General features: G+C 42.6%; 2 protein-coding genes across 2 annotated transcripts; one reads left to right on the forward strand and one right to left on the reverse strand.

The window, feature by feature from the left end:
- Positions 1 to 557: 557 nt before the first annotated feature.
- LOC117011665 (cytochrome b5) lies at positions 558 to 26,819 on the reverse strand. Its single transcript, XM_033087161.1, has 5 exons — positions 26,576 to 26,819; positions 8,231 to 8,359; positions 6,375 to 6,404; positions 2,634 to 2,668; positions 558 to 935 (listed from the first exon to the last, which is right to left on the reverse strand). Exons 1-5 carry the CDS (start codon positions 26,702 to 26,704, stop codon positions 854 to 856), a joined length of 405 nt encoding a protein of 134 aa, XP_032943052.1. The 5' UTR covers positions 26,705 to 26,819; the 3' UTR covers positions 558 to 853.
- A 5,981-nt stretch (positions 26,820 to 32,800) lies between these two features.
- On the forward strand, positions 32,801 to 52,289 carry C19H18orf63 (chromosome 19 C18orf63 homolog). The gene is made up of 10 exons (XM_033135664.1): positions 32,801 to 32,882; positions 35,134 to 35,306; positions 37,068 to 37,146; positions 38,990 to 39,046; positions 43,108 to 43,219; positions 43,814 to 43,855; positions 45,366 to 45,442; positions 48,172 to 48,281; positions 49,119 to 49,215; positions 49,316 to 52,289. The coding sequence occupies exons 2-10, from the start codon at positions 35,173 to 35,175 to the stop codon at positions 49,445 to 49,447; spliced, it is 840 nt and encodes a 279-aa protein (XP_032991555.1). The 5' UTR covers positions 32,801 to 32,882; positions 35,134 to 35,172; the 3' UTR covers positions 49,448 to 52,289.
- The last annotated feature ends 19,800 nt before the right edge of the window (positions 52,290 to 72,089 follow it).

Below are 72,089 nucleotides of genomic sequence, written 5' to 3' on the forward strand. Positions count from 1 at the left end.
AGTGGCCAGTTTCTTCAAAAACCAGATTCCAAAGGTCTCCCAATCTCTTTCACATTTCTGTGTTTACAGATTAGGAAATCCACACTTCTTTCCAAGTGTACATGAACAGTTTTCCCCTACGAATGAGGAATTTTTTATGACTTTAGAACCTACATAACTGAGAACTTCTTTGGAAAGATATTTTGAAGCTGAGAGAAGAGACAGTTGTAATGTCCTCTCCTGGGTCGCAGTTGGTTGTTTTGTTGCTGGCGCTTTTTAATCAAAGAAGAGGAGTCTCTTTTCTAGGTCCTATAGGCCACTTTCCCTTTTTTCATCCTCTTCGGGTAGGATAATTATTAGAAACCTTTATGCTGTCATTTCTAGGCCTTTTTTAATTTCCTTGAGAAAGAAGTTTACATTGCAGATGTGTGACACCGCGTTACTCTCTGGATACCCCCTGCCTCACGTCATATAGACTACACGGGCCTGAATGATTAGCCCATTAAATGACTGAGAAATAATCAGACATTTTAAACACTAAAGATAATTCTATATCAAATAAACAGGCACACGTGGGATATTTTAAAAGCCAGATATATTTTTAAAAGCTCATGCCTACAATATGTAAATTACATAGTCATGGAACATCGAAATAAAGTTGATGAACCGAAAGGCACACCACAGAAGGTCAAGAGCAGAGAGAACAGAACAGTTCTTTTTTGGTTTGTTTTGTTTCCAACGTAGGAGGAAAAGGAAAGAGGTGTGTTAAAATCACTTTTCAGGGCAAGGTTTCTGTGAATTGAAGCAGTTAACATTGGCTGCTTTCCTGCTGATCCAAAGCAGTCTTTTCCGTCATTGGCCTCTAAGGATGTACTTAGTCTTCTGCTGTGTAGAGATGATACATCACGGCCACGGCCAGTGCTGAGATGGCGGGGATCACCCAGTTGGTCCACCAGCTGGAAAGGAACAGCAATGATGCTTGCATGGTGTTTGATGCAGGGGACTCAGAACCTCTGCTCCTTCCAATTACCAGGAAAATCACCATGGCATGTTTTTATTACCTCTCTAACCTCTTTAGATGAAAAGGCAACTCTGAGTTGCTAAGAATGATGCACACAAGCTGGTATACTGGCGATGAATTGCTCTCTCCTTCCAGCCTTATAAGAAAGCTAGTGCCCCCACCCCTGCCCACTCCCACTTAGATCTAGTTCTATGAGCTCATACAAAGAGCTATGAACCACTCGCCCGAAAGACGCTACCTAGGACTTATCTACAGGACGTCGACTCTGGGTTGCACAGCACGAGCTCACCAAAGGGAATACTCCTTATAGGTTTTCTTTTAGCTCCATACATTCATTAAGAATTTAGAACAGCACTAAGCTGAGGACCAGAACACCAAGGTGCTCACCTGGGGAGAGCTATAGGCTCTCTACAGCCCAGGGTGAATCCCGGCCCCTGAGCTGTGAAGGTGAGGGCTTTGAACCACCAGACGACTAGGGCTGCTCCCAGCACCACAGCTTGACAGTCTATGATTCTGCTTTGAAAACGTGAGCCTGACACGTGCACAGTAAAACAGCTCAAACACCGCGCTATGGCCTATGGGTATAAACCCACAAAGCCCCGCACTGACAAACTGCTCAGGCCTGAGGTGCAGAGTGTGTGATCTCCCATCAATGACAGACGATGGGTCAGACCAAGGACAGAGCCAGGCAGACCTTCAATTGAGATCTGAACCTATAGTTTCTCAGAAAACAGAAATGTACAGGTTTTCGACTCTGAGCAAAGCCAGACAACACCTATGTACACACCCATTTTCTGTCATCAACTTTCCATCCTTCAATCCTCGGCATGCCTCAACCCATTCAAAGAGCAAGTGCAATACAAAGGTAGAAATTGTAAAAGAATCACAAGTCAATTTTTATCTTGGTGGGGCTTCAGTTTCCATTTTGAAAGGAAACTGACCTGACAGTGAAAAACAAGGAGAATTGCTTGTAGGCAGAGAACACGCCAGAGCACCTGCTAATGGGGCACTTAAATTCCACAGGGTGAAATAAAATCAGCATAAATGTGTGGTTTTCAGATTGGGTCCAAAATATATATACACATATATGTTGGCAATTACACAGGCAGTGTGGTAGAGCTGCCAACAACCTTAAATAGGACCTTAAACTAACTACAGAAACCCAGTCCTCAGAACAAGCAATTCATGCCATACTGGGATTGCTGGGTTCAATTTTAGAGCCAAAGGGAAACTGAGCCATGCCTGGGGAGACATAGTCACTACAGCTAAGAAACTGACCATGTATTAGATGAGGAAGGAAATACAATGTTTGCCTAGGGATTAAAAGGTGGTGCAGGCCATCGGACCGCCCTGGGAGAAAGGAGACTCGATTTGTTCCATCTGTTCCTTTGGGTAGGTGCAGCTGGAGGCTGAGATTTGGGGTCATTCTGGAGTGTCCACAGTCGGAGCTGCCTGACAGCTTAGGGGGGAGGGCCCTGAGCAGCCTGGCCGCCGAATAGAGATGACCCCTGGCTATGCACTCAAAGGGGGCTCAGTGGGAGCGGCACTCAGATCAGGGAGAGGCCCCTAGGCCAACTCTGTGTCCACGCGCCTTCTGTGCACAGTAGGACTTTAAAAGGAAACTGCCACATACCTGGAATTAGAGTCAACGGTAGTAATAAGAGTTTCCTGAAACACAAGGAAAAAGTGAAGTCAGGGAAAGGGAACAACTAACGCAAAACCTGTTGTGAAATAAGATCACAATAGGTTATTCAATGCATTTTCCAAAAACATTAAAAGGGAAAATTACCTCAAAAATTTCTTTTCACTAAGATGCCTAATTTCACCAGTTTTTCAGAAGAAAAAAATTTAAGAATGATCTATATTTAAATTACTTATGAACATAACCTAGATAATTGGAAAGAAAATGTTAAAAACTAATAGACAACAGAAGATATCCTGCACACAATAGACATCTACATACTTTAACCTCGAAAACAGGAACAGACGTGAGTTACACATCCACACAACCCATCATTACCTTTAGGAAGAACAGTTTAATTCTTCAAAAGAATGAATGAACTGTTCAATGAACACATCAGTTATTTCACTCAAATCTCATATGAAGTAAAAATCTACTCAAACTATATTAAAAGATATGTCAACCAAAAAGAAAAAATTAAGAACTGCCATTTAAATGATAATACTCTGGACGACCTTTCCTGGACTTCTTTAAACTCTGACAAGGCAGTTCTAGAAAGAATCATGAGCCCTTGGGGACTGACTTCACGTTGTCACCTGCCAAGGAACCTCCAAAAAGGCCACCCTGTGTGCTGCGGTCTCTCACAGCCTATCTGACCTCCCAGCAGCTTCTGAGAGAACTTCTTCCCCTCAGTGCCAGGAAAGTGAATTAACAATGGCTCTGGAGAAAGGCACACTTCTCCAAGCAGCTGAATAACTGAGGCCTTGTGAAATATAAACGTCTCCAGGTTTGGAAATGTGTTAAGAATCATACTTTGAAATTCCACACCAGCAAAACGGTTAGTGCTTCAAAGGAAGGCAGCCATAAATAAGGCAGCGGCGTCAGTTTTGTGTCTGCAGCTTCCCAAAGCACAGGACAAGGGACTGTTAGCAAAACCAGCGGCGGGTGAGATGAGGTGAGGCAAGGCTCCACACAGCAAGGCGCCAGAAAGCTCCAGAGAGAGAGAGAGAGCAAAGCAAGCGGGGCAGTTCTAAGACCCACCAACCTGGGAACACGGCCATTAAGATTCCTGACACATTGGGGGGAAGGGGAGGGAGAAAAAAAGACAGCATTTAAAAGGCAAGCGTCACATTTTTTATCTTTGTAAGCAATGCTAACTCTCAGAGACTACAAAAAGTACAACTACTGCAAGATGATGTTTTAAATTTTGAATATTATTAATAAAATTAACAAGGATTCTTAGAGGCAACTGGAATATGCAACAATGTTATTCAGCTATTAGAAGAAAGACATAATCAGTTCTGAAACTGAAGCACAACCGTTCACTGATGGTAAGATACCATTGTCACGCTCGAAAGTTAAGCCTGAAATAGTAAACAGCAGGCCCACATGCATTCGTTATTTCGTTATACAAGCACGGAGCACATGCACATGCGTTTTACCGAGCATGCTGACAGCTCTGCAGGGACACTCCTCCCCCACATGGTCTGAGAGCTAACGCTTCAACACTGCTGGTGTGTCATCACCACGAGCAGCAACAGCGATCTTCTAAAGAGCTGAACTTAAAAGATCATGTACAGTTTTGATGGCTTATTACCTGTTAGGCTTTGACCCAGGGACGCTGCAGAGTTAAAGCAAGTTGGAATGACCAGTTAGCACTCTGATGGAAAAGGAAATGGCCTTTCCTGTCCAGGGCCCTCAAGGGCCTGAGTTGGCTTTTGGTAACTAACCAACATGTCAGCAGTGGACAGGGAGGAAAGACTACGGTTTTTATTACAGGCTGTGCCATCTGTCCATTCCATGATCTTGAGGGGTTCAATTTCAAGTAGGTTAACAACTAAATCAGTGCATAGTAAGCACTATGTAAAAGCATGCAAAGCCCATTGAGCTTTTGCAAATCAAAGTCATCTCACATATAAGTTCAACTAACTTAGCCCATTCCTTCATCAGAAGACTTACCTAAAAATAACACTGACAGAGTGATGTCATGAGAAGTCTAGAGCCTACATAAGCCTGAAACACTGCAATTGCCAAGCCTGAAATGGGTGCTGGCCGTGGTGCTGCAGTCTGTGACCTTGAACAAGGTCAACGCTTGGAACAAGGTCTGAGTGTCATTGTCTTCACTTTCCCTGGGTCCCACGGGCTATCGTGAGAACCAAATAGTCATACCTACAGCAGAGTTCTGAAACCTATGACCAAAAAAAGGAGCTGCCATTACTAAAATCTTCTATGTAAGCAAATTTGGTAGATAAGGATCTGTTTAATTAAAAACGCATCATTTCTATGTCTACAAATATCTCATTTTGGCAAATTAATATCATGCTTTCCTTTGGGCAGGTTCAAGCTAATAATCTTTGGTGAATCTTATTTCTCAATTTAAATAGATATTTTCAGTAGGCAACGTTGCAAAAATTTGGACCATAGCATACATTTTATCAGTCTGGAAATAGACAGATAGTTATACAGACAACAACACAGATGTCTAAGGACACTCTTCTGGTAAACCAGAAGCACAGGAAAGAGAAATCTAGAAAATTGGTCATGTACGTTCTTTTACTGTATTTGCTTACGGCCTCTAAGAAAAAGGGCACATTCTCATTCTACGTTCCTCCAGTTCTGCTCTAATGGACGCAAAGTCACAGATGTGCTAAAACCAAATAAAGGAGAAAAGAGTGTCTCAAACATAAAGCACTGCCGGTAGGAGACCTTAGCCCTGCTGGGTGCTTTCTGCTTGCAGGCATCTTGGTGTGGGACATGGTCGGACCTACATCGGATCTAAGTTCAGGTAATGAATCCTACCAAATCCTTGTTTATAGCATCTGAATGATTTGCAGCCAGATTATCAACTTCTGAACACATAACAGGAAAAAATACACTTTTTCCCTGACAGACTTTGGAGAAGAAGCAAAAACTTCATGCATCACAGAATTTCAGCACTCCAAAAAGTAGCCTTGAGAAGGTGCTCAAGTCCTATGAACTAACAGCAAGGATTCTAAGTAACTGTTACAGAGGCAACTCAGAGTCTGAAGTCCATGTTTTCTCTTCCAGAAGCACTGAGAACACCACCACTGAACATGAGTCTTCCTTGAACAGGGAAAGGCGAAAATACAAAGGAAGCTGGTCCGTGCAGACAGCATCACACACAGTTGGACTGCACGATCTGGGGAAACGTGGACCTCATGCTCTGCTGGACCAGTCACTTGATTTTGTTATTAATTCAAAGAACATTAGATTCACCCAGTAAGTATTTGTGGAACATCTACTGTGTCCCAGAGATGCGGATGTGAGGAAGACACGGGAGGCGTCCTCAAAAGTTGAAGTACTAAGACCTCCGCTCAAGCAGATTTTAAGTTCTCTGCAAATAGGGTGTGTGTGAAATCTTTCAGATCAGAAGCACAGTGCCATTTATTAAAAGTAGCTCTTCCAAAGGTGTCCACTGGCAATTATGATGAAAAAATTATTGTAAGTATTGGGAGTCTTACCTAGAGAACACACAACTACCCTAATGAAACCAAATGACAGGTATGTACAAATGAAGTTTTACTAAGCCAAAAGGTTACATATTCATCTAACCCAGAACGCCTGTGCCAGCCCCAGTCAGGTCAGTAAGACACCTCTGCCGTCCAGTTTGCAGGTACGAAAGACAGTGACAATAACTATGGCCATTCAGACACTTGACATGGTCACACTTACCGCAGGCTTGGTTATCTTTGATCTGTCATCCTGTAATAAAAAATAAGGCACATTGTGGAATGAAAACACATCTATGGAAGTGCTCGCTTTCACTGAGATTTTCTAAAACCACGTTACTGTTCAGTAATTAGCATTTTAGGTTCATCTATCTAGGTTGTTAAACACAAAGTTTGATCCGTGCGACTTGACTGCAAAAATTAATAGCAGATTAAGTGCTGAGAGGTTTCCCATCCAGAGCTCCAATGTTTCGAATAACAGCCATGACAGTCATATTTATGTGTTGATATGTATATATATGTATGAAACTCGGATTCTGATTTTATTTCAGTGAGCAGCTGAGACCCAGTCATGTTCTTCCCTTCTGTCCTCAAATTCCCTTTGAAATGTGTATGTATGTGTGTACGTGGGTATGTATGTGTGTACATGTACATGTGTGTTATTTGTGTGACACTCAGTGAATCCCTACAATCTCCCAATTGTAGGGTCATAATCTGCTTAAACTTGCAGCCAAGGCAGTCCAAACTAAAGTGTGTTAAAGGCTGACCACAAGTGAGGCCAGTACGCAGGTGACACAAACATGCTGCCATCATGCCCCAAAGACCCACCCGCTCTACCCTCATAAGCTGTAGAATGGAAAGAATGAGGATAAGATGGTACGTTTTGAGGGGAAGCCTCTCAGATTACCATAAAACTACTTCACTTTGGGGAAGTAGGGAGATGAAGATGAATATATATGAGTGAATAAACTCTCCAGATAAATGAAACTTATTTTTTCAAAGTACCATCTCCTACCACAAAGCAAAATAAAAATAAAAACAAAATCTCTCCACTCAATGGAAATTGCTCTAAAACGGGTCTCCCACCTCCAGGCTTTCTTCCCTGGAGGGCCTCCTTCAACCTTTCCTTCATGCACAGCCATTACAAGAAGCATCGATCACATACACCAGAGCTCTTCGTTCTTTTTCTTGCTTCTCAGCGTGCTCACTTGGGTTGAGGCGATTGGCCTCTGTTTTTTCTTTTTAGAGAGCCTGCTTCTAAAAGTAGCCCCTCCCGGCTGGCTACTGGTCGTGGCAATAATCCCGAGCTAGGAGAGCAGAGAGGAAGCGTGGCCCTGGGGAGAAGCCCAGGTCCTCTCTAGAGGCAGAGAGAACAGCTACACACACGACGAGGGGGCCACCCACTCTGACTGGCATGCTACTTCTTTCCAAGTTTTCAGCTATTTTCCTGATAACTTCAGTGAAGTTTTATGTGGTCATTTAAAAATGCCACAGATGGGCCTAAATTCACATTACAGCCCATACAAAAGCTAAATTAGGTCAGTGTTTGCCCAAAGTCACCATGGGCTGGCACCAATACTGACATTCTCGAAGGTCTGGGGGGAAGTAAGAAGAGTAAGGACCATGTGTGGGTTTTACAGAAGGGAGAGTTTATTCACTTAACAGAGCTGATTATTTTTTTTAATTAAAATCATTTTTTAGAATAAAATATTCTCAAACTAATGAAAGTGAAAAGAAACTTCCTAAGAAAAACATTTTGATCAAAAATGAAAAATAAAATTATGCTGGTTTTATACCCCCCACCTTTTAAATTTGCTACACCATGACATTTCAGCGTCACACGGTCCCCAGGACATGGCCTTGGGGTTAGAGGAATCTGGCTCTAAATGCCAGTGAAAAACACAACCAGGGAAATGCAAAGAAATTTCTGGGCGATCTGTTTATGACCAAAATGGTGTTCTAAAATCAGGAAGAATTATTTTTGCTTTATTCCTTTTTAAATTTGCAAGTCTACAGATACAAATAGGGTCAACCCAGCCTTAAAGAGAAATAAGCAAAGGCCTCCAAAAAGGTACTTACTGGATGCACCTCCCCAATGATGTAAGTTTTGGATAATTCTCTGGCATCGGAGGAGTGTCCCACGTCCTCAAAGTTCTCCGTAGCATCACCTCCAGCTTGTTCCCTCAAGACTTCCTCCCCACCAGGATGCTGTTCAAAAGATCGATATTTAAAAACAAAAACATTTTTTTCCAAGCAAATGAGATAAAGGCCGTGGCCAGTTTATTGAACCAAAAAGGTTACTCCAGAAGTCACCGGTGACAAGGTATGAGGGTAACTCATCCACACGTGGATGAAAACAACATACTCCTTTGTAGTCAAAGACCCTTCTCCAACAGTGGAAGGTGTTTGTTTCTCCAGGCTACGGATATGGCCTTAGGAGGATTAGGCAGATATTTTCAACCCTTCGGGAGTGCACTCTTTGCTTTTCCATAAAGCTCTCAAAATTGCTCTTCTTAATCTTTAACCAGTCTATTTTTTCTTGAGTTTCATCTCTTTGACTTATTGGGTCTAAGTATGGACATACGCTATTACACCTTATATGATAATTCATCTTTGAAAAACATTCTTTGTGCCTCCCAAGTACAGGCAGGGTACGAACTACTTTTGCCTCTTGTAAAACTTACCTTCTAGTAGGAAGAAAAGGCAAGCAGGTGCTGCCATAGGAAGGACTACATCACTGATAGGGAACAACAGAGGCCAGGAGGAAAGCGTTCAATTCTATACAAAGCAGGGGGTGGAAAGAGCCTTTTGTATAATCGAAGCATTTTAATGCTGCCTTAGCTGCTTTAATTGGTAACCCCAAGGATGGTCACGATGCTGGGAGGGGAGACTGACAAATGGGGCCCAGTCACAGATAGAGGTGAAAAAGTCTAGAAATTCTCAGGCAAGAGAAGGCATTCTCAGTCCATTTTAAAAAGTGCTTGGTTATATCATCCTAAATACTTTTATGGACAAAAAAAAACTTTCTTAAATTGAGCTTCAGGGCAAAATTCACCCTGCCTTTGAGCAAATCGCTTGTAAGTGTCCAATAACTGCACATAACAATTCTCTCTTGCAATTGACTATAGTGTCTTCTTAATTTCGCCCAATAACAGACAGTGTAAAAGGACAGAGCATTTTAGGACGGGGGGCAATGATTCTGTTTCAACACCTGTTTCCCCGCCCCCTTGATTTAAACATATCTTATGCCAAATAAATTTACTGATTTTTCCTCTACTATTTGTAAAAGTTATTCATCTAGATTATATATAGGAAAATGGGAAAGCACAAAAAGAAAATAAAAATCACCTAAATCACCCAAAATCCTGCCATCCAGAGAAACCTGGGTATACATACGCATACGTGTGAATGGTTTCAAAAAAAAAAACTGTTTTGTTAGATGAAAAGCAGTTACACTACATGGCATAGAGACAGTACGCCTAGTGGTTACTACCATATGAACTGGGGAAAATCATGGCACTTACCTCCCATAGTTTCGGAGGACTACATGTGTTGACATATATACGAGGTCTGACAATTAAGTTTGCGAACTCACCCTAGAAAAAGTGTTATGTACCTTATTGCTGAATATCACCACCGTCTCCTTCGAAGTACTTCCCTTGGGAAGCTATGCACTTATGCCAGTGCCTAGTCCACCCTTCAAAGCAATTTTGGAACTCTTTTTCTGGAATGGCCATCAGAGCTGTCATCGTATTACCCTTGATGTCCTGAATGTCACCAAAATGTCTTCCTTTCAATATTTCCTTTATCTTTGGGTAAAGAAAGAAGTCATTGGGGGGCCACATCAGGTAAGTAGGGAGGGTGTTCCAATACAGGTATTTGTTCACTGGCTAAAAACTCCCTCTCGGACAGTTCCGTGTGAGCTGGTGCATTGCCGTGATGCAAGAGCCAGGAATTGTTGGTGAAAAGTTTCAGGTCATCTAAATTTTTCACGCAGCCTTTTCAGCACTTCCAAATAGTAAACTTGGTTAACTGTTTGTCCAGTTGGTACAAATTCATAATGAATAATCCCACTGATATAAAAAAAAGGTTGGCAACGTCGGTGCAATAAGTTCGCGAACTTAATTGTTTGACCTCGTGTATATATATATCTGGTATATCACATATGACCAATAAATAGTATCCAGCACTTTTATTAAATATTTTCCACCTTATTATTCCTCAATATGGCTTTTTAAATGGCTATGTAATGTTACACTGTAAGCATTTCCAAACTTTTTTAAATGTCATCTATTGGGGCATTCAGGATATTGGAAGTCCATTTAAATAAGCCTGGGAAGGCCCCTGGAGGTACAGGCAGGTGACAGGCTCACCCCCAAAGCCAACGAAAAGCTTCCTGATACATTGGCAAGGCTGTGGCAATGTGGTTTGCTGATCTGGAACAGTCTGTTTTGGGCATGAACTGAGAAGCAATAAAAGGGCGAGCTGAGCACTCACAAATTATGCAAATTCACAGACTGTTGTGTCTTCTGTGTGGGTGGCTTAACTCGTGAGCTCCTTAACTTCAGGTTCCTGTTAAGGATATGTGAGTACAGACAAATGTCCCAGACGGAGGACACCATGATTTTCCACTGACAGCCTACGCCTACCTTCAAGAGAACGTTTCCGCTGAAAACATAGACTGGCCTTTTACAAAGAATCGTAAAATTAGGCAAGTTTCAGAAATATAGAATTTGAGCCTTAAAGTGCTAAAATGGAGAAAGTAAATACCTACCTATCTATGATTTAGACTCTGCCTAAGCCATTTGTGAGGCAGTGTTCTAATGGGAAAGAAGAACGAGAGAAAGAGAGACAGAGACAGAAACATTCTGGGTTCCACTAATTTCACTGACCACTATTTAAGAAAGAAATGTAGTACAGAATAAATGAATTGACACTAAGATACTTTTGCCCTACCCTAAGGGATTTTTAAATAATTAGTAAGAAACACAAAGCTTAAAAGTTGACTCTTTGAGAACAAAATAACGCAAGTTTTGATAAGACAATAAAAGATACGGGATTGGCTTATTGCAACACCTGGTACTGTCCTTGAAATACGTTTATGATGTGAGGGGAGAGATGGACAGAGACAGACACACTGCCAATTAAATCCGTCTAAATCACGATGCTTTAAAACTTGACAATTATCTGATCACTTTCCTCCCGCTTGCTAGCAAACTTGTGCTGCAGTTTCAATAAGCACATATCACATGTGAAGACCAACGGAAACATACTTTCTTACCTGTCAGCACTCATAAGTGACAAAGAAAAACTGGGAACGCTGCTGGAAATGGGGCAGAAACTCTCAGAGAACGTATTGCTGTCTCTGGGGCAGGCTACAGAATTTGGGGTGGTCCAAAGGCAAGGCTTTGAAAAAGGAAAGCAATAGCCAGGTATATCCTTTGTTTGGTTCAAATAAATTTTTATAAAAATTCTCAAAAAAAAAAAAGAAAAAGTAAAATCATAGAACAGGTGAGCGAAATTATCTGAGGATTTTCTGAAAGATTTTAGGAAGAGATCAAAATGCCCTAGTCACACGCAAGCAAGATTTGAGGTGATGACAGAGGCAAAATTCTCTGAAAGACTCTGAGCCAAACTTGGTGGAGTGTGGATCAGAAATCTGTCCTGACATGCACACCACTCCTAGGATGTCACTCATGCCACAGGTGCTGGCAGCTGCTGCAGAGCCCAGAGAAACCAGAGGGAATGGCAGGGGTGACAGTAAGCAGAACGATGGGAAAACGAGCATTTCCACTGGAGCCGTCCTTCTTCCATAAAGGCTCCCATTTCCCTGAGGAAGACTTTGTTTTCCATTTGCATTAGTATGAGCCAGTTTACTGGACAAACACACACCGCATGCTGCGGTGTGCCAGGCTCCACAGTGAGCAAAGGTCAGAGCTCCTCGCAGTCTCGTAGGGACCCAGCAGGAATCCTCTGTGACTGTACAACTCAGCGGGAAGCAGCGTTCTGGAGTGACAGCACAGAGCCATGACGAGAACGTCACTGAGGAGTCAGGAGTGGCTTCACTGAGCTGAGATACAGAGCGAGAGGCAATCAGCCAGGAGCTGAGATGGGATGTCTGAAGGTCCCACAGACAGAGTCGGCGCGTGGGAGTTCAGGAACAGGGAGAAAGGACAAGCTGGAGAGGGCAGGCCACTCACGGCTCAAAGCCTCGTCGGCAATTTTGATCTTTATCCTGTGAACAGTGAGAAGCCACTGAGAGGATCGGAGCACGAAGGTGACAAAATCAGATTTAGTTTAAAAATATCACTCGGTGGACAGAGTGGACAGCAGCTATCCGGGCAGAAGAGGGTTCGAGAAGACTCTACTAAGGCCATTGCAATAAGCCAATCTAGGGAAGAAGTGACGGCAGCAGGCGAGGAGATGAAGGGGGCAGATGCGTGAGGGACAGACACATGGTAGCATTTTTTCGAGTGAGGGTGGTAGACATGAGGCAAGCGGCTTGTACAACTGAAGGGACAACGGTGCCAGACGCTGGGGGCAGGGCCCTGGAAGGAGACCAGGCATGGGGGCAGATGGCTTGCGGAGTACCTGCACACGCTCACTGCCCACGCATCTGCTGAGCCAGCCACTCCCCGGGTCTGCTTCTGCGGAATCTCCGTAAGGTCCCCAAACACACCTTGCTCGGACAGCGGATGCGCCGTGGGTACAAACCAGGGAGCACCAACAAAATAAGTGGAGACAGCTCTTGCTCGTGGCGTCTCTATTTTAAGAGTTCTTTCGAGGAAAATAAATGGGAACTATATTTGAAAAGACAGAAGACTGGCACAGTTCATACACAGAAGACATTAACCAGCACAACCCCTACCCGGGTACTCCTAAGGACACATGCAGCCAGACACGGTTAACTGGGTGGCATGAACAGTAGCGCTGGCTACCAGGTCCTGGAACCATCTAACTGCCCGCTGCTCGCGGCGCACGCGCTCTCAGTGCGTTGCTTGGCACAGTGGATCTCTCCTCCTTGAACGCTTTCTTCCCGTGGCTTCCGGGACAACAGGCTGTCCTGCTTTCCCTTTAATCTGCTGGCCACTCCTTTCCAATCTCCTGTCCCTCTCGGTGGCCCGCCCTTGGTGCTGTCCACTTTCTATCTGCACTGGCTCTCCCGGTGGTCTAGCCTAGTCTCCAAACTACAAGAATAATGAATGACCCCGCGGACGTCCCCTGAGCCCGACCCTTCCTACATGCAATGGACTACCTGACACGTTCACACAATGTCTAATGCACATCCCAAATGTAATATAAATAACCCAAAACAAGTACAAAATAATGCCCTCCCAGTCTCCATTCTCCAAAAATGTCACCACCATGCATGCCCCAGTTGCTGTGGCCAAAAACTGGAGGTTAAACTGTATTCCTCTTTCCTTCCCACTCTAATCCATCGGCAAATCCAATCGACTCCCATCCAAACATATTCCAAATCTCCCCGCTCTCCCCACTTCCCCCTCAGACCGAGCTCCCAACGGCTCCTCCATGGACAGCTACAACCATCTCCTGACTGGTCTGCCGCTGCCTCCTTCCTTCCCATAGTCAGCTCCCGACATCGTCCTGCCATGAGGACTCTTATTAGATGACAATAATCCAGAAAAGCGTTTACGTTAGTTTAGCCCGGGATGGTTGGTAGCAGTGGAGGTGACGGGTGGTGAAAGTTAGAAAAGTAAAACAGACACGCTTCAGTGACACCCCCAAAGATGACGGGTTTCCCCTCCCCTGGCAAGTATCCGACGCCGTCCCATTTCCTACAAGAGCCCCACTGCAAGCGGCCCACGTGAGTCATCGCTCACTCAGCCTGAGCCTGCCTTCCCACAGGCCCTCAAACTTGCCAAACTCGTTCCCCAACTCAGAGCCCTCAGTCGCCTCTGCTTGGACCACTCTCCGCCCCGTCCTTTGTGCAACTTCATCGAACCCCTCATCTAGTACACCCTGAAGCATGTCAGCTTTTCGGAGCCCTCCGCTGATTTCTCGTCTAAAAGAGACTGCCTGCACCCCCGCACCCTGGTCAGTACCCCTTCCTGTTGTGCTCTCCTTCACGGGCACTTATTAGTACCACCAGTCACACGTGCAGCGATTTAACTAGGAGGCAAGCAGAGACGGTATCTGTCTTGCGCATCACTGTTGCTCCAGTGCCCAGTTCAACGCCTGGCACGTGCTGGATACAAAGAAATACCTGTAAGTAATTTTTGGACAACTACATGAGGTCAGGCCATCACACGCTGGTTTTGAAACTACTACAGAGAACCCGTGAAGAGGCTGCCGACGACCTTCTTTCTCACTCCCATTACTGTACTTTATCCCACTCTCCTTGTCCTGAACAGTAATCGTTCTCACCATTCAGAGACCGTATCATTTCACATTTAATTGCTGTCTAATCCATTTAATCAAAACGTGTATTGTGTCCTATGTGCAAGACAGTGTGTGGGACACACAAAAGGACATGAAAAATAAGGTGATCTGATCCTGAAGAAGCAAGCAATGAACGTGAGGATAAAGAAAAAACGCAGAAACGACCTTTGCCCTTCACTGACATGCCGCAGAGTTCTGATGACTCAGGCATTACCCAACAGGCCCTAAACTCGGAGCGCAGTGACACGCAACAGAGCTGAAGCAGGAATGTGGGTCACTTTCCCTGAGAGGCAGGAGCTAAGGAATCACTTAGCTACCGAGCGCAGCCATGGACAACACAAAACTTTTTCGAGAGAGAGACAACCTAGGTGAAAACTGAAAAGGCATTTCATTTGCAGTGAAAGTATAAGTACAATTATCATATATGTGCACACGCATGCACGCACGCACACACACACAGATACACACAGGCACACCCTGTGGGTGTAAGTAGAGGTGAGCGTGGCATGCTGAGAAGTGTGGTGTGATAACACAAGCAGCAGGGGCGTCAGGAAGCCCACCTCCCGACAAGGCGAGGAGGCCCACAGAGGACAGTCAGCGCCAGAACCAACTGTGCTGGGAGCAAACGCCGACTTACCCACCGACTCATGGGGAGAGGTCGACAAAGGCTGAGGATGGCCGAGGACCAAACGACCCTTCGCTACGGTGATGTGGCAGCCGTTAGACTCAAGTCTCCCCTGCTTGAGCTCTTTGCCCGCCCTGGGGCACTAAAAAAGGGTAAGGATACCGAGGTCTTGTCTGTACACTGACAATGCCATAAAGCCTCGCGTGACACCGTTAATTTTCGTTTATCTTACTCTAACAAAAGTAATAGTTTTATGGCTTTAGTCCTCCTTTTACAAGCACTAGAGGTCTATAGTCGTCTCTTAGGTTTTCTCAGTTACACTTGATTTAATGTGAAAAATAAAGTTGTAGTCGTACTTGTGAATTTGAGGATTTTTTGAAGTCAAGGGTCTTCCAAATACATACGAACATGAGAGAACTACTAAAAAGGCAGAAAACAAAGTGTTAAATGAGTATCAATGAATTCAAAGAAAGGATAGGTCCTTCCATTGAAGGACAGGCAACTGAGAAGGAAGACCTCTGGCCCTCACTGACATACCTCAATATGCCCAACGCCTGACAGGTGGGGACAGGGAGGTCGCCTCGCCCCCAGTGACTGGTAATTCCAATTAGCGGCACTCACTGAGCCTGGCTGGCGTTCAATGATCTAAAAGGTATACCGCGTGTCTTCAAAAAAAACTTAAAAAAGGCAGAGAGTATTACAAACTTGATAAATTTTTCTTCACTGGACACAAAATACCCACAATGAGTTAAACAATGGGGACAGTCCTTTGGACAATGCTAACAAACGGGACAGGTCCGGATGGATTGTCACTTCATCTTTCACTGAGAGTGCCAACATGTATTAAACACTCAGAGAAACATGAATGGACCATCTTCATTCAGCATATGTTTAATAATTGGGCATCTGAGTAAATATCTTTAAAAAGGGACCTCAGCCCCACTAGGTCAGAAACCAGAGAAACAGCAGATAAAGGTGAACAAGCACACTCAAGAGGAGTGTGAGCACGAGTGGGGGCTTACAGGCTGAAATGCGTTAGAATAAAGTGAAATACGCATGGTTGTGAGCGCTCGTTCTGTGTGCCTGTCTGACTGGGCCCTGGGATGCCCAGACTAACAGTTTCTGCGTGTGTCCGGGAGGGTGTCTTCTGAGGAGATGAGCACACCATTGGTAGGTTTCGTAAAGCAGATGCCCCCCACCCCCACAAGGGTGGGCCTCATCCAACCACGGAGGGCCTGAAAAGAGCAACAGGCAGAGGAAGGAGGAATCGGCCCCTTTGTCCTGCCTCGATGACGGGGCTGAGACTTGTCAGCTCATCTTCTCCTGCCCCTAAACGGGGATTTATACCACTCGTTCCCCTGGTTCTCAGGCCTGCAAACTGAAACTGAATTACACCAGCAGCTTTCCTGGGTCAGCGTGGAGAAGGCACACCTTGGGACTCAGCCTTCCTCATAATAAATCTCTTCCAATCTGTGTATCAAGTGTGTGTCCTATTGGCGCTGCTTCTCTGGAGAACCCTAATCCAGGTGGGATGGTGACCAGGGACCAAACGATGTGGGGCCGTGAGAGGCAGTGTGACGAGGCAGACAATGAGGACGTCCTGAAGAGCAGACGGGCACAACCAGATGCGGCCCGAGCTGGGCACCGTTAGGGCAGACAGGTGCCCAGTGCAGGCAGGCAGAGCCCGGCGGCAGGGCTGCGGCCACCTGACCAACGTGGGCAGCACCGCGGCTCTCCATCTCCACCCTCGCTCCCCTCCACCCAGCACGGGCTGCAGCCTTCCTAATAAACCCTTCTGGCAAGTTCTGCCGTCCTCCCCCGCGTCTGTGGGCCTGGCACGACAGCATAAACGCAGCTGGAGAACGCAACTCCACAGCGTGGGCTGAAGGTTAAAATCCCGGAAGTTCAGAGTTTCAAAGCACCTTCAGAGACCCGACATCCTTACATTCGGATGGGACTAAATTAAAACTGGGACTCAGAAAAATGAAGCCCAAAGTCACACTGACTTTCCATGAAGGAAATAAGACCAGAACCCCAGTTGCTGACTTAGTCCAGCCTCCCCCTTCTTTGAAACACGCAAATTAAATGAGCCTTTGTATGTTTCTGAACAAAGTGACTTTAGGTAGGATGCCTTAAAAATGAAGTTTTTCTTGATACATTTCCCTTTGGGGAATTTAGAGAGAAATCTCTCTCCATCTTCTAGTCCCCAAGAAACTTTGTCATTTGTCCTGCCTTCCTGGGTCTAACCGACCAAGAAATATTTAAAGGACACACACACACACACCACACACACATACACACACACGACACGTGCACACACCACACACACACCACACACACCACACACACATATATACACACCATACACACACATACATACACACACACCACACACACACACCACACATACATACACACACACCACACGCACACACACCACACACACACACACCACACACACTCCGCTATCTCAGGGCTCTCCCTGGCAACAAGGTTGACCCTGTAAAAACCAGAAGGGTGTGCAGAACAGCAGTACACTGTCACAATATGCACCAAAGACCCTCCGAGTGCTCATGTAAACAAAGCAAAAACTAACAACAAATAACACTTTCCACTTAAATGTAATGCTATATGGACCCAAAGTCCACCAGTCCTGGAGTTTTAAACACGATCTTTCAGTACAAAAAAGGTGGAGTGAACAGATTGTCCATAAACAATGACTAGGCAAAAAAAAAGGTATGTGAAGAGATTATCTGCAATAGTTAAGCCAAAACTGAGACCAACTCAAAGACTTCGGAGAGCACACGACTTACGCAAGATTTAGAACAAAGACCGCCGGCTAAATGTTTCCCATCATCTCCAGATGCTGCTTTTCGGAGGGGGCCTGGGGCTGCTTGGGCCCCTCCCACTTCTGTGCTGTGTGGCCCCCACTGTGGACTCCTGGAGCAGCCACCCCTGCGTCTGCACTGTCTGGGGCTGTACGTAGCTGTCTCACTGAATCCCCAAAGCTGGGGACCAGGCTGATGAGTGTCGTCTGAACTGCTCTCCCGGTTTCACTCTGAAGATCATGGGATGAAATTGCAACAAGGCCTATCCATCATTGGCCCAGCGAGCTTGTGAGCTCCACCCGCCCACTTCAGTACTGCCAAGGGCCATGCCCGGCTCTGCTGTTGTCACCAGGATGGGGCAGGCCCGGCCCCAGCCTCAGGGGGTGACAGCATAGGGAGCAAAGTGACATGCAGACAAGTGACACTGAACACCGCAGCTCCAGGTACATGGGCCAGCACAACAAAGGGAGCTGGCAGAGAAAGGGTTAAGGAGGGGCGGCTCTCGGTGGGAAAGATGTGGCAGGCAGGCAGTTGTTTGCCAGGAAGCGAGCTGGACATGCTGAGCAAAGGAAAGAAGAGCACAAAAGTCTGGAGGCAGAAACAGTGGCACCTGGGAGCAGCCGCAGGCACTGTAAATAAGCGGGGTCACAGATACCAAAACGCACGGTTTCACTTACTGTGAATGGATTGCAGGGGCCAATTAAAGAGAAGTAAGCATGTGTCACCTCCCAGCTACACATCGAAATGTTAATCCAGGCCCCTCTGGACTCGTGGACTTGGCCCACACTCACTGCAGCCCCTCCGCCTTTGTGATACTGCCTGACCACCTCACGGGTTCCGCTATCTACCTGCTTACATGGCCCAGGTCCCCACGCCATGCTCTACAAGTATTCTAGAACTTATGGATTGCTCTCCAGGTGGAAAAGCTTCTATGTGCAGGCAGCACTGTGGCCAGAAGTGCAAGAACCGGAATTCGAGGTCCAGTTCGGCCACGTCTTAGCAGAGTGACCCAGGAAGGTACTGATCTTTCTGGGCTTCGATTTCCTCATCATCAAATACCTCCGCCATCTCAAACTGCAGAGGAGGGTGAATGATATGATTAGAGAATGCCCGGCATAGAAGAGGCATTCAAGCTTTCCTCCCCACCTCCGTTTCATCCTGCCACAAAACATTTTGTGCAGACCTGGCACAGTATCTGACCTCTTTAAATTGCTGAAGGCGAAATCCAGCGCCAAACACCAAGAGACCCCCTTCTTGACACCCCAGCTTTCATCTTCAAGTGATGTCTAAAGATTAAATCACCTGGCCTGACTCTTGTAAGCCACAGAACCAAATGACAAGAGTCAACAGAAACAAGAATCCTAAGGACCATGAACATTTTCTACAGGAGATAATCCTTAGCGGTCATTCGGGTGAGAACACACAAGTACTGCAGCTGGGAGCTTGAGCTGGCAATCACCCTGCAGAAAGCCGGTACGGTTTTCTCTCCTTGGAAAAAGAGAAGCACAATTCTCAGTTATGTTTAGAGTTGAGACAATCAACGCTTGGTCCAAACTATAAGACAAAGAGGTAGCTTTGCATTTGGTCAGTGTGCCCCGAACAACATCGTGCACTCTACCATTCCTACGCTCGTCTTGTCTCCTTAGGTGACAAAAAGCGAGGTAACCGGAGCCGGGAGTACTCGGACACATTCTCTGCCCCCCACTGCTGGCTCCTCCATGTACACAAGCCCCTCCTCGCCCCGACCCCCTCCCACTGCATGAGTCCCATCAATTCTCAATGGCCCCAAACTGGAAAGTCCCCACATGTGCCTCGGGGGTCAGGGGTGAGACTGGAGGAAGACTCAGCGGTGAGAAGGAACAAAGCAGCCTGAACAGGTTTCAAAGGCATTACGCTAAGTGAGGGAGGACAATCTCAGAAGACGGCACATAGTGTGACTCCATTTATGTGACATTCTCAAAATGACAAGACTGCAGAGGTGAACGACAGGTAAGAGGTGACAGGAGCGGGGTGGGGTGGGGTCAGGAGGAGCTCCTCTGGGGTGACGGAAGGCTTCTGCATTGCGCGACCCTGTATGCAGGGAAGTGCCCCAGAGCCAACACACACCAAAGGAGTGCAGGTGACAGCTCCCGGAGGAGGCTTTCCACAGGACGGGTGGGAACAGCATGCGCAGCCCTTCCTCGCCCTTACCTCGGCCCGTTCCTCCTCCTCACTGCATGGGAACCTTGCTCAATGTCCTTCTTCGTCCCATGCTCTGAGGCTGTTACAACCCCAACTGTCATAACAAAGTCCTACTAGCTTCTCAGCGTAAAGCGTCTGCGACAGAACTCCAGGCAAACGTCTACGGACCGAGAAGAGATCCCATCATAGTAACACAAGTATGTGCCATTGGTGTGGGAAAGGGGGGAACAAAGACCTGAGACAGTGGGAGGGATGGGTGTGTGTCTGGGTTCCCCTGGGGGGCCCTCCTCACCCACGGAGCTGACTGTGGCCAGGCCCGGAGCAGTGGGGGGATGGGCAGCAAGCAAACAAGAAAGACGATGACTGACGCAGGGGCTGCAGAGTGGTGAAACAGGAGGACAGGACAGAAAATTCCTCTTTCTGGGAAAAGACACTGAGCCGTGACCTGAGAGCTGCTGACCCCGGGAATGGACACCAAGCAAAGGGGAAACTCACACAAAGGTTTGAAGGCAGAAACAAGCCTGACTAGTTTGAGAAATAGAGGGGGCCCCAGTGACCAGGCGTGAAGGGCCAGAGCCAGTGTGACCAGTGCAGGTGGGGGAGGGAGGCTGGGGCCAGATCCCACAGAGCTCACTACACCCGGACAGTGAGGCGGGATTTTACTCTAAAAGCAACGGGAATCCACTGAAAGGAACTAATTGGGGAAACGACAATCTGTTTCTACGAGAAGAAGCTTTTTGTTTCTCTTGTAGAAATTACATTTTTATGTAATAATAATATACATTACTCAGACTGAAAACCGACCGCCAGTTGGATGGAAGCAGCGAAATCCTGAAGACTGACAGGACATGTGCTCTGAAGAGTACAGGACAGAGGACATGGTCTAACAACCACTGCCACGCAGCCGTGCGACAAGTGCAATAGGAAAGGAGCGTGACGACAGATGACAGCATAAGGAAACTGGGGGAAAGAGGCATCAATGGGGGTCTGCAGAAGGCGAAATTTAAGTGGAATGGGGAGGCTGGCAGACAAGGAAAGAGAGGGTGTCGCCCACAGAGGATGAGGACACACAATCAGCAAGGGGCGGGCAGGGCATTAGCTGGACGCATGGCGGGTTTCATCAGGCGGAAACCTCCTCGGGTTTCCTTCAGAACAATCTGTCCCAGGTCAGTTATTGAAGAAGTCTTCTGAAAACCACATTTAACCTCCTCACACGCGTCTAAGACGAATGCAAACAATGTCCTTCTTAAACCACACGACACTGATTCCTAAGCCCGTCCAGCTGCCCCCCGAGTTACGAACGGAGTCCTGAGGACTCTGCCAGGTCGCTCTTTCCTTAAAAACTCCCCTAAGAAAAACTGGGGTGAGGCAGCACCGTAAAACAACAGATATAGAGATATGCAGATATGCAGGCCAGGCTCAAGAAACCCTTGAGTGGATCCAGAGGCAGTCACGGCTGCCACCCTCCACCCCGGCGCCAGTGTAGGTCCAACGTCCTCACTCTGCACATGACATGCTCATGGTCGACGTGAGACACAATGCTACGGGTGTAAGAAAGTGACTTCCTGCCATCCTCCCTGAGAGGCCAGCTCTCACTAACCTCAAGTCATTTACCAAAAGGCTCAGCAGGCCAATACTTTCCCATGGGTATCTAGTTCAGACTCCATTACATTAAAAGGTACTTATTGGTTGTCTTCTGTGGTTTTGGAGAACTTTTGGAATAACAGACACCTGCATTAAGTAGAAATGAGCATTATTTATTCCTTGATTTACCAACCAAGTTGGCCTGCATAATCTGTCCTCCCTTCCTTATTTAGAATTTCCATCCACCTTAAAGATAAATAAAAAAATGAAAGTTAACAATCGCAAGTGTTCGTTTTGAAACAGTAAAAAACAACAAAGTAGCCTCACAAGCATTCTTAACACCTCTTCTCAAAAGTATCAAAAAGTTACGAAACAACTATGCAGCAATGTACAAATGCCGCCCTGCCCACAGGCCGCCTGCAGGCTCCCACGGCCTCCTGAGAAGAGGAGGCTCTGCTACCTGTTCCCCCACGATGCCGGAGCCACTTTTACCACCAAGGATCCCTTTATATTTTTCTCCTATGGCTTTCATACTTTCTAGTTTTTCACCAAACCGCATAGGTTAAATAATAATTATGTTCCCATTTTACATTCATCAAATACATATTTGCAACTATAGCTTTTTAGTAATATGAGATTCAGAATATAATCAAACTTCCTTGAGAAAAGCAAGGGCACTGAGGATTTTAGCCCTAAATATGGCAGCCCTATCAAGGGTAAAGATACACGGTCTTCTGTGTGTTTCAGAATTAAGGACACTGAGTTTCAAGCACCCATACTCTCTATTTCCAGATCCCAGGTTCACACGGAGGAACCATTGGTCTCTGCAAAGCTGGCAGCACGTTCAATGGAAAATAACAAAAAGTAAGTCCCTACCACAAAAGCTGCTCTAAAGAACACGGCCTAAGACTCCAAATGCACAAGCGAGTCAGGAGGCAACAGCTCCGTGAGGCAGAAGGATGCTGAAGTGCATCCAGGAACCAGGCAGAGAGCTTCATGATGTAAAGGACAGGGCACCTTGACACAAAGGCATTCTGCTCATCACATTCTCCAAGACGACACCTATTTCACAAATCAAACATCTACTGACGTGAAAGCAAGGTAATGTAACTGTCGTCAATTAGGTGCTACTTTCTTCTCTCTCTCCACAGCTCTTCTCAAAGCGAAATAAATGCTGCTGCCCAAATCACAGAAAGAGAAAAGCAAACCATTTCTCTTCCTGGCCCCAAATGCCTACTTTTTCATTTCAGATAACGGTCCCTCAAAGTTCTATAATCATTAACCCTGCTAATAATACAACCAGATATGACAAGACTCCACTTCACACCTACAAATTCAAAATCTAGAACTCAGGACGGACATAGAAAAAGCCTCACTCACAATACGTAGGCAACGAAGCTCATAATCTTTCAGGTTGGTATCAGGTAGTAACCCAACACCTGCCACTTCTTAGCTTGCCAGGTGCTGCTCTCAGGTTTCCACCATCCTCTTGAACAGTCAAATAGCTTCATAACGCCATTATGTCAGGAGACAGTCCACTGTGCAACTTGGAAATTTCACCTGGGTTCTTCACTGGGAGGATACAATTTTTATAATATTCTTTTCTTTCAACATCACCTGCCAGATTTGCACCTTTACCTGAAATCTCGTATTAGCACTCAGCTACATACGGTACTACAGAAAGTCCCCAGCCTACCCTGACCGCGCTGGTATGGCGGTTTGCATGTACTGCATGGCCCTCATGCCCACTACCATGTGACATGTTTCACCAGCATTGTTTTGTTTAATTCTTATAATAACCCCTGAAGCTGGCACTATCATCATCTTCCCATTTTACTTTAAATAAGGCACCTGAGGCACAGAGTGTGTTGGCAGCAGACCAGGACCCTGACATATTCTCTCAACATGAATGCAAACATGCATATAAATCTTTGCTATTCTGAAAGAAGCCATGAAAAATTGTGTTGCCACATGGATGGGTAAATTGACAGTATAAGAACATCTAGCCCACGGCTAAAAGTTCACTTTAGATTGATTCCCAACCCTTGCCCCCCAAAAAAATTCACATTTAGGTAAATTAGGGAAAACAGAAAATTCTTTAGTTAACATGCAAAGGCTTCATGAATTTCTGGGGCTTTTAAATAACAAAAGAAAGGGGGCAAAGCGGGGTGAGAGGGGAAGAGAAACCGATCTTCTGGGCTCCTTTCTCCATTTCAAAAATAGGGATTAGATACACTGTGCTGGCCTCGCAAGGTAATGGAACAGGAGGGACCGGGAAGAAGTACAACACCTGGCGGAGCAGCCTGCATGTCTCTGAAGGACAAGGCATGTGGAAGTGTAAAACGCAGGATGCCAGGGGCAGGGATCCCACAGGGTGGCCATGCTGGGTGTGGGAAGTCCACGCATTAGGCAGAGATGGTCACAGAAAGTGAAAACAAATAGTGAAGACGGCAAATGGAAAACGTATCCTGAGAAGTAGAATCAGGGTGTCCTGGGAAAGCTGGCACCATCCATGACCGGCTACAACAGGCTGGCAAGCCTCCTCCCCCTGCACGCCATCCTCCTTAGGGGTTGGGGGGTCCACTCCCATTGTGTCGGCCACCTTCCACTTCAACCTCAATGCATTCCTGGTCTGTGAGCCAGCTGGTCCTTTCTTTCCCTTCTTGCCCACGCTGACTTGAGGTCCCGTCTATTAGAGCCCGCCGGACTCTCCCATCACCGTCTGGGGCCACTCCTGACAGCTGAACACAGCTTTGTGTGTCACCAGTCCCGCCCACAGCATTGTTTTCTGTTATTCCTGCTTCCTGGAATGGAAATGGCTTCTCGGGTTCTGGTCTCCTGAGGGAGACGGAGGCTACAAGAGCTCAGCAGATACTGCATCCACTGATCAGAAGGAAGGGCATGAAGAGCAGAGAGCAGCGAAGGGCATGAAGAGCAGAGAGCAGCAGGGACCCAAACTCAAGTCCCAGGGAGGCTCATAAAAATGAAATGTCAATGGTTTATAGTCAGGTTTAATAATCTTCTCTAATTATCTCCTTCCGAGAAATTTACCCTTAGAAGTTATGCAAAACATATTTTAGGGCAAGGATTCCTGACTAGGAATGATTTGTGTCCCCAAGGGGACATTTGGCAATAACTGGACACAGTTTTGGTTGTCCCTAGTGGGGGAGGGGGTGCTACTAACATCTGATGGGGGAGGCCTGGGAGTCCAGTACAACACAACGTATAGGACAGAATCCAACAAAAAGAAAAAAAATGATAAATGCTTCATAATATAAAATAGCCCATTATTCGTGTATAAACACTATTCTTTTTAATAGACACAAACAAAGTAACACTGAATGTTAAAAACTCAAAATTACTTATATCATGGGGGTGGGTAACCACTGCAAAGTAGACATTTGGTGTCTATTACACCTGATGTTATATTTGAGATTGTTAGTTCAAAAAACTCTAATGCCAAATAAACTCCAGTTCAGCAGAAGGGACGGGGCAGTTCTGATTGATTCCCAACCAGAAACCACTCCTAATTAAACTGGGGCCCTATTTTATATTCCAGCACCCCACAGAATGGCAAGTTCATAGTTAAATATGTTTCTAATAAACTTCAACACTAACCTTTTTAAAAACAATTAAAAAGAAAAAATTCTGTGCAAAACAAAAGTCCGTGGATGTCCCCTGATTCAGCTAAGACCAGGCCTCTGTCTTAGCGATCCCCTCAAACTACGTAAAGAATTCCCATCAGGAAACATTCTCCTTTATTGTCTGGGGGGATGAAGGAAGGTAAGTGTTCATTAAGATTTATGACTCAGACTCCCCCACAGTGATAAAAGAGGTAGCCAAGAAAAGCCCCTCAGAATTTACTGCAAACATTCTTACCTACCGCAAAGAATCTTATCAAAGGAATGTTTTCAAGTTAAGCAAAGTTATTTCACAACTTCCAAAGTTGCTTAAGGAAGGATCAAGTCCCACTGTGCTTTTCCTTCTCTGTCCCTCTCCCTTCCTTCTTCAGCCGGGCCAGCCACACACCCAGCCGGGCAGTCCCAGGGGGCCGGTACTGTACCTCATTGCAAAGTCCTCAGGCGATGCGTTAACAATTACAGAGTGCCTTCTCGGTGAAAGTGGGTGGGTGTAGGCGTGGATGGTGGAGTGGGCCTATGCGTGCTGAGAGAGCGGGTGCGGCCCACACACTCTGACCTCTGAACCAACTCAGGGTCCCCTCTTGTGGGATCCCACAGCTCCCGAAGTGGGTAGTCTCCAAACTGCTCCTATTAGGAATCCACTCCTGGAATAACAGAAGTGGGACGACCCTGTCCCAGGTGGAGACTCCAGCTATGAATAACCCAAGAATAAAAGGATCTTTCCAAATGCTTCATCCTAGCTGCGCCCACTGCTCAGGAAGCAGTTGCAGCCGCGCCTTCGCTTCCCACTAAGTGCGGGGCGGCGCTCTCCCACACGCTTCCGCAGAGGCTCCAGAGGCAGCGCCTGCCCCACAGCGGCTCGCCGCGCAGTCGTGCTGGCCTAGGAGCCTCGGGTCGCTCCCAGGTGGGCGCGCACAGGTGTGCAGACTCCGGAGGCGCACAAGCGGGGACTGACCCCGGATGTGCAGAGATAGGTGCGCACAGAGAGATGCGGACTCGGGGACGCACACACAGGCGTGCAGGCGCGGGGACCGCTCCCAGGGCTGTAGCGTTGCGTGAGCAGAGTCGGGGCGCACACACAGCCGCGCACCTCATCCCTGCGGCGCAGCGAACGACAGGCTGGGAACCTCCACACCCGGGTTGGCGTCGCGCCTCACTAACTCACCTCCTCCAAAAATTTGGTCAAATCGTACACTTTGTGATGCAGGATCAGCCAGGTGCTCTTGCTATGGTTATGCTTCTGTATCTCTTCCAGGGTGTAGTACTTGACGGTCTTGTCCAACTGCTCGGCCATTTCGGAACGCGGCGAGCCTCAGGCCCTGCAGACACCAGCCGAGCCAGAAGGAGCACAGCGCGCGTCTCAACCAGCCAGGCCCGGGACATTCCCCGCGGCTCGGCCCCGCGCCGGGGGCAGGGCAGCCGACGCCACTGAGGGGACGGCCAGCGACGGCCTCTCATGATTGGCCGGAGTCCGTGTCACTCAAGTGGCCCGCCCTTGACCTACGCGCTCCACCAGCCCTGGGCGCCCCCCAGCAGAGCAGCTGTTGATTGGTTACAGAAGTTGCCCTCCAACGATCACGGCTGTTGGAATGCGTGGGGGGCGGGGAGAGGCGGGGCTTCCCTTGCGCCTGCGCAGAAGGCGGGTTGGTGGGGTGTGACCTGGGTGACAGGGTGACAGGGTGGGCAAGGCGGCGTGGCTGTCAAAGGAGGGTTCACAGGGGCCAGCGCAGAGTCCACTGTCCCGGGCAGCGACCGCACATCAAAAACGTCGTGGTTTTCCAATCAAGGCAGATCAGCCAGACCTGGAGGTTAATTTGTAACAAAGTCTTTCCTCTGTGAGTCTCAGGGATAAACTATTAGCGTGACGAGAGACATGAACGAGCCTCGTGGACGTTAAAACATGCAGTGCCGTCCCTTAGCCTCCGTGAAACAAGTGTACTGCCCAGAACAAACTGTAATTCTAATTTTGCTTGACTACCTCTTCCACCCCCCAGGACTGCCCAGTTCTCACAGGAGAAAAACAAACCCGGGAAAATTATTTGTTTATAAAAAGCGAAATGTTCTAATTATTTCTGTAACTGATGTACTCCGCTGTTACCCATTGGCTAGGCGAGTTCTTGTATTAGTGTCTTTCTTGGCTTGGCTCAACAGTATATTGTTAAGGTGAATCCTAAATGATTGACAGCACTTTGAGTCAACTCTGGAAGAGTACCTCCCCCGTGGGCACTCACGTGAAGGTTTACAAACACTCGAAGAGAAAACAAAACAGAAAAGTTGCAGCATATTAAAAAGTCATCTGATATTTATTAAGGCCCTTTTAGCAACGGTAGGTAATTCCACAAAGAGCTACACCACAGGCTGCACACCTAGGTCATCCTCCCAGGGACTGAGCACAGTTCTGTCACCATCGGTGCTTGTGAATGTCAGTTCCCCCATCCCCACCCCCACCCCTTCCCGCCTCTATATGAATGCATTCCTTTTGAGAAGAAAGCATTCCAAATATTCTTTAGCCTTTCACATGATGGAACACATTGATTTTCAAATACTAAACCAGCCTTGCACCTCCGAAATAAACCCCGCTCATATATCTTTAATACATTTTGATATATAAATGAAGTATATGTTGAGTTCTTGCATCTATAGTTATGAAATATTCATGTGTAATTTCTGTTTATACATTGTATTTGTCTGGTTTGGGTATCAGAGTAATACTGCTTCGTAGAATGAGTTGCTATTCCCGTCTATTTTTTCTAGAAGAGATTATGTACAATTGGTGTTACTCTTTAAGTTTCAAGAATTTTCCAGTGAAATCAGATGGGCCAGCAGATTTCTTTTTCAGGAAGTTTTAAATTATGAATTTAACTTTCATAACATTTATAGGTCTATTCAAATTATCTGTTTCATACTGGGGAGTTGTAGTAGTCTGTACTTTTCGAGGGTTTGGTCCATTTCATCTAAATTATCAAATCTATGTTTATATAATTGTTCATAATAGTCCTTTACTATCCTTTTGATATCTGCAGGGTCTGTAGCACTATTCTCTGTTTAATTCCTGAAACTAGTAATTTGTGACTTCCCTCATTTTTTGTTGTCAGCCTTGCTAGAGGTTTGTCAGTTTTATTGACCTTTTGAAAGAGCCAGTTTTTTTCATTGATTTTCTCTATTGTTTTTGTTTTGTTTTGTTTTTTCAATGCCATTGATTTCTGCTCTTTATTAGTTCTCTCTTTCTGCTTGTTTTGGGTTTATTTTTCACTTCTTTTTTTGTAGTTTCTTGAGATAGGAGTTTATTGATTTGAGACTTTTCCTCTTTTCAAATGTATATAACTAGTGTTATAATTTTCCTATACATTTTAAAAATAGTAAACCAAATTATATTATTTCCCTAATAGTTGTCAGGACTGCTGTATTCCCCCATGACCTCTAGTAGAGCAATGAGTCTCCTGAGTGAATGGCTACCTATATAATCCAATGTCAAGACTGTTTCAGAGTTCAGTCCCAGTTCCAAATAACTCTAGAAGTGGTTAAAAACAAAACTTGGGTGCCACTGACCTGAATCCCATCACATGTGACAACAGATACATGACTACAAGATAGTCTGTTAACTGTTCTAAGCCAGTCTTATTAAACGCTTGGCACAGGGGCTGGCAAATGAAAAACGATATACAGATTTTAGCTAGTGCTATTACTATTATGATTCAACAAGATTTCCTTATTCTTAAACACAGGTATGAGGAAACATCCTATCTGGCAAGTGCTCCAAAGTGATATAAATCTAGGCAAATTTAGAAACAAACCAACGTGAATTAAATACTTACAAACTCCTCCTGACTTACCCTCCAGCAAAGAAATTTTTGTCAACATTTAGAAAACCAACTGTATTTCTAAAGTTCCTCAGGTAAAAATATACCATAAAAAGCACATAGTCTTTTCTTCCATTGCAAGACAAAAATAAGCAAACATTAGATTTTTAAATTTCTAATTACTTCTGCCACTTGTGCAGAAGACTTACTTGAGCAGCTCTTTCCTGCCCATTGGTAGTTACATTTGTCATTCTATAGTTATAACCACAGAGAGCTGGTTCCTTCAACAAATAGGCACTTCTACAAAGATAGACTCCAAATACCTACACAGGTAATTTGCATTATATCCATGTCTTTTAAATATCATGTTACCATAGGTTATCTTTTCCCTTCCAAAAATATCTATGTCTCTATTATATATAGGCTCATTAGTTGATTTCTAAACAATTCCCCATCTCTTAGCAATAATTTCCAAACTTTTCTAAATTCTGAAAATTTTTATGTATTTTAAAATAAGTCACATGTGACTTAAAGTTGCTTTTATCCATGTATATTTATAACATACCACAATGTCAGTTGAGAATCTCTGATCAATTGTATTGCAAAGACAGAAATTAGAACCAAAGAGCAATGAATATATTATCTGATCACTAAGCTAATACAAATGTCTTAAATTCATTGCTGAAGCAGGGCAATTTTCCTCAGTTAACTTCAGACAATAAGTTAATCTTATTATAGGACATCTTTTGAATACATTATTATGCACATTTTCCTGGTACGTCCTTCTGTAAGTAGCAGTAGGCAAATAAGGAGAGTAAATGTTTAATTGTAGGACGTGGTTGATATCAAATTTGCTTTTTTAATCTCTTTTTGTCTTCAGCACAATAGAACAAGAGTGAAAGGGTGTAGATAAGGAAAATTCCAGATATACTATTTAACTTTGTAAAGGGTTCAGGGTTCCAGACAGTTCTATGACATATAGTTGATGGTGTTATCATTAGGTCACCCGAGTCAGAAGCTTGGAAATCATCCAGGTCACCCTCAAAATTGAATCCATCGCCCAGGCTTATGGCTATTTCTCCCGAAACATCTCTCTAATTGGTGCTCACCTCTTCATCCCTACTACCACTGCCCCAGATTGGCTTTTCACGAGTACCTGCCTACCTGCTTACAATAACTTCCTAACAAGTTCTTCTTGTCTCTAGTCTTCAACTCCTCCAACCCATCTTCCATAGAGGAATGGATCCAAAACTAACATCTGATCGCAATGGATCCAAAACTAACATCTGATCACATCATTACTTGCCTAAGACCTTCCAATGTCTTCCAATAATTAAAGCCCAAAGTCCTCACTAGAGCATCCAAGATCGTTCAAAATGTGCCCCTCCTTCTAGCTTCACCCTTTGTCATTCCCCCTCAAACCTTACAGTCTAGCCACAGTGAGCTATTTTTAGATCTCCGGACACACAAGTATCCTTTCCTCGCTTCCATACCCTTGGCTCAAGGGCTCTCCTTGGTCGGAGTACTCTCCTCACCTCCTTTCTCCCACTTCCTTTATTCTGGCCAAGGGTTGAGGACCCTTTTCGACTCAGCTTAGGAGTCAACTCTGGAGGAGGATGTGCTCCCCATGTACCGTCCCGCTCACACTAGTGCCCTCTCAGTAGTCCTTGCTCCTCTGACCATCTCTACCTCGCACTTACTACGTCATTGGTCCACGTGTTTGTCTTTCTCACAGGATCAAAAGTTCCTTAAGGGCTGGGACAGTTAGTCACCGTGTCTGGCACTCAGCGCATGCTCATTAAGTGTTTTTACTGAGTAAGAGAATAAATGTGATATAGAAGATGACGTGGAAAAATCATAATTATGCTGTCACCATACTGAGCAATGCGGACTAATTTATCTGTCCCTAGCAAGAGCACTAGCCAAGTTTTTTAACTTTTCCCAGGACATCTATTCAAGGCAAAACTTTTTTTTCTTTCCCAGTCCAGGAAACAGGGAAAGAGCGAATAAATACAGCAGTATGAAAAATAGTTTAAAATGAACAAGTGTGTACATCTAGGACCAGTCCAAGGTGCTCGATGCACCCACATAAAGAGTACAAGTGGATAAACAGCCCTTCCTTTGTTTTCTTACAGCAGGACCAGAATATTCAAATGAACTTTGCTAAAGGAGAGTAAAAAAGAATTTTCCACCTAGTACAATTATTCTAGAGCCTGACATACTTTATTCACCTCTGATAAAAGCAGTGATGCCAATTCAGCAAGTCTGTATGATTCTGAAGTCTCCTTAAGTGATCGTGAGGGGCACATCTAGGGAGGGACCTGTCCTTCTCAGTGCGAGTCTCCCTGTGTGTGTTTGAGGACAGGTGATAACACTGTACCCACGAATAACAATCTTAGACACGGACGCTCTTCAACATCCAGGCCACGGTGCATGCTGAGCCCGGCTGCAGCCGCGACCCAGCTCGTCCTCCTAGTTCCAGTGTCCTGTCTAAGGATCTGACTCTTCCCCAGGTAATCTTCCTCGGAAATCACCTTCGTTTCCTTATGGCAGTTGCCTAACCACAGAAAACGGCCTCACGTGTGCATGTCCCTACCATGTAAATGACTTAACGTAATTCAACAATCTTGACCTTCATGAAAGAGCTACACGCAGTCCCACCTCTCCGGCATCAGGCTGCTACTTCTCTTTCCGGCTCCCCGTAGCCAAGTGATCACACTCCCGCCTCCGGCCTTTGTACGCGCTATTCCCTCTCGCGCAACGGGCCTCCGCACGGTCGTCCCCTCCCGTCCTTCATGTCCTCCTCACCGGTCACCTCCTACCTAAGGCCTCCTGACCTCTGTAACGGCCTCTCCCAACACGCCCCGTCTCCAAGGCGCCTGTCGCCTCTACCGCACTAATATTTTGTTCACGTATCTTATTATTTGTCTCCCAACCCCCAAGTAAAACGTAAGCGCCATCAGGGCAGGGAATGTTTGCTTAATGCTCCGTGACTAAGCCCTAGAAAAGCTCCCGGCACACAGCAGGCACCTAAGAAATACCTGCCCAACAAAGGGCAGGTGCCGGTACCGCGCTCGGTCAGGCTTCCCCTCCATGCCACGCTCGCTGCAGGACGTTCCAGTCATGGACAGTTCGGCCACCGCAGGACTTTCCGGCGGACACAATGCGGGGACTTGCGCACCGGGCTTTGGTGCCTGTGGCTCCCCGGCGGCCACACGGCGTGGATGCAGCTTTCCTCTCCCACGAGGACCACAAGACCCTCGGGGCCGGACCCCACTGCTGCCAAGCCCAGCTCTTCTCTCAGGGGACTGCGGGGACCACCCGCCCGCCGTCAGCTTCACCAGTGATGGCTACGAAAACGGTGGCACCTGGGGGATGCTGGGAGCGCTCGGGGATGCTGGGATTGCAGGGCATGCCGGGAGCACGTGGTGTGCGGTGCGTGCTGGGAGTGGCGCCAGCGGTGGTGAGGAGGTCGCTGAGGGCCAGCGGACCAGCGGGCGAAGGTCCCACAGCGGTGAGGCCGGACCAGAGGCGGCAGCTTGAGGGAGCCGGTGAGGGAGCGAGGTCGGCCACTGCGGGTCCTGCCATCACCGGCAGCTTCCTCACGGGAGGGAGAAGGCCCTGCCAGGGCCCGCCTCAGGAGGCGACGTCTTGGAACGCATTGCTTTTCCGGTTAAAAAAAATTTTTTTTACAGGTTCTTTTTACCACTGTTAGGAGGCAATGCCAAGTAGGAAAGGGGCTGGCAGGACCCCCGCGCCAGCGGCCTGAGAAGGTCACTGGTCTGTGTGAGGGACGTGCTGGGGGAGCAGGAACAGGACGTGAATGCGCATGTGCTCGTGGGAGGAAATATTCCTGGAGACCCTCAGCGTCCAATCTTTAGAGCATCTTATTTTATCAGAAATTTATAGAATCACTCTTTAAAAAGTGTTTAAACTAAAAAAAGACCTTGGGGATGTTTCCACCCAATTCCATTGCTGTAGGTGAGAAAATAAGGCTCAGAGAGAAGGAAAGACTGGCCTGTTGGCCACAGAGGCCATCTGTGGAGCCCACGTGACATCTGACCTCTGGGCGTCCACGTGGTTCCCACCAAGGTCCCTTGCAGAGGTAGAAACACAGGCAGCTCCAGATGGGCCAGAAGTTGCTTAGACTGCAGTGGCTTCAGGGCGGGGTTCTCTTTGGTTCCTTGAGTCCTGGAATGTGTAATTCGGTAGGTACCTGTTCCTTTTGGTAACACCACCTGGACAGACGTGTGATGGAGCCATTCTCGGACAATGCGTTAATAATTCATCCATATATATTAACTAGACTTTGGCCCAGGTATTGAGCCTTACAATGCCGTTCTTATACAATGTAGGAAAATAACACTTTTAATCTGCAGTTTTTTTCCTAAGTAAATCTTTTTTTTTTTTTTTCAATTGGGGAATATTGGGGAACAGTGTGCTTCTCCAGGGCCTATCCGCTCCAAGTCATTGTCCTTCGATCCAGTTGTGGAGGGCGCAGCTTAGCTCCAAGTCCAGTCACAGTTTTCAATCTTTAGTTGCAGGGGGCGCAGATCACCATCCCATACGGGCAACCTTGTTGTTGCGAGCTCGCACTCTAACCGACTGAGCCATCCGGCCACCCCTCCGGAAGCTCAGTGGCAGCTCGATGTCTTCAGTCTAGTTGTGGAGGGCACAGCTCACTGGCTCGTATGGGAATTGAACCGGCAACCCTGTTGTTCAGAGCGCACACTCTAAGCAACTGAGCCGTGTGGCTGCCCCTAATCTGCAAATTTTGCTAATCATGAACCTAAAAAAAATCTTAAAGGTAATTCTAAATAATAAAAGTAAATAAGTTGCCTGTTCCTGAACAGATCAATGTTGTTTACATATTATACAATTTTCTGATCAGTCTTTCAAGATTGACAAAAGAAGGCAAGGCCCACCTACAGGAGTTTTTGGTAACTCTGTTACTAGATAGTTAAAGGAAAAAATGAGATAGAAAGTAATTTTAGTGGGAAATGTGTTTTAGAAATGTAAGTAACATGACAAAGTTTCACCCACATCTTTGACCTATTTTCTTTAAAATACACAATTTTATCTCTGGATCCAACCCATAATCAATTCTGTGCTCTATAATTTACCTAATTCATTATTGATGCCCTTTTCTAAAATGCTTTCAGAGGAAGTGAATTTTAGGTAAAATTCACAGTAGGTTGGTTGAATTTGCCTTGGAAACATTCCTGATTTTTCGTTTGTTTGTTTTTGGGTGTTTTTTGTTTGTTTGTTTGTTTTAACTCTTCACAACAGTAAGCATTTACATAGGAGACAGGGCAGAAAAGCAGAGAGAAGGAAAGAATATTTTTGTTTTTGATGGTACGTATCAGAAGTCATCTTGATTAGGTCATTAATACCTTATGTGAATTAGTTTGTGTTAACCATTGTTAGAGTACTTACACTTTTAAAAGAACCAGGTAATCTCTAATGATGAAAATTTCAAACCCGGTGCTTCTTGAGTGAGGAGGATGTGTTGGGCGAAAAGGGCATTGCTAGCAATCCTTACCTGGCACCATAAAGGCGTCTGGTTACTGACATCAGATTTAAGGCTAGGCGCACTCCAGATTGCTGAGCTGATGTGTGATTACATTACTTCTTAGAGAGAGAAAACACGTTGATTCCAAAAAGTTTGAAGGGCTGGAACCTGTTTTCTTCTCCTGATGTATTTGTGCACATTAGAGAAGTTGAGCTTAAATTGGTTAGTAAAATGATATAGGTTTCAAGTGTACATTTCTATAAAACATCATTTATATATTGTGTGTTCACCACCCAGGCAGTTCTCCTTCCATCACCATATTACTTTGTGAAAACCTACTGATTGAAACCCTACTGATAAGATAGTTTACTGTCTTTTTATTGCTGTGTGTTTGTTTGTTTGTTTTTAAAGGCCTGATTGCTGAGACATTCATTCAATCAACAGGAAAATATGAATGATCCTAGGCAGCCGTCACTCTTCTTCATCACACTTCCAGATTTACACAGACTCTGTGCTGTCAGGATAATATTGAGTAATGGGGTGGCAGATACTGAAATTAGGAGTACACAAATTAAGATGTGCAGGTAAAGAGTATATTTTATAACTAACACATTCTGAACTTTTTGAGACCTATAGGAGCTGTTTTAGAGGTATCTCCTTTAAAGCATAATACTCATTGACTTAATCTGTGTATATAATTTTAAAATAAATTCAGTTTTGTTCTGACTAGGTATATAGGACTACATTTAGGGAAGACTTGAAATACTTGAGATAGAATATCTCACTGTTTAGTTTTTATGTATTTATGACTTCTTGTGTGATCTTTTTAATTTAAAACTTTTATAGACGTTGATGAAATAAATCAGGCTCCCCAAAACTTAGAAATCATACTTAATAATAAATATTTACTGAATACCTTTAACAAGTACCGTAAACATTTTAGATTAATATAATTTCTTAATTTTCAGGTCAATATAGGAGTGTTTCTGAAGAGTAATTCTCCAGCAACTATCTTTAAATGTCTAACCCAAGATAGGCTTTGAAAAACAGCTTAGTTGAAGCCTCAAGTATAACTCCATGACTACTAAGGACTCACCGTGTATTAGTCCCTTAAATTGTTTGAGGCACTCAAAAAAAAGACTCTCAGAATACATGGCAAGAGTATATCTGTAACTGATTTTCTTAGAGAGGAACAAACACTTAGAAGATTGCTAGGGGTCAGAAATAAGAAAGACACTCTTTGGAGTGTCTTCATTTGGCTCTTATTCACAAAACTTTTCTTCTCCCCATTGTATATTTTCCCACTCATGTGTATCCAGGAGCCTGTACCCTTCCTGCTAGGGTATAATTTGATAGCTGTTGAGCATTTACCGGTGACCCTTTTAGAAAACAAATAGGTAGAAAATTGTGTGTGAGATTTTCTGCTGTTTGCCCTCAAATTGAATGGGGCCATGCCCACAGAGTAGGGTGTTTTGACTCATCATCCCAATGGCTGACAGAGAGGCTGGGACAGAGAAAGCAGAGAGCTGGCTGTGTCAAAGGCCAGTCTTGCAAAAGTAAGTACCTGTTGTACCTGGGTTCTAGAATACGGCCACCAGAAACAGATTATCTCACTTGACTGCTTTCTGAGGTAACCCCCCCGCGCCCCCCCCACACACACTCTCATGTTGTGTTTTGTGTTTTTTTTTAATTTCCTCGATGATTAGCAATTCTGGAATTTTTCATATTTCCTACTCTATTTTGTGTTTTTTCCACCTTTTCCTTGACTTATAAAGCAAAATTATTGATAGTAATTTGAATTGTGATGATTTTTGTTGAAAGCTCATTTGGCTGTTGAATACTAAAGTAAAACCCATCAAAAAATTGGAAAAAAAATTATTTTTGAAAGAAACGAATCTAGTCAATAGTTCTAACGTGAAGTAGTTGATAACTTCACCCATAGTTGAATCCTTAGACTGTTGCATCCAGTGCCCCCAACCACCACTTAAAAAAAAAACAAGGAAAATGGAAGAAACAGGAGTTAAAAGCTTGACTTTTCAGTGTTAAGACTTCTTCAAGTCTATACGGAAGGCAGAAATGAAGTTTTAAAAGAGGAATTTAGGTTCACAGATGAGAGGAACTTTCTAATTAAAACTTTATAATTCTCTTCATTCAAATCTTGGCTTAGTGCGTACAGTGGTCAAAGTACCATGCTAAGTATGGGGACAGAGACAGAAATCTGTAATACAATCTTTGCCTAGAAGAAACTTAAACTTTTGATTGGAACCAAGCGATTTTTAAATGTTCCAATAAAGTAAAAACAGTGGGCAAATCCACTTTAAAATTCATATATTTCATCTCCACAGGCAATTGCTGCTTTTGCACCAAGATATTCTTACATCACCTGTACCTGGAACAATTAACCAAATTTGGGTGGTGATGGCGGTTAGTATTTTAACATTTTATAAAGTATTATTACTAATTATTTGGGGGTAACATTAACAGAGTAATTCAGGTATTAATTATAGCTCGAATTGAAGATGGTTATGAAGACAAATTGCACTGTGTTGTATGTTGATTGTAGTTTGATTGAACCATTAACAGACTTTAACATTGACAGACCTGATGTTTAAAATCCATTTTTGTGGTTCTAATTTCATACTTAGTTTTCTCTGTCATAAATGTTAAAGACTACTAATGAATAAAATATGTTAGTGCATGACTTTTTAAGATAGCACAGGCTTAATTCTTTTCTCATATTTTATTTTTTAGAATTACACTTAATATAAAGGAAGTAGTTTCTCGTTCCGACAAATTTCCAATTGTTTTTAAAGAACTTAGATCAACCTTCTTTTTAATTTGGAAATTTTATTTAAAAAAATTTTTTTTACAGTTAGTACATTTAGAAAAAGAAACATATTTCCCAGTGCTGTATATAACTGGGAATGATAACGGAAAGCCAAAAATCTTCATAAAAATCATACTATCATGAGATTTTTATCAAAAATATTTCTGAAAATCCCCTTACTCTGAGATTTTAATTCCCCAGAATCCAGTGAAATCAACATTTATTAACAGTGCTGATAAGTCATACAAAATCTTCAGGTCTTTTTCTTCTATGTTATATGGATATATCCAACTTTTTCTTCTCATCCTTTGTATAGTTTTTAAGAAAGAAAAGCTGTTGGTGAACAAGTAGACACTAATATTTCTTACCTGTGTTCTTTTCTATCTGAAAAAGTTTATGGAACAAGGAGGATATTGTTTTAGAGTTCTCGTAAATTCAAATATCCTAATGTTAGCAAGAACAATAAGAGGAGAATAGCTATCTAAAAATATGTTTTGCTTTCTTACAAATATATTACGTGCTGGAAAAAAAAATATTACAAAAATATTTGAAGTATAAAGTGGGATTATTATACATACTGTTTTGAAACGGGCCGTTCATTTATCTCCCCTTCAACAGCCTCTCTTGGATATTGTTCTGTGTCAATATATATATCTTCCTTAATTTTAAGGCTGTGAAATATTTCATTGAATGGATATAAAATAATTTAATTAGCACTTTCTAATGCACATCTGAGTTTCTAGTTTTGTGCTGTTACAAACAAACAATGCTTTAGAAAGTGTCACTGAAATTATATCATTTTCATTTCTCTGGTAGTTTCTATAGGTCAAAAGCTCAGAAGTGGGATTGCAGCACATTTTAGCTATAATCTAGATATTGTGAAATTGCTCTCCGTAAAGCTGTATTAGATTACATTTTAACAAATGGTGTATGAAAAAAAGTTTACAAAAGAACTTACATTTCCACATTTTCACAAATCCTGGATATCGCAACCTTTACATACCTGCCACTCTGTTAGGTTAAGAACAGCATCTTCTTTTAATTTTTGTTTCTTTCCCTGTGGGTTGGAGCACGTTGGCCGTTTAAGCTTTCTCTTGCTCCTCCACTTATGTTCATTTTCCTTCTTCATGTCTAAGAACTTACTGCATATTAAGGTAGGTAGTAAATATTTATTGTGTGCAAGTTATCGGCCTCTTCGTTCATGTGGTTTCTGGGTCCATGTCACCCCCGAAAGCCTGTGCTCACTTTTAGAACATACCCACAGCTTCTGTTTCAGGGAGAGAGTGATCATCACTTGCTTCTCCGAGGCACAGAAGCTGTTAGGATGATGGCCTGATTCTGTGCCCTCTGCTGTATAATGTTTCAAGTCTATTATGTATTGCTTTGCTTAATAGTATATTCATGGTGAGTCATTTTTATAAATGTGGATTTTTGTTATAGATACCATTTTATAAAGCTGGAAAACTTAATGCATATGTTGAAAACTACGGAGCTAAGGTAAGTTTTTTAAAGGATAATTCCAGATGCTGTTTATATTGATTTAGTGTTCAACTTCTTTTGTCAGCAAACAAAAATTGGAGTATCTTTCTCATAAGTTATTGCTGTGCATGTGAAAGAATCCCAAACAATTATTTTGTGTACATTTAGTAGAGACGGGGAAGAGGCTTAATTTTGGGGGGTACTTTCTTGCAGGCATTTTATGTGGCATAATGTTATTTACCATATATATATCTTCCAAGAAGTGAATATTCCCATTTTTTCAGATGAAGAAAATGAAACCCGGAGAGAGAAAAATATTGTCCATAACCGTATAGCTAAGTGTAGGAACAAAACAGTATAGATTGTATTCTGCATGGTGATGAGTTTCTGGATCTTAGCAAGGAAGCTATGAGTACATGGGTTGAGCACCTCTTGTGTGTCAGTTACTCAGGCCATGAAGACTTGGCTGGAGCTCAGTTCGTGTCTGCATGTTTCTCTGGGGCCCTGTATCCGCGGTTATTCTAGCTGCCTGTCCAGGCATCACTGCCGGCCTCATTTCCTAGGTCTAGTGGGGTTTGGGAGAATGCAGTCTCTGATCATCTCCAGGATAAGATGCTTTCTGTAGGTTTTAGGAGGATGACAACGTCTCAGCAATACCCAGAGGTGCTTTTGCAGTTCCCTGAGAAATCTCTGAATAACCCAAAAGCTGGTTTCAGCCATCCGTCACAATCTGTGGGAAAGCAGTATTCTTTAGGAACAGTGTGAAAGGATTTTAGTTAAATCTTTTTGCTGAGACAAGTCTGAACTATGAGAACCAAATTTACAGTATATCATTCACCTAATAGAACTAGAAGCTAGGTCTTCCAGAAATCCCTACAAAATTCTGTCCTTTATTGTGGAAAGTATTTCATGGTTTAGTGTTTTGCTGTTTTCTGGCCTGCTCTTGGAGAATTTAATCTTACTAATATATTGACTTAAAGGTCAAAATTTTATTGTTTTTTGACAAATATGTTACAAAGAAATAGATACAATATGATTTTAGAGATGAATTCTAAAGAGCAAAGCTGTTATCTTTTGAGCATCAGAATAGATAGCATTTCAATATTGAGTTAATAAAAGAATATTTATACTGAGTACCATCATTTTATAAATCTATATCTATCTATAGATAGATATAGATATATAAAGATTATAAGAAAAATGAAAAATTAAGAAACTTATCTCCCATAGTCTTTACACACTAATAAAAACATGCTTTGTGGTGTATTTTCTTCGAGTCTTTTAACTCATACATTTGACTTTATCACTGCAAGTTGTCCAATGTCCAAAATATTTAAAATATTTTGTTTATAGTCTTATTCTTTCCCCATTTATCCCAGTTCCTTATTGTTACTAAGTAAAGTTGCTTTGTTCCTTTCACCAGTCTTCCAGAGTCAAAATACCTTGTTGTTCATGAGCTTTCTTTCAGCCTGACTTCCTACCCTCATTGGGCCTTCATGGTTGTGTTCAATTTTTCTTTTTATGGATACTTTCTACGTACTAGTAACTGTAGGCAGCAGATATTTATTGAACATCTATAATATGCCGAGCGCTCTACTTGTTTCTGGAGTTAAAACTGTGAACCAGATAAGCTCCTTGGCCTCAGGAATTTTATGGTAGGAAAATATTTCCTCCTTTTCAAGTTTTTGGAGTTTGTGTAGAATTTTTATTACTACTTCTGTAAATATTTGTTAAAATTCTCCAATGAAGTTATCTAGGCCTGGAGTTTTCCTTCAGGGAAGGCTTTTATCTACAATTTCAATTTCTTTAATACATAATAGAGCTATTCAATTTACCTATTTTAAAGAATATGTCCATTTCATCTAAGTTGTCAGATTTATTGGCATAAAGTTACTTGTAACATTCCCTTATTTTCCTTTGCTGTAGAATGTATAGTGATGTCACTAGTGTCATTTGCAATATTGGTAATGTGTGTCTTTTTTTTTCCTCTCCATGATCAGTCTTGCTAGAGGCTTAATAATCTTATTGATCTCAAAGAATGAAGCTTTTTGTTCCATTGGTTTTTTTTCTGTTGTTTTACTGTTTTGTATTTCATTGATTTTCATTTTAGTGTTTATTATTTCTTTTCTTATGCTTATTTTGAGTTTAGTTTGTTTTTCTTTTCCTAGTTTCTTAAGGTAGAAGCTGAGGTCATTGATTTGAGAACTTTCTTCTTTTCAATATAGAAACATTTAGTGCTGTAATTTCCTCCTAAGCATATGTTTTGTTTTGATTTTCCTCAGTTCAAAATTAATTCAACTTTTTAATTCCCTTTTGATTTTTTCTGTGATCTAGAGGTTGGTTAGAAGTATGTTATGTAGTTTCCCCATACTTGGGGCTTTTCCAGGGATCTTTTTGTTACTGCCTTCTAATTTAATTATGGCTAGCTAACATGTTTTGTATAACTTGAATCTTTTAAAATTTATTGAGGCTTGTTTTATGGCCCAGAATGGCATATCTTCGTAATGTTTCTTGTCCACTTGAGAGGAATGTGTATTCTGCTGTTGTGTCAAGTAATCTATAAATGTTAATTACGTCATGTTGCTTGATTGTGTTGTTAAGCTACTATGTTCTCACTTATTTTCTGTCTACCTGTTGTATCAGTTATTGAGAAAGGATGGTACAGAATTTGCCCCTTACTTTAGCTGAAGTGATCAATTATACCTTCTTTGCCCTGAAAGGCCTCCAGGTCATCAATCAAGGTGTTTATAAATGATAGAATTGCCCCAAACTTCCTGCTTGCATGTCAAGGCTGAATGCAAACTGATAGATCCTGCTGTGTCAGGGTTAATACCTCAGGCCACAGGGAAAGTCAATGCAGAATCAAGGAGAAAGCCATTTGGCTCTCTAAGATAGATCCCGATAGTTAATGGGATTTATTTAGCTGCTTGGGTCTGGGGCCCTGGGGGCATGTTTGAGGTCAACATTGCAGGTTGACTTCATCCTGCTGCTTGGAGTACTGTTGATGGTAGCCCTAATAAAATTCTCTGTGAGACAAATTGAACAGATTTGGCCCTGTCCCCTGCCAGCAGATTAATTACTTGCATCTTGGGAAAATTCACCAGAAGTCAAAATGGTATGACAGTGAGGGTTGAGTAATATTGGGACACAGCTGTCCTTGGCACTCTCACTTTTCTACATGTCTTGCTTGTAGAAGCAATGGCAGCATTTTCTTCTGGAAAGGATGTTTGAAAGGGTGTTTGTACAACAAACAGCCCTGATTCTTTCCCAACCCCAGAATAGTTTCCTCCCAAGTTTATGCTACTCCATACTCAACTGACTACTGAGGAAGGGCTCAGCTCATCTCAGAGTCTGCTCTCTGTGCAGCCCTCTCACCTCCAACACTTTGCCCCCAAAACTCTAGCTGCCTTGTCCTGCCTGGACTCTCAGCTCTGTCTGCTCAACCCAGGGAGCCCACTGGCTCTTCCAGGACTCCTTTCCCATCACTTGGGGATTATTCTTTGTTGCTTGATGTCCGGCGTCTTGTGAACCATTGTTTCATATAACTTGCCCAGTTTTTTAATTGTTTCAAGTGGAACAATAAACCTGCATCCTATTACTTTCATTGGTCAGAAGCAAAAGTCCCAATTTTTAAAAATTCTGCACAAGTAGAATTGCATGTGTGCTGGTTGCATGTGTGCATATAAGTATTTTCATTGTTTTTTGATGTTGAACTAGACAGAACGATAATGACAAATACTACAATATAGTTCTGGTCTGGTTTCCTCGGTGTAGAGCAGAACACAAAGTAAAGTTGAAGGTTCTGGCACAGGAGCTCTAAAAGATGAGGTTTATTGGGCCAGGAGAAACAGGTGGAACTTGGCTGTCACAGCATAACAGTCATGGCTTCAGAGTGAATAGATTTTAACACTTCTTCAACTTTAGAATCGGATAGGATTGGCTGTAGTGATGACTGTGCCTTCCATCGAGAACAGCCCCGTTTGTTGGGTGGTGATCCAAACACAGACATTCTCTGTGAGTTTATAGGGACACACTGATTGCTGTCAATTTGCCCATATTTTGTCCTTTAATATTTTCAGGTGGAGGCCCCACAAAGAGTAATTCCTGTGATTCTTCAAAACTGCCTTTCATATTCACTCACAGCTAGACTTGCTCCAGCCTGGAATAAAACTGGCCATCTCTTGGTGCAAGGTGACTTTACCTCTGTCAGTCATTGTGGCTTTCTGTCCTAGATTACCTCTGTTGTGTGCATCTGTTTTTAATTTCAAGATACATTCTTTTTAGGAAGTAGTTTTTAAAGCATAGCCCCAACCAAGCATCCTCAAGCACGCCCATGACAATAAGTGCCATTTCCTTACTTTGGGATTATATCCAGAGGCCTGCTGGTGTTTCTTTAAAGCATATTTGTTTATTATATAATACTTTATGTTTAGAAAGAAAGAAATTAAGTTATGGAGCATTATAATAAAATGAACACAAATTACCAATATTGTTGGAACCAAAAGGCTAGTCTCAGTTTTGTGTTCAAGTCTGACCATTTTCTAAGTATTTAATACCAGGAAATAAATGTTTGAGGGAATAATTGTACATTTCTGTCCTTTAAATTGGAGAGATACTTTTTAAGTGATTATATTTTTTATCTGAGCTGTCATCAGATACTCCTTTGTATAAAAATGCACTTTAACGCATTTTCCTTAGCTTCAAAAATTTCACATAAAAAGGTTATATTTATCAAGTATGATTTATGAGTTATAATAATATGGCATATCCTATCAATTTTTTAAGGAAGAGAGTTTCTTTCTCAGAGGGGAAAGCAAAGTGCCATTGGTAAGTAAAAATGCATGTCAGTAGATAAAACATTAATATAATCAACAGTTAAAGAATAGTGTTGGATTGTTATCATCTTGATGATGAGGTTATATTGTAACTTAATCAGGTTATTATAATCACAATTTCACCCAGGAAATCACCTCTGGTTCAAAATACACATTCTACCTATATGAGATGAGACAAAATTCACTTCTCTTACTTGTAATAAAAGCTATATTTTTTTATTTCTGCACTGAAAGAAAATTATGACTATGAAGGAGTTTAATTCTTCAAGCATTTATAATGTATAGTCTCCAGAAGCATATCATCAAAAATTCTTTGGTAGTGTTGTAAAAGCTTTATTTTTTATGAGAAAATGATTCTTTTTCTCCTAAAAAAAAAAAAGTCTAAAGAGACACAGATGATCTAAAATACACAGTTTATGATAAGGACTGGTCTAATTCTTTCAATGATGTGAACGCTGTAGTGCAGGTAGACAAGATCCTAAACAATATCCCAGAGACAGCAGAGAGGTGGCAATCCTAACCCAGTTGGACATCACTAATCGTAGCAGCCCTCACCACCATTTGGGCATAGCCTTAAATCCTGGGCTGGCCTCTGTGAGCCACTACTCTTCAGTCTGAGTTGCTTTCCTTGCGCTAGTTTTATGTTGAACTTGGACAGAGGCAGTTATGGTACTGTAACTCTAGATGGATGGGTTCATTACCTAAATTTTGTCTCATCCCAAACACTACCAGGGGACTACAGCTGTCAGAGATTACAGTTAAGGAGAGCAAAATTCCTCACTTCTGTGTTAGAAGTTTTTCTTTTAGTTTTATTGAATGTAATATTCTACAACAAAACTGACAAATTGGAATTGTATAGCTCATTGGATTTTCACACACTAAACATATCTTTATAACCAATTCTTAGATCAAGAAACAACGTTACTAATACCCCAAAAGCACCCTCTGCTTTCTTCCAGGGATTACCCCTTCCCAAGATAACCATTTTCTGACTTGTATAAGGAATTTTAATTATGAGAAAGTGAGGTAGAAGCTTTGGGGCTCTGTGAGATCTGGAGTGTATCCGTCATTATATTTGAGGGCATTTGTTGGCAAAAGACTATTGAAGTCAGAATCATGGCATGGTACTTCTCCCAATTTAAGAAGACAGTCTCCATTTTTTCACACATGATAGATGTCAGACATGTAAAAGTGTATTGTTGTGTTTTCCTCTCAACTGTAGGATGCCTCATTTTTCTGATTGTAACCTGCCCTTTCCCCCAACACATACACACCTACATTCCATGTTGTTTCATGCCCTTGTCTACTTTTAGATGTCTCATCTGCAGACTCAGATATTACATGGTGATGAAATTTTACCATGCGTGAAAAAATACCATTCTTTTCTGGGTTTCTAATTTGAATAAATTATGTTAAAGTTATTTCTTTTGTTACTAAAATATTTAGAGTAATAGGGGGAGTAATAATTCCAGAAAGTTTACAATCAAATATTTTGTTTTCAGTATTAAACATCAATGTAACAGAAACTCAAGTTTGTCTGAGTATAGACGCTCACACGATCAGACTGCCACCACCTGAGGTACCACATATTTTGATTTCTGTGATTAACTTTACTATGTTTACTATATACTTAATAGATTTCTTATTATTACTAACATGCTAGTAGGTTTTAATTTTTAACAAGAAGAGTGATAAGATTTTTTTATTTTCAAAATCCATATTATTAAATTCTTAATACATTCATATTGTTCTGAACATGCTTACCCAAGTAAAACATTCTGTCAATTTAACACACAGCATATTATTCCCTTGCTCAAAAATCTTTTTAGGTGGCATTCAAGACTCTCCACAACCCTCTCTTGCCTCAGCACCCACTTCTTCCCTCTTCTTTCACCTCCAAATATCAAAAGCACAATTTCAGCACATACTAACTGTAATATCCCCCCATTGGCATTCTGGTAGCAATTATTTTGCATCTAATTTTTGCACATAACACCTTTTGGCTTCACAGTAAAGGATAAGTCTTTTATTTGCTAATTTTCATAGCACACAGCATAGAAACTTACACATTAATGGTAACTCAGTAAGTGTTATTTTCCTTCTTGCATACCAGTGGTTCTCAACAGAGCCGGGTGGAGGGGGAAATGAGTGCTTTTGTTCTCCGTGAGACATTTCGTAATGTCTGGAGAAAATTTTAGTTTGCACAAAGGGGGTGGGCTGTGTTGCTACTGGCATTTAATGGTTAGAGGCCAGGGATGCTGCTGAATATCCTCCAGGGCACAGGATACAACCCCACCCCAACAAAGACTTATGCAGCCCAAAGTGTGGATAGTGTCCAGACCGAAAAACCCCAGACATAGGACAGGTGACCCTTCCCTTGAGCAGCACGCCCCTGACTGGCTAGACATCCTGCTCATCCTTTCAGGGCCAACTCAAGTGCTACTCCATTCATTTTGCTCTTTAACTCTTTTATTACATGTTTTGTTGAGGCAATAGACAAGTCAGGGATGAATAAAATCTACTTTCTGGCCCTTGGGAGTTGTGTAAGCCAGTAGGGAAAAGACCTGCATGTAAAGACCTGGAGTGAGTGGCGTGACACGAATATCCTATATCCACGAGGAGCCTTCCCAAGGCCCCAGACCCAGTGTGAGCTCCAGCGCTTTCAAACCTTCACACTATTCCCCACCAGCTCACACACGTCCTTGTATTTTTAGAGGCACACTCCTCATTTTCACATCCCCAGTTTACTTTATAATGAGCTCCTTAAGGACTGATTATTGCACCTCACTGCCCTTTGAATTTTCTACAGATGATACTTCTGTTTTATATACCTGAGTTTTGAACCAATTAGAGATTAACCAAGAAGAGTGAGACATACAGAGATCAGAATACCACCTTTATTAAGAGGATGAGAATGTAATTTATCATCCAAAATGGACACTTTTGAGAGTGAAAGGGACCTTAATCCAACGGGATACTGGTCCAACATGTATGAACTGGGAGATGTTAATAATAAAATCAGATCAATTAAAGTTGAATTTAATAAGAGTTTATTGTACATAAAAGAACAGTTTGTGAACCAAGAGTCTTCACACCACAGTGGACTGAAGCTTAGAGATGTGTTGTTATAGGACCGTTTATATAGCAAAAATGCAGAAGAGATTTAATCTTTATAATGCTTGAGTATAGCAATGGGATTTTCCAAATGACAGGGAATTGGTTAAAAGTGATTATTTTATACCATTTTGGAAAACAATTTAAGTTTTATTTATGATTTCTGGAGGCATTTACAAAAAATAAGTTAAATTTTGCTTGCATTGCAGAATAAGCTAGATTCGGTTTCACTTAACGTGGCCTAACTGGTTTTCTCTGGTTTTGAAACTGGTTTTCTAATTGGTTTTGAAAATGCATAAAGCATTTTCAAGTTTGGTCTCCATTTTATTTATTTCAACAGGTTTATGGTTACACTCTTTATTACTGAAAAAGATAAACAGCTATTGGAGAATGCAGGCTATCTGGACCCTAGAATTAGGTAGATTGACCCACCCACGTATGACAATAACGGAAACCCAGGGGATCCCACGAGATCAAGTGCCATTCCCAACATGACCGAGAGAATGCAGAACACCACTGTTTGCCAGCCTGCCAGCTTCCAATAGGAAGAGTAAGGAGTTGTCCCAATTTTACCAACCAGATAAGTCACCTCATCTGCCCTCGAGAGGAATGAAGGAAGGGGCACAGCGACATCAGGAAAGGAGAGCTTTTTTTTACAGGGGAGCAAACACCAAAATGAGGAACATGCATTTCTCTTTTTCTACTCAACATTATACTCTCTATCCATACTTGTTCAATTCATTTAAATTGATTCCCTAAATTATAATTTGTCATCAGCTCCTTCAAATCTCACTTAACTACATTTTTTTTACTTACATTTTTTATGTGACATTTTTTACGTCCCGACAGCTATAAAAATTAATTCGTGTGTTCCTGTGAGACAGTACAAAATAGTTTTGATTTGAAAGATAAAAAGGAAAGTATGAAATAGTTGATATGCTGTATAGAGAAGAGACAGGCTGAGCTGAACCGCTGTCAAGTGGGTGTGATGATCCAATGGAACTCAGCCTTTATAATTGCGTTTGTGCGTTTGTGTGTAACAAGTGGGTATGTATGATCCCATGTAACTCACACCTTTTTAATTGCGTTTGTGCGTGTGTGTATAACAAAAACAGTATGTGGTTTTTAATGTTTCTTTTTGTTTACCAAATTATTTTGAGGACTTATGCATTAAAATCTTATTTCTGTTAAAAGCTAGCAGAATTTGGTATTTCTCCGAGTATTATAAAGGATTTTGATAATCACAAGAATGCTGTCATTGAGGGACATTCGATTTTAAACAACTGGTGCTACGTTTTGCCAAGGTGAGATTTCAATTTGTAGTATAGATGGGGAGGTTCAAGATATATTAGTTTTCTCTTATCTCACTTCAACATGGATATGTGCAAAAGTATAAACCATTTTAGTGAATTTTTGAAACTGAATTATGGCTTAGAAAAAATATTGAAATAATATTGTCATTCTTTCATGAGCCATCAATTTCCTTTATCAAATTACAAAAATGAGTTTATTATACATGTACATTCCTATTAGATCTAGTTTTTAAAACAAAATTTATAGATCTCTCATAAAATTACAACTATTACAATACTCTCAATAAAACCTTGTAAACTTTTATATAATTAATGATTCATCATCATTTGATAAGAGAGCTAAGTTTTAAGTTTGTACTATCTTCAGGGAAAAAAATGTCTTGTTATTAATATCAATGGTACTACTGAGAGGAAATTTTAACCAGCTTTACAAAAAAAGAACATTAACTACCAAGCACATTCATAATAATTGAATCATTGAAGCAGGAAAAGATAGATGGGGAACAAAGATTTGACTCCAATTCACGTAACTTAACAAATTTTTCCCTAAAGTCTAACAATTACCAGGCATATCTCTGTATGGCAACATTTTATTAGTCATTATTTTCTGTTTATAAATGGCATATTGTTTGCATCAATTCAACTTAGTTTTTCCTAACAATTCTAGTTGTTAAGATTTAATACAATGTGTACTTGGGACTAGAAGCAAATGATTAGTTTATTACTTACACATAGATAGTTGCTAAGTCTTTTTGAACACTTTCTAAATCACATAGTTAAACTATAAGCATTGGCTCATAATATTTTACCAACTCTTATTTCTCATAGTATGAAAATGGGGAAGATAGTATGTATTCTTCATACTACACCCCCTGACTGTCCTTTTCACTCATATGAAGATTTCCAGATGCACTGGGATAACCTGGTAAGTAATTATGTTAGAAGTTATTTGATTATGCTTCTTATAATTTAACCTAAGTTTAGCTTTCCCTCAAGAGAATTTCAACTTTGGTCTTAATTTTTAGTATGGCTATAAACTTCCAGAAGATTGTGGAGATACTGAAATCTACTGTAGCATCTACTTCAAAATGATCGGAGGAAGGATCTTGACATATCCTGTACGCCACTTGGAGCAGACGCTCTACGGCCACCTGTGATCCAGGCTTTTCTCCTGGCCTGTCTGGTCCTTTTCAGCCTTCTCTATGTCTAAGTGAAACTGCTTTCCTCTCTACTTCTTTGTATCTGAGTGAGTGTTTTTGTTTTGCTTAGAACGTTCCCATGTTTATTTGAGGATGAGTTTAATAATGATATTTTTCCCCTTAACACTGCTGCAACAACTTAGCAAAAGAAACGTTACAGTCGGTAGAAAAAACCTTTATATGATCCCTAGCAGAAATTGAGAAACCGATCTTAGGATTCTCCTTAGCCAAAGGCTCCCTCCTGTGGCACTTTGGATATTACTGAAAGGGTGGAAGTAAAAGAAGTAGTTGTTTAACAAAGATTTTTCTTTTTGGAAGGTTATTTTATTTTACAGGCAAAATTTGGAGGTTTTGACTCACACTTAATGTACCCATTGATTTTAGAAAATATCTTCACATTATTTTTAAAATCTGCACACAAAAATAGCACAAGTGCTCCTGTGAAACTCTTGGGTCTTAATACTGATCTCATCATCCCTGTCTGTATTCTGACCAGCTGGAGTTTCAACATGGAAGAGAAAAGAGCCATAATGTTCTCTTTCTGTATTCTAACCCAAACCTTAATATAAAAGTGAAGTTGACCCATACCAATTATTCCCTTTCATTAGATGCCAAGTGATTACTCTAAATCTGCAGAATATTTTTCATCAGAAAAGTAACTGCTTTTTTCAAAAAACTGCTTTTGGAGCTTGAATAAAATCTCCACGTGTTGTTTCTCTGTACTGAATTTTTACTTCTTTTCGGAGATGCAACGTGTTTATTGTTTACTATAAACACTTGTTTCTGTAATCTATAAAAGTCACAGTAGCTTTCTTATAAGTCACTTTTGGGATATGTTGATTTGCCAGTCTATATAGAAAGCCATATAATAGGGATGCAATCAGTTGTCTTGATTGTGTTAAAATCGAGGTAATTAAGATCCCTGTGAGAAAACATGCTCTTTAGCTTTGGAGTATAAACTTGGAATTATTTAGCTTGAAATAAATAAGCAATAATCAAATACTTGGGATTTATTTATATGTGCCTTTTTAACAGTTATTATTTTAATGGGTTTTTTTATGCCGTGAAAGTTGCTATCTCTTATATACAAAAAATGTTCCATTGTTCTTTAACTTTGTTCACATACCCTCTCAGTTGCATCCGAAGTCAGCCCATACAGTTCTTTCCAAGGGTAGATTTGGGAGGTGTGTTGAAAAGTTTTCTTTCAGACTTAAAATCTAAACTGCCTCATATGTGTGGATTTCCCATAAAGATGACAACGAAACCATGCTACTTCACCCAAGAACTAACTAAACCGCGTATACAGGTGAGAGATTTGTGTTCTGTCGGGACACACTACACACCTGTCTTACCTGGATCTCTTGCTTCTCTGATGGACCACCTAACCCACTGTGCTGTAATACTTTTCTCTCGGTTCAGCGTTCCCCTAATACAGTTTGCTATTATTAAGTACTTAACCATTTGTCACTACCAGTTGTTATTATTATGGTATTTAATGTGCTTTTGTAGTAGTACTTATTTACTGGTCTATTTCTTCTAATGTAGTGTGAGCTCATGGAGGCTAGGGATCATGCTCAATCTTGTTATCCCAAGGGCCTGATACACAATAAGTGTTCATTAAATGCCTTTTCAATGAATAAATGATCTTACATTATAGTTTAGAAACATTTGCTTCCTACAAACCGAAGTTTACTTTGCACTTCTGCCACTTCGTTTGAGTCTAATTATTGAAAAAGTCTTTGAATAATTCCATTTTTAGAAATTAAATTAATTACATTTTCATTGTAAGATGATGTGCTAAGTAAAATTTTATGAAAAACAAGAAACAGTTGAGCAATACTGATGAAGAAAATGTGGTGGCTTATCTTCACACTCACTAGAATGATTTCTTTGTCAAAACAAAATTAAGAGGAAAGTTTTTAAAGAACAAACCTAAGGAAATTGAATTTAAAGTTTTCCACAATATTCTTTCTTTGGATTGACAAATAATTGTGTGTTTTCATCAAAGGGAAGTCAAAAGTTTGAGCAGTTTGAAACATAATATGAATTCCATGACTATCTCCCTGTCTGCTCAGTCGCCTGCCTTTGCCCCGCTCGTCTCTGCTTATTGCAGTTCGCACTGCGCCAGTGGTTTCAGCTCTCACGCTGCATTGGCTCACACACGATGCCTCATGGCATTTTTTCAGTTTTTGCTGCCATGCTAATTGTTTCACCCTCTTTATAATCCTTAGCTACAATTCACCAGGGCCAGTATGATAGACCCCACTCATCTTTTCAGGCCAGACCACATCATCTGTCACTAGCCGGCATGTAGATTTGGGATCCTTGGGTCAGAGGCCAACACCTTGTACAGATGGTGTAAAAACATGAGAGCATCGACGTCAGGGGCTGTAGATGAGGCCACTTCCTTAGAAGGGAGCGTGGTGAACAGATACCAATTGACATCTTTATGATAATGAATCTTAAAATTTTTCCCAGATACAACATTTGTAACAGTTTAGTGGCTGGCCAAGTCCAAACCTGAGGAATTTGGAAGATATGTCATTACATCATGCACAGTTATTGAATATATTTATTGAGTACTGAATATTTCCAGCCCATATCTGTTTCAGAAATAGTGGATCCAAACAATATACTTGTGAAAATTTGCTTCTTACATGTAAAATAACACTTAATTGGAAATTCTGGTCTTTATATTGCTCCTAACAGCTGGAACCCTGACAAAAATATCTCCTACTCACTTTTATTCTCTTCCGTGTGCCAGCTGCTTTTTTGTGTATCATCTCATTTAATTGTCAAAATAAACTCTTGGAATAAAGAATTGTCTCCTCAATTTTGCAGAAGAGGAAACTGAAGCTCAGAGCATCCAAATAATTTAACCAAAGACATACAGCTAAATAAATACATTGCAAAACTAGGACTGTACCCCAGAGTCAGAATCTCAGTCCTGTAATTGGAAAAAGGTTAGATGTGTGGTTAAGATCCTAGGTTCTAGAGACAGGCTGTCTGGATCTGGACCCCTCAGTACTTGTATAATCTTGGGCGAGTTATTTGATCTCTCCGTGCCTCAGTTTCCTCAGTTATAAAGTGGGGTGTGGTAGTGGTGGTAATCACAGCATTTGTTCCAACCTGGACTCTCAGGGAGGCTGGCTCTGAAATGAGTCTGGTGCGTGTGGTATTTATTGGCAATTGCCTTGGAGTCAGCATCTGCAGACAGCAAGGCAGGAAGCGGGTTGGAGATGCTCCGAGCTAAGACAGCCCATCAGGGCCGCGCTGCCCACGCCCCCCCTCCCCCACGCCAGCCCTGTGTCCCTGGATTTGTGCCACCCTGAGGCTATCTTGAGGGGACAATAGCCAAAGGTGGCCTGCGCCAGCCAGTGCTCACGGCAGAGGGGCAGCACATGCTGTGTCCTCATAGGGTTTTTCTGTTTTGTTTCCAGAGATTACATAACAAGCACTGGCACTTAGTGAGGTCTCAGTAAACTCCCTTCCTATTATTGCTACACCACAAGTCAGCTCTAAGATTCATCCAGTGTTAAAAAGCATACGCTTAAAAAGTGAAAACTAAATTAATCAGATTACTTGATAAAATTCAGCTGATTTAAAAAATCTGAATTAGCCAGAGTGCTTAGCCAGTTTTTTTTAACTTACGGAAATTCTCAAAGACACATAAATTAGTATAATGAACTCTCCTGTGCCTGTCATCTAGTTCCTCCTTGACAGATTTGTGGGTGAGGGGTGATTGGAGTGTTTTAAACAAATCCCAGATACGATGTTATTTCATATGTGAACACTTTAGTAAGCACTCTGTCTCGCAAGAGGTTTTTAAAAACTTATTTAAGTAATTCCTTGGTATCTGATACCATATCACACCCCAATTCCCCATTAGCTCAGTGATTTGTTTTCAGGTGTTTTGTGTAAATCAGAATCCAAGCAGATTTGGGCCACATAATTTCACTTGGTTATTAGGTCTCTTAAGTTTCTTTTATTCTGTAACTTTCCAAACCCACATCCCTTAATTTATGCCAGTTATTTGCTGGGAAAACTGGGTTTGCCCTGGAAAATATCCTGTGTTCCAGATTGAACTGCTTGCTTTATATCATGTCATTTGAAGTTAACTTATTCTTCTAAACCCTGTATTTCCTACAGAACTATGATTAGATCTAAGTTTAACTGAATTCTGGTTCAACTTTAATAAACACTCAGGTTGTACAATATGTAGAACCAGATTTTTAATAGATAAAACACATTTGATTGGTCATTTTGGTCAATCCTCAAGTTTCATTTAATCATTAATTCTAGGCCTCCATTAGCTATCCATTCAGATCTAAATATAGGTTAAAGCTTTTGCTTTCCCTGTATAATTTCCAGTTGATGTACAAAGTTATATAAATTACATGTAAAGTTCTAGAAATGAAAAGTCAACTAAGCCACATTTGCTGGTGACACCTGGCAGAATAACTAATAATGTGGTAAAGCATATGTTTTTGTTGGGTTATAACTTCACAAAGCTTTAGTTTGCTGAGCACTTAAGTATGTTAAGTTCTATAAATTATTTATGATCTCATCTGCTGTTTACACGGGTGCTTTTTGTAATCTTTTTATAAATTTTGAATATAAACCTAGAGGTTCCCCCTTTGGGTTACTTACTATATTTTAGAAATTGAAAGAATGAGTAAATAATATATTGACAGGCCAGGGGGCAAAACAAGCTCCTGGAAATTATTTCCATCAGATACATATTTTGAAAGACAGATGAAGATGAAACACGGTGTGAATATAAACGTTTCAGGTACATATTCTAGATAAGTTTTATGTCAGAATGCAAATAATTTATTTTTATATGAATCTGCCCAGATGAGGTAGGTGGGCAGATGAGGAGTTTTGTTCTTTTTGTTCTAGTTTTGTTTTGTTTTGTTTCGTTTGTATCTCAAGTAGTAAGTATGTTGTTTAAAAGTTACTAGTTTATGAAACCCAAGAGTCAAAAAAAATGGTCATTCGTTGATTTTCTATGATTGATTACAGCTTAGTTCTTGAACGTGTTTTTCATCAAATGGAAAAAAAAATCAATCTAGACAGTTTAAGATGACGCAGTAATTTCTGACAAAACGTCTCTCTGAGGTAGAATTTCATTCAAATTTAAGAATTGTTCTTCTCCCCACGATAGTGTCTCTGTGCAGGGGAAAGTCTACATAGGGTGAGGGCATGGTGTGTTTGCCTAACATAGGCCACGTTAGGCGAACAAATGCCCTAAGCTCTGTTTCCAAACACCCGCAAAGCTGGCGAGTGGACACTTGAGCCTCTGCTTACTCTGCAGCTAAATAATTGAAGGCAGTCATAATTCAACTTTTCAGCAGAAACCGCAGATGTGTGGCTTCACCTCACTTCTTTCTTTCAAATATTGTATGAGTGCATCCAGTTGGTTGATCCTAAATCGCATCCTGAACCCTAGCTGCAAAGGAAAAAATGTTGAGTTTAGATTCCCAGGCTCTAGAAGGAACACTAGGAGGAGGGCCAGATGGATGTTAAATACCAGTTACTGTCACAAAGTGACAGTGGCGTGCGAGGTCTGACAATTAGGTTCGCGAACTGGCTGCAAAGATGTTGCTAAACTTTTTTGATATCAGAGGGATCATGCATTATGAATTTGTACCAACTGGACAAACAGTTAACCAAGTTTACTCTTTGGAAGTGCTGAAAAGACTATGTGAAAAAGTCAGACGACCTGAACTTTTCACCAACAATTCATGGCTCGTGCATCACAACAATGCACCAGCTTACATGGCACTGTCTGTGAGGCAGTTTTTAGCCAGTAAACAAATAACTGTATTGGAACACCCTCCCTGCTCACCTGATCTGGCCCCCAATGACTTCCTTCTTTACCCAAAGATAAAGGAAATATTGATAGGAAGATACTTCGATGACATTCAGGGCATCAAGGGTAATAGGACAACAGTTCAGATGGCCATTCCATGAAAAGAGCTCCAGAATTGCTTTGAAGGGTGGACTAGGCACTGGCCTCGGTGCAGAGCTTCCCAAGGGGAGTTCTTCGAAGGTGACCGTAGAGATGTCAGAGATGAGGTGTGCAGCACTTTTTCTAGGATGAGTTCACAAACTTAATTGTCAGACTTCATAGAGGAGAGGCGATACGAGAGAAAAAAAAGTAGAGAGAAGACAGCATCATGAGCATGTTTGCAGTGCAATGGGTAGTAACTGTAGTTTTTACAAGTTGACATATATAGAATTTAGAACATACCAGTATCTTTATCTTAAAATATCATCTTGAAAGGATGGTATCTAAAGAAGGATACAAACCATAAAAAATATACGCATTTCCTTGAGAAGCACACTTGGTTTTTGTTTTTCTTTACCGATTTTATATATTGTAGTGTTACTTTATGGTCTTATTTTGATGCTATTTTATATCATTTCTTTTCCATTAAGGACATTATTACGTTTTTAAAACTTTCTTCATCTATCCTTTCAGGAAAACAAAGTCAAGCCACCCAATCTGACCTCTAAACCAACATTCCAGTCCTCTCTGACTCAGGCCCCTTCCACAGGACCCTCCCGGGCTCAGCATCTTCCACCACGTTCAATAGCCGTGGACCACAAGGGGGACCTTTCAGTCAACCCGCGGGCGCCCTGCGGGTCCTCGGTTCTGTGCCTCCAGCCACATGCTGTTCAGAGCAGAAGGAAGTCCCTGTCAGAAAAGTCACCACGAGTGTGTCTGGAAGTACCAAAGCCCAACAGAGGAAATCCTCAAATTCAAGACACACATTTTAGCTCCCAAAGTAATGTCGCACCTAAATTCATACCAGTTTTCAAAAAACGATCGTTACAGATAAACAAAAATATCTTAGAACCTGACATCCTGAAAAGAAAAGCACATGTTACAGAATCTAAGTTGTTTTCCCTTAAAGCCAGTGTGATCCTGGATGACAAACTGAATTTAGATCCAGCTATAAAAAAAAGATCTAATCGTGACACTCACATGAATGCTAGAAATTTAAACCAGAAGACTTCTAGACCTCTACAAGAAAAAAATACTGAATCCTGTAAAAATATGATAAAATATCCCCCTTCTAGTGGTAAATCATCAACTGTGAGTATAAATGAAAGTAAACATCTCTCTGATAGTTTAGGATTTCAGATGTCAAATAACAATTTAGGTGTAATAAAAAGTGCCCTTGACTTTCAAGTGAATGGAAGAGAAAATTTAACAAGCAAATATATAACACAAATTTTAGGGAAAGGACATGAGTCACTAAAAGTGAAAAGACAACCACACATTTTTGAATCAGACACAGAAATGGAAAATGCCCAACTACTACAGCAACAATCAGTAAATCAAACTAAAGAAGTTGATGTAAATTACCACAGACTGATAATAAGCAGAACAGCTCACAGGTCTAAAAGAAAATTATGTCAGGAATCTTCAAAAAATTCAAAGAAGCCTCATTCCAGTAATATCCATTATGGACAATCCAGTTCTTCTACGAACCAGGTAAAAAAACCAGTTTTAATCTGTGGATAGTTTTCATATGATAGACCTTTAAAACCCCTAAAAAAAGATTTAAAGGATTTGCCCAAGATCATCTAGAACATGTTAAGAAACAGAATATCTGCCTTAACACAGTGACTGCAAGTATACAGAGTTAATTTATTTGAAAATGTGATTTTTTTAATCTGATCACAGATGCATGACTTGGGCAAATCAAAACCTAAGAAATGGCTTGTCATTCCTAAAGCTTACAACATGGATGCGAAAGAAGGAAACACCCATCAGGTAACTTAGGGGGTTTCTTGTGATTTATTTTTTCATTAACATTATCTGAATTGGAATTGCCAAGTATAGGGATCTCCAACCTCTTGATAAGGAGTTACTTTTAAATTCCTTGAAGCCTTAAAATCAGTAAGGAAATAGGAAATGTTGGGAACAATCTAACCCTTGAAAAGGACTGCACACGGCAACTGTGACATTGAGCCAGGACCCCAAAGAGGTGAGGTGGAGAGAGGTCCCACTGCTGGCTCCCGCCGCTCTGATCTGGGGTCTTTGCCTTCTAAGAGGGCACACAGCTGCAGACACAGGTTCCACAGGCAGGAGAACACATGCCTTTGCAGACTTTGACCCGAGATAATTACTTTAAATGATGTTTCAAAGGTTAATCGTTAAGTTAAAACATAGTCCCAAAATGTTCAGTGCTGACCTAAGTTAAGCTTAAGGTTTAGCTGATCCTGCTGAGCCCCCAGCCCAGAAGTCACGTGCGGCTGGGAATGACATGTGACTGTTCTGTCCAAAAAACAAACATGCTACAACAGCCACACTTTTTTTTTGCCTACAACTATTGAAATACTTTGAATTCAGATTCTTTATGAGCAAACTAGAAAACATTTTCTTCTTTCCTCTTCCAAATGCTGTTTCTTTCTATAATTAATAGAATTTCCGCCTGATTTAACCAAAAGATACTTAAGTGTATTCCTATATATTTTATATGTTGTGTTTCATGTAGTTTTTGACACCTTACATTTTAATGCACTCAGTAGATGGTTAAGGAAAAGAAATGTGTGTACTAGAATACCTTAAAATTTTTCATTTTTAAAAAAATCTATTCCAGATTTCATAATTTTTTAGATGTATAGTACTTTTCCTGCTTTGAATTACTTAAGACTTAAAAATAAAAATAAAAAATCATTCCCATCACCTAGAAAGAATGACATGAGAAAAATTATAGGATATCATTGTAGAAAATAATTTCCCTCAAGTACAAAATTAACATAAAGCGCAGTAAAATATTTGAGAAATGGAAAACAGTTTCAAGAAAAAAGTTTTGCAAACCACCTGTAATTCCTCTTTGCAGAGATCAGCACTCTGAAGAGTGGACAGATACTCACACGCTCGCCTGTGACCGTGGGCTCTGGCCCCATAAGCTGCTGTGGGCCCCCCGTTTTCACTCAGCAGTGTTATTTTCATGGTTGCATATATGGTCCACTGCATATGGATGTACTATATTTAACTGTCCCTACTGATTGACACTTAAGTTCTTCCCAACTTTTCACTCTGATAACAATGTCGTGTAAATAGTTTTATATACATCTTTGCAAAATATCCAATTCATAGTTTTGTTGAAAATATTTTGCCCGTTATTTTTATTATTGAAATTTTTTTCAACTCATTTTTATTACTAATATTTTCAAACCGCACAAAGTGTAGATATGTAACAGTATAAAGAACCTCTAAGCACCTATCATCCAGCTTCAACCATTATTAACATTTTGCCCCTCTGTTTCATCTATTTCTCACAGATACACTTTTTTACTGTACTATTTTAAATTAATTTAATATAGCATATAATTTCACCCATGTGTGCTTTAGTATATGTATCTTTAGCAGACAAGGGATACCATATTTTTAAAGAAAAAAAGTATATATATACACACACACACACACATATTACTATATATACATATACATATTACATATATACACACACACACACACACACATATATATATATATATATATATACACACACATTACATATGGGTATCTGCCATATCTATTGACACTCTAAATTTGACTTTAACTTACAAAGAAACAGGAAGCCCTCAATAAATGTAAAACCTATTTCACAGAAGAACTAGAACCTTCAGTCACATAACCAAAATATTGGAGTGGAGGTTTATTTGTTCAAACCTATTCATTTAAGCATATGCATGTGGCAGGCATGAAGCGGTGGGTCACCGAAGTGACAAGACTGCCATTGGCTGTGTAGTCTGGTCTCTAGCACACCCAGTCTGAGTTCCTGGCAAAGATACAGGAACATACGTGCATTGAAGCAAACATCACCTTTTGGTCCATACTCCACATCAGTTACCTAACATGGAAGAAGAGAGAAGCAGAAATAGAGCTCCTCACTAGTATTATTCTGGCTTTCAAACATTTCAGATGTTTAATTTGGAAGATGTGATATAATTGTTTTAGTAAGATATTTAAAAGAAACCAAAAATCCTCATTAATATTCCTTCATTAAATTAAAAAACCATTAGAGAGCCAAGTGTAAGCTGAACTTTGATTTTTAATGGGATTTACCATATTTGCTCTTTCAGTAAAGCATTGCAACCAAAGGCAAAAGTGAACAAGAACTTGGCTTCAAAGCTGTTAACGATCATTCTTGCTCTTGAAATTGTACCTAGTTCATTAACTTACTATATACCTTTACTGCAAGCATTTATGCTTTCCAGAATTCTCTCTCGTCTTACAATTATTTCACCATTTTCATAGGGAAGTACGTCTAGTTTAACGCCCATTTTGAGTGTGCCTTTCTCATTCTAAAACTGGTATAACATAATTAGTAGACTGCAGTAAAGAATGGTGTGCCGTGCTGTTTTCGAGGCTGTGGTGAAAACAGTTGTTTACGGAAGTGCAGTAATAAGTACATATGTTTGGTCACTCAGTCATGCACAGCATATGCTCATTCTTGAAAATCGTCTTCCTCTCTGCTCTGCCCATATGTCCCCTGGCTGTCTGCCTGCTACTGTCCAGTCATCGTGCCTTAGGTAAGGAGACTTCCATTGTTATTATACTAGCAGAGTAAGCCAACAGATAAACCCGCTGCGTAAGTACTGTGTAGTATCTTCCAGTTCTTGATGCAGATAATCTTCATAGCTCCTCCTCCACTCCATTAGTGTCTGAAACTTAGAATTTATGGGATAGTATTTCATTTAGATAAATGCTGACCTACATGGCAAAGCCTGCTTGCGTTAGGATCAGTTTGTTTTGTGGTGTAAAAGTAGGTTTATTTTTCATCTTATAATTATCCTAATGAAAGTTTACCCCCAAACATATATGTACACGTATACATACATACATGTGTATATGTGTACGTCTATGATTTACCATAGAGCTACATGGACAGATTGGTTGTTTATTTCCCACCCATGTTCAGAGAAGAGGTTCTAGACCAAATTGCTCTGCTTGGATTCACTGGAGAAATCAAGGAAGATTTTGGTTCATTTTAAAGATTATAATTTTGAAAGCCAGAATAATTCCAAACCTAATTAAGGACAACAAATTGCATTCCTTGTTTCCATTTTTGATTATTTATATACATTGTGGACACTCCCCTGCCCCTAAATCATTCTTCACATTCAGATTGTATGTTAATTTTATGACCATTATAATTTTAAAACCATAAATCAATAACTTTATGTTATCCAGAATCTTAGATCAGCCAGTACAGTTAAAAACCTATGGCAATATGCCAAATTTTGTGTGTGTGGCATAGCAGGATTTTATATTTATTATTGCTGTGTATCTGCCCCGCAATATGCCAAATTAATGCTAAGAATCTTCATAGAAATGTAAAAGTGCTTTTCATGTACTATTCACATTTTAAATTTCACAGTATTTGTTGCTTACTGTATTTGTATTTTTATTTATATTTTATTATACAATTATACATTATTAAATAATTTTATTTGTATTTGTACTGTAGCAAATAGGTAAAAAAATATGGGTTTGTCAATGGTTAGCTTTTATTTGACTAACCAGTTCACTAACCAGATTTTGTGCTTTTTCAAATTGCTCATCATCTGGTGTTATGCTGACAATATATTGGGTGTTACTGATACTTAAGAATGGTCAGTATTTATAAATGTTTAAAGATGTCATGGTCATTATTTATTGATACTTAAATTGTGTTGTATCCTACATAGTAGCTTATTTTAAATTAAAAAATAGGTATTTCAAATGGAAGTACTTTTCATATGACTATATATAGCAATGGGAAGGCTTAGATAAATTACAGTTTTTACTACTGTTCCATGTCTTCACCTGCATTTGCTGCTGGGACCATGTAAGCTAGGTTAGGTCCTCACCACCTCACAGAAAGTTTATTCTCAAACGTCTTTCATTGTTTCATTCAGCAGATATTTATTTAGCATCTGTTGTGTGCCAAGCACTGTTGGAGATGCTTTTGGTGTATCAGTAAACACTGGCCTTACATTCTAGTAGGGAGACACAGACAAAAAACAAAACGTACATAGGTAATATATTAGAAAGTGACAAGTACAGGAGAAGAACAATAGAGCAAAGTAAAGGAGATGGTTACGACGGGCTTCCCTGAGTAAAGGCATGAAGGGATGAGTAGTGAGTTAGCCACGTGGCTCTCTGCACGGTGAGCTCTCCAGGCATAAGGAACAGGCTGTATTTTCAACAGACATCAGTGAACCCAGAGTGACTAGAGTAAAATGAGCCAGACTAGGAGAAATGCCTGCTCACACTGGGCCTGCAGGCCCTGGCAGGGACACTTACTTTTACTCGGAGGGGAGTGGGGTTAGGACAGAGGGTGACAGGATCTGACTTAGGTTTCAGCGGGCTCATTCTGACTGTCATGTTGAGAATAGACATGGGATGGAGGAGAGTGTGAGGAAATGGAGACCAGCTGAGGCCGTTGCAGCAATCCAGGCAAAGATGGAAGGCGCTGGCCCCACTGTGGTGGCAGTGGGGAGACGAGAAGCCGCTGCTTCTGGGTGTTGTGAAGGGTAGAGGCCACTGGCTTAGGGGGTTGGCAGAAGGAGCCGTGTTGAGGGCGCCTCCAAGGGGTTTGGCTCGATCGCCTGGGCGCATGGACTTGCTGCCAACTGAGATGAGAAGGAGCAGGCCTTGGGGTTAGAGGAGGACCGAGCCTCGCCCCCTGGGCGTCGCACGCAGCGGTGAGTGCGGACTGCGTGCGAGAGAAGTGTCCTGAGAATGATAAAGCGAAGGCCTGACGGGATTTCTTCCCCCACGACCGCTACAGCCTCACATCTCTGTACACAATTTCTGTTTTCCTTTGCTGGTTGGCACGGAGTGCACCGAGGACCTTGAGAGCTGATAGGAGTTGTACCAGACACATTTGGGGCACAGGAGGAATGGGGAGAAGGGCGTTCCAAAGAGAAGAAAACATGCGCAAGGCGTGAAGAGGTACCCGACAGAACGAAACCCCAGGTCTCCTGATGCTGCCTGCAGCGTCCTTTCTGCTAACACACGTCGCTTCATACTTTCCAAGGACGCTTTACTGTGGGACGTAAACGAAGGATTTACAAGACATAGTTTCCGTGATGATTTTTATGAGTATTAGTCGTCCCTGTATACATACAACTTCTTCAAATTCTGAGTTCTCCATCTTTCTCTCCTTCACCGCTCCCACATAAACTTGGTCCCTTTAGGAACATTCCCCAGTTACCCAGGGAATCACAAGGTAGAGAGTGAGGGTTTGGGGGTGGTACATGGAGCTTCTGTGTTTAAAAAAGCCCTTCAAGAGCAGGGGCGTGTAGGGGGGAGTTCCTTCCCGCCTCCTGTCTTCACTCTTAATTGGAGGCCTCCCCAGTTTACAGCACTGAGAACTACGTGAGAAACCAGTGTAAAATCTCAGTTTCCGGCAGGTAGGCCTGTCCTCTCAGAGATTGTGATCAAGCCTTCCGGGGCCTGCCTGGCCACCTCATATGTCCCCTGCTAATCGTACCCGGGCCGCGCAGTTGTGTTGTAGACTGGCCAGCCACAGGGCTGGCGGAGGCCTCTGTGCCCCTGGCTACCCCCGTGATCTCCCACCTCACAAGATCCCCACAAAGCAGTGAGATCGTGACCTAGACTTGCGTGGCATATCTATAAAACAAAGAACTTTTATAAAACCCAGCAAGCCCGGTATTTCCCAGAGCAATAAATTCAGCCTGCCTTTTCCCTCCTAGGAACTAGTTTTACTTCTTTATAAACTACAGTAAGCCACACTATATATGGGGCTGCTAAGATGAGACAAAGGAAAGTATTCTTAGTCACATTTCTCTTTACCCAGATTTACCCCATTTCATTACTTTGCTCCCTGCTATTGCTTTGTGGTCCCTCAGGAAATAACTAGATGAAACTGAGAATGAAACAACATAAAATAGGCTATTCAATACCCCCGCTTGCATATACCCAGTTGGGTCCCACGATGATTAAACTGAGCTCTGCTTAACCTGATTGCAAGTGCAGTTCAACTCGGGGGGCCATGAGAAGCAGAGTGCTTGTTCTGCATTATCACAGAATATTTATATTGCAGCACACGGTTTAGAGTTTCCCTGCCATCTCAGAGCATTCACACACACCAGGCGGGTCCTCCTTTGACAGATCACTGAAGATTGTGTGTGTACTATCAACTTGACAAAGAGTTTATTTGGCGAAGGAGAGCATTAGCCCAGCTTTTCTTGCTGCTGCCCTCTACACACACACACACACACTACCTGTAGCACCTCTGCCTGGTGGGTACAGTTCCATCTGGATGTTGGGAACCATGACGTTTCTGACAGCAGCCTCCTTTAGATTTAGTCTCCCAAAACTTTTCAACTTTGAATGTATTGTCTTCTCATTATTTGGAAAGAGGCCCCAAAGCGTGGAGCATCTGTGTATGTCAAAAGCAAGAACTTTCAGACATTTAAAGTTGATTATACAGCAAGGCTGTGTAATTTCTTCCTGGGGAAAGGGAGAGTAGAATTTCCAAATCGAATTGGTCCTTTTTGCCTGGACTGGTTTTAATTAACCAGTAATTCTGCTGGAAAGTATGGAGATAGACCAGATATACTTTCAAGTTTCCTTCAAACCTTCCTGCTCTTTGCCAAATAACAGAATGTAAGAACAGAAAGAGATCTTGGTCAGTGAGTCCAGTTCCTGCACTTAACAATGAGCGACCCAAGACACATGGAGTAAATGCAGTTCACATTCGTATTGTACTTATGAAGAAAAAATAATTAGATGGTTTTATAGGCCCATCTTGCTCTTAAAAATACCTTTTTGAGAAGCATGAATTCAGATGTGTTTATAAAGTATGTATGTGCAGTGTAAGGATAAAATGAAACAGAACTTGCACTGCCCTCCAGGGTAAGAGACACAGCAGCAGCGGCACTTCAGAAGCTCCCTGAGCGCCTGCCTGCCCCCACAGAAGTGACCACTCTCTGTGGTGTCGTTAATCCTTCTCGTGTTTTCTTCCTAGTCTTACCACGTCTGCATAGGCATGTCCCTATACAATAGATCGGAGCACTGTACAAAGGAACTCAGTATCACATGGATTCTCCTTTGACTTGTTTCTTTCCATCAGCCGTATGTTTTGAGGTTCAACCAGGCTGATGCCCTAGGTGTAGCTCATTCGTTTTCCTTTCCAGATCTGTCCCATTCTGTGAAGAGACCAGCGTGTAGTCGTTCTGCTGTGGGTGGACTTTGGTTTATTTCCAGCTGGCATTTTTGTTTGTTTGTTTTGACTTGTTCTGTGTGATGTGCACATGTGCAAGTTTCACAGACTAGAGTTGCTGTGTGAAGAGAGAGCCAACGTTGGATTGGAGAAGTAACATCTGAGCTAAGGTAAGTCCTGAATGATGAGGAGGAGGCCGTCACGTGAAGACTGGAGCAGACTATTCCAAGGAGCAGAAACCACAAGCACAGAGGCTCTGGTGAGGACACTCGGAGGAGAAACGGAGCAAGAAGGGCCAAGCGGCTAGAGCGTTAGGAGCACGTGGGAGACTCGTAAGACAGAGGTGAGACGGAAAAGGCGCCAGATGGTTTAGATGCAGTGGGAGGTCTGTAAGACGCCACTCTGGGTGCCGCGTGGAGAATGGCTTCCCTGGGGACGACACAGGATGCCTGGAGAGCAGTGAGGAGGCAGCTGAGGGTCTCCAGGCGAGACATGGCGAAGGCTTCGACGAGAGAAGGCTTTGGAGATGGACAGACGTGACTGAGTGGAGAAATACGAGTACTTAGCAGGTAGAGAAATGAACTTCGTGGGGGATGGATGGGAAGGGTGAGAAAGAGAACAGTGCAGCTTGAGCCCTACATTTTTGCCTTGAAAACCAGGTGATTGCTCGTGGAGCTGAGTTACGGAGATGCAGAAGGCCATGGGGGAGAGGGCAGAGGGCTTTGGAGAGTGGGAGTTTTTAGCAATATTAGGTGTGAGATACCTAAAGGCGTCCAGGGGAAGGAGCTGGTGGGCAGGGAGCTCTGTGAACCTGGAGGAAGGCTGGGCCTGGAGAGGTAAGTTTGGAGTGGTCAGCATGTCACTAGCACACATGGGAGAGAAGAAGATTCCCCAGAGAAGGGAAGAGGTCCAGCCCTAAGGAAGCCGCCCAGCATCCTTGGAAGAAGAGCCAGCAAAAGATGGGTAAGAGGAGGAGACACAAAGGACAGCGTGATGGAGGAGATGAGGCTGCTTCTGGGTGGGAACTTGCTGCTAGGACAGACAGGCAGAGACAGGGTACCGCTCAAAGCAGCCACTGTCCCTGAAGGGTGAGGACAGTGACTGTGGAGACGTAACCCAGATCAAAGCGACTGGAGGGATGAAGGGAGCAGAGGGGTGGCAGCTGGTGAGCCGCGCAGGGGAGAGGAGGGCTTCTGTGTGTTTAACGTGGAAGATGTTAAGGTGTCTGTGCTGCGGGGAAGGGTCCTCTAGAGGGAAACACTGAGGTGGCAGGGTGGCTGTGGCCAGAAGAATGTCCTGGAGAAAGTCAGAGGATCCACACACAAGGAGAAGCTGACCTGTGATTCGAGCAGAGACACTCACAAAGATTTATCCTCAGTGCTCATCATGGAGTAATTTATAATAGTAAAAACTTGGAAAGCTATGTTCAACAATAGGAGAATAGTTTCTAAAAAGGTACAGCACATCCACAAAATAGGAGCCTATAAAAATCATTTTGAGGGGAGGGTGTCATGTTATTTATAGACAAAAGTAATATACAAAAATGTACATTTGAATTTTGAAAAGGAAAATATACGTACATCTGTGTTACGTGTACAAAAACTTCTGAAAGGTAATGCATCAAAACCTTATGATGGTTACTTTCTGAATTGTTTTAGGTGATCCCTTTTTTTATATACTCTTTTTAAATGTCCAAATTGCCCATAATGAACGTGAATTGTTTGCATTATCAGGAAAATGACAATTCATGGTACTTTTTAGAATAGATGGATCAAGGTCATATTTCCAGTGTTATCTCTTTCAGCCGTGTATCAAGCCATTTCTTTTTGCTTGAAATGTCACAGAAATGTCACAGGAGTGGTACTATTTAGCTTTAGGTAAATTCCACTTTGGTTTTCCTTTTTCACTCTTACCGGTTTCATCTCCTTCATGACCTCAGACGTGTTTCACCCAAACCTGTGCCAAGTTACCACTGCTGCACTTTCCAGGGCACTGGGCAATCTCCCAGATGCTTTCAAATAGTCCTGCCAGAAACACATGGCAGGAGCACTGCCAGGAAACTTCACCCGGTGCCTTTCTGGATAGGAGATGATGAAATGGGAGGCCCTGGAGCCTTGTAGGGAATCCCAACAGCTCATGGAGTTGAGAACTTGCAGTTTCCAGCAGTTGAAACCACAGAGCAGCTCAGCTTTCCCAGTGGTGAGTATGTAAGTAACTTCTGGAGCCGGGGTAAGTATAGGCTTCGCAGGGACCATGTGGATCCCCAGATAGATTGCAGGGCTGCTGATAGGTGGGAAGAGCAAATGAATGCCAGGAAGTGACCCGTGTTGATCACAAGCTGAAATCCAAAAATCCTGACTTCATCGACCTATAATCACAAACTTGGTGGTCACATTTCCACTAAAGTAGGGTTTCATTCATTTGTTCAGTGTTTCTTTAGCACCTGCTATATGCTGGGAACTGTGCTAGGGCCCAGTTCTACAATATCAGATATAAAAGACCCCGTGGAGAAGAGAGACGATTACACAAATGGTAACAAGATGTTCAATGGTACCACAAAGAAAGTACAATGAGGGGGGCTCGGTGGCTCAGGTGGTTGGAGTGCTGTGCTCATAATACCAAAGTCGCCGGCTCGATTCCCACATGGGCCGGTGAGCTGTGTCCTCCACAACTAGACTGCGAACAGTGGCTTGACTCTGGAGTTGGGAGCGGGGAGGGAGGGAGAAGGGAGAAGAAGAGGAAAAAGGAAGGGAGGGGAGGGGACGGGAGGGGAGGGGAGGGGCCGGTGGGGCGAAGCGGAAATAAGAAGTACAATGAGCTACTATAGAAGCTATAGCAGGAGCAGAGCTTCTGGAAAGGAGAGAATTGTAAGCTGGGATATTTCTATAGGTGGAAATTAGCAGTGTGGACTGGAGGTAGAAGAGTGGTCTGGACAGAGGAAACTGTGAGAAGTCCCAGAGGAAGGTGTGACAACTGTAAGGAATGAGAGAAGGTCAGTAGGGCGGGAATGCAGGAGGAAAGAGTGGTGAGTGACGCGACTGGACAGAAGGAACTAGAGGTTTGGGATTGGAGGAAAACAAGACTGGAGACAGGGTGAGGGGATCAGTTAGGAGGCTGTGATAGCACGATGGAGAGAAGTAAACTGATTAAGAAATATTTAGGGTGGAGAACTGACAGGACTTAGTGATTAACTGATACGGTGGAAGCTTAGATCACTGACGTTAGATCTTTTCTAATGTGTTTAGTGCTATAAATATCTCTCAAAGCACTGCTTTGGCTGTATCCCACAATTTTGACATGTTATGTTTTCATCTCCATTCAGTTTAAAACACATTCAGATTTCTATTTAGGAGCTTATTTAATTTCCAAATATGTGCAGCCTTTCCAGATATCTTTCTGTGATCACTTTCTAGTTTAATTCCACTTGGTCATTCATTTTAAACTTGCTGAGACTTGTTTGATAACCTAGTATATGGTCTAATGCAGGGCCATCCAGCTCAGTTGATGCGTTTCCCTTTTTTATCTGACCTTACCTTGCCTTACCTGACTTGTCCTTCATCTTTCTCTTTTCTTTTTCAATGGACTCTCCTGCCATGCAGAAAAGTGAAGAGAAGGCAGGTCTGCATGATTTCCTGCAGTCTGGGGATGTTTTCTCAACACTTGCCTGTGAGCAACTACGCACCCACTCACAAAAATAAGCAATACAATATTGGCACATTGTAGTCTAAATCCATATTTGGGAAAGAAAATTACTCTAAAGAATCATGATTGGCAGAAATGTGACTCTGGCCACAATAATTACAACCTTTACATTATTATGCAAAACAGTTTAGCTCCTTGGAGCCACAGCCACATAGTTTCACATATCTTCTTATGAGAAGAAGGGTTTTTTCCCATTGTGGTGGCTTCCCAGAAGTAAAAGACATTTGGCCTCAAATTCAACCTCTTATGTCTTAAGAGGTAGGAAATTTTAGGAACTTTAAAGTTACAACTTTTTTTCTATCCCTCTCTTCATTAAGGGGATACACACACACACACACATCCTTACAATTTACATATTTCGTGTAATCAATATATAATTATATATGATTTTTAGCCATATATATATATATATATGTATATTCGTGTATATATTAATACATATGTAAACTCTTGGTGTCTGGTCTCATCCAGGGTCATCGTGTATTATTACTACTGTTCAGTAAGAAAGAAAAACATGTATTGAGCCAGGAATTGTGGATTCTGTTTTGTTTTCCATAAGTAGTTCGAGTATAAAAATAACCTGAATCCCCGTGGGTCCCTCCTGATACCTAATGCCAGCTCCCAACCCCTGCACCTTCTGCCCCTTTTCTAATTATAACGGGTCTGGAAAGTGGTTCTTCAAGTTAATTCTTACAACGCTGGGGCTCCGGTCCGTTGGAGACCCTGGCCTTTCTCTGGTTACAGGCGCAGGAGTCCCCTGTAATTGGGTCACAGGCACCCTCAGGAAACACTGCGCGGGTTCCCGCGTTGTGAACTGAAGATCCAAGGAGCAGATGATTAAAAAAAAGTGCGGAAATTCTGGAATTGGTAAACCGAATTCCTGTCCTTACGGTCACAAATTCTGGAGCATTTAGTAATATTTAAAGAGAAGAAAACACGGAGTAATGTTTTCCTGTCATTCAGATTTTTGTAGTTTAAAAGAGGAAATGGGATAATGAAAGGGCCATAAAGTGGGTTAGGAAGTCATGTGGCCGGTCACCTGCAACAGCTTTGCTATAGAACAGCTTGCGGGGACTTTTAGTTCTCTTTGGAGGGTTATTTCTTCTGTGGGTACATAAAACCATGATGTCCACCCACTCTTGCACACTGCAGGCTCCAGCATTGACTTCCAGTCCCGAGTTACCCACAGCTCCTGAGGGAAGGCGTCCTGCGTCTGTCTAGTCTACCTAAGGAGGATGGGAAACCTCCACGTCCCAGGCGGCGGCCGAGCCAGGACAGCACTCAGCGTGTCTCCACATGACTCTCTGGCTCTCCTTAGACGACGGCCCCGGCTCCTGGGACGTCACCCAGCAGTCATCAGCTGCCCGTGGTCACCGTGGCCACAGCCACAAGCACAGAGGACTTTGATGGTTTCCTAACATACGATCGTTATCTGAACGTCACATCAACCCCCATCACAGTGCAGAGGTCCTGATTTTCATCTGCGTTTGTGCCTTCAGAATTCCTACTGCCTTTCTGTTGAGCAACGCTTGTCTGCTCCCAGGTGGATTGGGGAATTTCCATTGGTACAAGGTAAGATGCTGCAGCAACCGGATGGTTTATTCTAAGATGGTTGTGTAGCAGAAATCCAGAAAAAGCCATGTTTTTAAGAAAGCAGTGGTGGAAATTACTGGATGGAGCTGGGGCCAGAAGGCAGGCCAGTGAGTGTTGCCTCAGCCCCTGACAACGCCGAATCATCCACCCAAAACGCCAGCGGTGCTGCGGCAGAGGGAGCCTGAGCTAGGGACACTAGGGTTACAGCATTGCAGAAATTACATTTCCTGGAACCCAGAGTTACAGAAAAATGAGGCCTGTTCCAAGGGGTATATTGACGTGGTGAAAACAACCTCCACACACAGCACGCATAATAAAGCTGATGAGTGGCACAGACAGTTATCGCTGTAGGAGCTCAGAGGACAGAGTTCCTCCTGGGACCTGCCTTCAGTCTGGGACAGTTAGCGAGCACTTCTCTGTGAGTCTAACACAGTGAGAGACCCAGCTTGGGGCCAGTCATACATCCAGCACGTACTGACGGGGCACCTCATCATGTCACAAGCTCTGGGACACAGTGACAAGAAGGCTTTCACATGGGTCTTCCCTCAGAGCCAGTGGTCTGGCAGCCCCTGGCCTGTGTGCGGGTTGCACCACCCCTGGGAGAGGTGGGGAGCTTGTGCCTGGAGGCCACCAGGCACTTGGGTCACGGACGGTACAGCTGAGCCCCAAGAGATCCAGTCCAGTCCTCAGTGAGCAGAGGCCTGGAGGTGCGTCCACATTGGGACCTGCCCCAAGGTCCGCCAAGCTGGGACCTGCCCCAGACCACTCAGCGAGGCCCTGGGAAAGCGAGGACCAGGAAGCAGGCCTCCCAGCTGTGCATCCCAGGGCCTCCCCACCCCAGCAGCCCACCCAGACCCACATTTAAATCTCAGGAGAACCGTGCACTCCCTCTAGCCCAGCCAGGACTCCAGACACAGGGAAAGAATGAGGGACTGAGCCAAGCCCGTGAGAAAACGAAGGAAAGAGAAACACTTCAAAACTAACACATGCTATTTTCTTCTTAGACTTGCAAAGCGTTTGCCTAGTTTCCAATTCTCTGGATATGTTCTCAAGGAAAACTGGGGCTAGGTCTCCCCTAAGAGCTCCCAGGGAGACCTGGGGGTGGGTGTGGGCGGGTACTCAGCATTCCAGTTTGCATAGTGTGGTCTCCACAGTTAACTATCAGCATGAAGGGCGCTGCACTCGAGGTATTTGCTAATGTTTCATTTCATCTTACATTTCTCTGGCACCTGGAGAAATTAGAAGCCTGGCAAAAATAATGCTTAGCAAGCATTTGTGCCTTAGAGCACCCAGCAACTGCAAAAGGCCCTTTTAAAATGCTTTTAAGATATTTTGTTTCTCAGCATGTCTCCTGTGAGAAGGTGGCTCTAGTCCAGAAGAGTTAGGCTGGGTAATTTCCACAGAGTCACATAAGGGAGATCAGAAGGCTCACAGTTGTCAGTCCAGGTTCCTCTGGGTTTGTTGTGCAGAATTGGGGGGCGGGGGTGGGGGGGCGCTTCCTCAGCACAAAGCTGGGTAGAAACCGGTGTCAAGGGCTAGTTACCCTCTGTGACTTCACCTGAGGAGCAGCAGAAGGCACCCCTTCTCCCTGGTCCACCCCAGCACACAGACCGGCACGTGCCAATCACTGGGGGTATCGTGCTCTGACATGGTAAACCCCAACTTCCTCATCCTTTTCCACCTCGTTCCACAACATGAAAATAGCACTGTTTAAAGGACCATATTCTTATAAATGATCCAAAGGGTCCCGTGCAGGGGCTGAATCTCTTTCTCTGCCTCTGTGCAATGAAAATGGCTGCAGGCGTGAGAGAGGCCCTGGCAGGCCCAGAAAGAGCTCACCAGGATGCCAGTCTGCCAGCCTGGGGGTAACGGGAAAGGGGGGTAACGCTTCACATAGAGGGAATGCACTGCTCATGGTGGGATTTCTGGTATCTGCAGCGGTGGGGAAGGTGGCAAGAGGGACCCTCTTCTGGAACCTCAGACGGTGGCCGTTGACCCCAGGACGACGCCGGCTCCTACAGACCCGGCTCTTTCATTGTTCATTGCACTGCAGGAGGATGGCCCTCAAATTGTAAGTCTGGGCTGGGACCCACATTCCCTAC

This window comes from Rhinolophus ferrumequinum, chromosome 19 (genome assembly GCF_004115265.2).
Source record: "Rhinolophus ferrumequinum isolate MPI-CBG mRhiFer1 chromosome 19, mRhiFer1_v1.p, whole genome shotgun sequence".
NCBI lineage: Eukaryota > Metazoa > Chordata > Mammalia > Chiroptera > Rhinolophidae > Rhinolophus > Rhinolophus ferrumequinum.

Excerpts from the sequence above, each read along its gene's own strand:
- C19H18orf63 (XM_033135664.1), top strand. The coding sequence starts at position 35,173 with ATGAATGATCCTAGGCAGCCGTCACTCTTCTTCATCACACTTCCAGAT. Across the intron at positions 35,307-37,067 it reads ACACAAATTAAGATGTGCAG|GCAATTGCTGCTTTTGCACC; the intron begins GTAAAGAGTATA and ends TCATCTCCACAG. Across the intron at positions 37,147-38,989 it reads AAATTTGGGTGGTGATGGCG|ATACCATTTTATAAAGCTGG; the intron begins GTTAGTATTTTA and ends TTTTTGTTATAG.
- LOC117011665 (XM_033087161.1), bottom strand. The coding sequence starts at position 26,704 with ATGGCCGAGCAGTTGGACAAGACCGTCAAGTACTACACCCTGGAAGAG. Across the intron at positions 2,669-6,374 it reads CAAAGATAACCAAGCCTGCG|GAAACTCTTATTACTACCGT; the intron begins GTAAGTGTGACC and ends CTTGTGTTTCAG. Across the intron at positions 936-2,633 it reads ACCGTTGACTCTAATTCCAG|CTGGTGGACCAACTGGGTGA; the intron begins GTATGTGGCAGT and ends GTTCCTTTCCAG.